The 72,089-nt window shown below is 34.5% G+C and overlaps 2 protein-coding genes and 4 long non-coding RNA genes across 6 annotated transcripts; 2 read left to right on the plus strand and 4 right to left on the minus strand.

The window, feature by feature from the left end:
• Window positions 1-19,323: 19,323 nt before the first annotated feature.
• LOC148787181 (uncharacterized) lies at window positions 19,324-20,414 on the plus strand. The gene is made up of 2 exons (XR_016067029.1): window positions 19,324-19,391; window positions 20,211-20,414. It is a non-coding gene; the product is annotated as an uncharacterized LOC148787181 (long non-coding RNA).
• A 3,760-nt stretch (window positions 20,415-24,174) lies between these two features.
• On the minus strand, window positions 24,175-26,095 carry LOC148787182 (uncharacterized). Its single transcript, XR_016066946.1, has 3 exons — window positions 26,031-26,095; window positions 25,294-25,359; window positions 24,175-24,450 (listed from the first exon to the last, which is right to left on the minus strand). It is a non-coding gene; the product is annotated as an uncharacterized LOC148787182 (long non-coding RNA).
• Window positions 26,096-27,991: 1,896 nt separating this feature from the next.
• Window positions 27,992-31,577, minus strand: LOC148787183 (uncharacterized). Its single transcript, XM_088884119.1, has 3 exons — window positions 31,525-31,577; window positions 30,810-30,875; window positions 27,992-29,966 (listed from the first exon to the last, which is right to left on the minus strand). The coding sequence occupies exon 3, from the start codon at window positions 29,090-29,092 to the stop codon at window positions 27,992-27,994; it is 1,101 nt and encodes a 366-aa protein (XP_088740245.1). The 5' UTR covers window positions 29,093-29,966; window positions 30,810-30,875; window positions 31,525-31,577.
• A 5,930-nt stretch (window positions 31,578-37,507) lies between these two features.
• On the plus strand, window positions 37,508-38,587 carry LOC105179564 (uncharacterized). The gene is made up of 3 exons (XR_849315.2): window positions 37,508-37,678; window positions 37,792-37,932; window positions 38,228-38,587. It is a non-coding gene; the product is annotated as an uncharacterized LOC105179564 (long non-coding RNA).
• A 576-nt stretch (window positions 38,588-39,163) lies between these two features.
• Window positions 39,164-41,071, minus strand: LOC148787184 (uncharacterized). The gene is made up of 3 exons (XR_016066974.1): window positions 41,012-41,071; window positions 40,429-40,492; window positions 39,164-39,544 (listed from the first exon to the last, which is right to left on the minus strand). It is a non-coding gene; the product is annotated as an uncharacterized LOC148787184 (long non-coding RNA).
• A 372-nt stretch (window positions 41,072-41,443) lies between these two features.
• On the minus strand, window positions 41,444-42,064 carry LOC148787185 (uncharacterized). Its single transcript, XM_088883519.1, has one exon. It carries the CDS (start codon window positions 42,062-42,064, stop codon window positions 41,444-41,446), a length of 621 nt encoding a protein of 206 aa, XP_088739645.1.
• Window positions 42,065-72,089: the final 30,025 nt, after the last annotated feature.

Consider the following 72,089-nt stretch of genomic DNA (forward strand, 5'->3'; position numbering starts at 1 on the left):
ATTTTTATGAAAAAAAAGTTATTAATTAAAAGAAGTAATTTGATCATTTTGGATTAAAAACAATCTAACTAAAAAGAACTACAAAAAAATCTACAATTCAACTATACGTAATTTACTGAATTTTAAATTAATTATGTTAAATATAGTTTCATATTATATAACGGCATTAACTACTTATATGCTAACGTATCCTAAAACATTATTTATTAATATTGAGTACCAACTTTATAAATTCAAAATTTCAAACAATTTATGTGCATTTTATATACGTATATAGAAAATATGCATACATTATAACGTATTTATAGTACCTTTTTTTCAAATAAGAAGTTCAGAATTTTTTTAAAATAGTGGAACAAATCGAATTTTATTTAAAAATTCAATAAATCAATTTATTCAAAATCTCAATGATCGAACATCAAAATATAAACAAATTAATTTCAATTTTCCCTTCTTTTAACATCTTCAGTAAAAGAAGAAAACAGTAGAATGTCTATATTTTCACTGCATTATTAATTTCATTACAATCATGAATCAGTAAAGTTCAATTGTTCCTTACTGGAAGTAAAAAGAATCAAGAAAAGCTAACAAAGAATGATGATATATGCATCTTTCTCTCTACTTCGTTATGTCTTTTAATTTCTTTCTTATCAAAGGCTTGTCAACTGTGGCCCTTTCAGGAAGACTTTCATTGGGTGGAGAATCATATTCTCATTTTTCGATATTGAAGAACTCCCACTAAATACATACCTTCTCGATCCATTCAAAAGGTGATCAGTTTGGTTCACCACTTTGAGTCTAATTCTTTGAACCCATCAAATGGAATTAGATTTGTGAACCCCATACTGAATTTCTGTGTTTTGGTGACTTACAAATATCACACTAGATCCAATTCAATGTGCAACTAATAAGCTCATTTTGACCTACAAAAAGCTTTTGTGGTCTTTCTCATTCTCAGAAAAGGTTTTGAAAGCTAATGGATCCGAATCACCTATTTCTAATGCTCTTTGAGTCCATCACTCTTTCTCATCCTCAGCTAGAAGAGATTGTCCAACCAGAACGATAAGTTTCATTCTTGATTATGCATAATCCAATTATGAATATAAATTTTATATTTCACCCAATAGACATTTCTCATTTAATGTTACAGAAAAGACTTATCGACCAATATACATAGTCAAAATTGTCCAACAATAATTGAAATCACTATTTCGACCATGCTAGGTTACATAAACGCTATACTAACATGATCACCACTAAGCCTAACTAAGTCCCTACTCATTACAATAATAGCCCCTTTATCGTTAAGCCTTAGGACCTTCTTGTTTCAATTTTTCTATTCCTCATCATCACATGCAAACCATTCACAGATTATGAATTCAGTGGTATCCAATACCATGAGTAGAATGGTGATTATGTTAATACTCAATTAAAGATTTTACCTTCATCAGAGAGGAGCTCAGGACACTCCCTCTTCCAATGGCCCTTATCTCAACAATAAATGCAAACATCATTTTGTATCCTTGACTGACGAACAATCTTCCTTTTTCCTTTTCCCCCGCCTAACAGCGTAACAAGATCACTTGAAGTGCTAGAAGCAGTAGAAGAAGTCTCATCACTCTTTCTCTCCCCCATTTGGCACCCTTGCCCTTTGCTTTACAGATCGAAGCCTCTTCCACTAGTAGTGGATGCAAATTTTTCAACCGTCGTCTTGTACTGGACGAACATATTAATCAACTCATGAAGGTTTTTCTCAATCCCATTCATTTTCTAGTTGATAATAAATTGATCGAAAAAGGGTTGTAGTGATTGTAAGATCACGTTCATTCTCAAAATCAGCCTGGAGGTCTTTCAGCTTTTCTACTAAGGATAGTATCATCACTCGATGCTCTCATACGGACAATCCCTCAACTATTCTAGCACCTAAGAATTCCTTCATACGGTATCGCATAATGTTCAATTTGCGGTGCATTATTGACTATACATCTTTGCACCTCTCGTACTATTTTTGGATCTTGTTACTCATCATACCCAGTACGATACTGCGAACTTTCCAGTTGTCCTCATGCCACTGAGTAAATTTCTTGAGCGTCAAATGTTTTCCTAGCAAGAACCCTTCTGGCAAAGTACGAGGTAGACTTATCTAGAACATAAGTTTAGTTCTTGAAATCTTGGATTATCCTCCGATTTCTTAGCCAATTTGAATAGTTTGTTCCATCAAATTTATTATCCTCAAGTAGATTCTTAGACATCTATAATAAATACAAAAATTACTAAATTATTATAAAATGATATTCAAGTTAAGGATTTGGACTTCAGTTATTAACCTCCCACTATTTCTATAAAAACCATCACTCTCAAATGGGTTTTTGGAAAACCTTTACTTAGTGGGCTTAGGGTCCACAAGCAAAATTCTCGATGTTTATTTCTATTTTTGGGTCTAATATTTTAACTTGGTCCAACTAAGTGAGGGTTTTTTGTTATTTATATGACCGAGACCTCATCACATTTAATATTTTTCATTCATAATATTCTAATTATTAAAAATATTAATTAAAATGCATGGAACGCAAAACTAAAAGTCTACCACGCCACTATTGGATAATCAAAAGCCGCCTATGTGATCTACTAAGGTCATAGTAGATCTATGGTCAGTCTAGGGTAGGCCCATTAACATACTATGGACTTTGTAATCTCACTTTATTTCTTCATCTCCTTCTTGGGCTCCATCCTTTGGACCTCTTCTCTATGTGCCAACCCATAGCTCCTCCATAGGCCTCTATTGTCTGAGCTAGTTTTTTCAATTGTTATAAAAAATAAAACTAAATCTCCCTAACCTACTACACTTATTACAACCAAAAACAAACCCCAAAAAGAAGTAGCGGAAAGTACATAAATAGGGAGAAACATGCCTTAAATAATATTAGGGTAAAAACAGATAGATAAGAAAATAAGTGGCACGCATGCCATAACCCAACAGAAAATAAACCATCCAATGAGTTTTGTGATCATCCATGTTAATCAAATTAACAAAAAAACACATTTATTTTAAAAATAAACATGCACAAAAAATATAACGCAAACCATGCATTATAATAATAATATCCAATGTCATATATTAATCACATATCCAATCCAAGGGTTTTTCTATTAAAAATAATGCAACTTATTTATGGACATAAGTGCTATCGATACAAAAAATTAATTCTTGTTGGAGAACCCATTCAAATTAATTTTAGTAATTTAACTTTAGAAAATACCACATCTCAACCAAAAATTAAATTCCCCAAAATTTACTTTTTCAGAAAAAATAAAAATTTTGAAAAAACATAAAGCAGACAAGAGCAAACAATGCGCGCACACCGTCGTGGATCTGTTTCCAGTGCACGCCCACGCGTGCCAACGCAGACATGCATGCGCTCTTCCTAGCACGCATGCCCGCAGGAGTGCGCGCCCGACCGTGCGCTTGTTGGCACATCTACTACCATTTTTTTTCTTTTTCCGAAACTTTTTGGTTTTTTTCTACTTTTCCAAGAATCAATTATATTTTATATATTCCAAAATTTAAGAAAAATTCTCGAGCCCAAAATTAAATGAAAAATTAAATCTGGACTAATGGATGTACCCTTAATCTTTTCCCCGACCTTCGGTGTAAAAATAAAACAAAGAAGGCCAATAATTCGGAGAAAAAATAAACAAGAGGGACAAAAATCCACATTATGTTCGACTACAAGCGTTGATTCCTCATTTTGTACCGTTCACTGTTAGATCTCGATTTAGAGACTCTTCAAAGACTAACACACCACCACTAAAGGATGTGGAGATTTTGTACTAGCAAAAACTCATCACATGTGCAAAGAATCAACAACGTTATTGTTTAACATTTGATCCTTTATTCCTCTTTGGATCTCTACGATGTTAATAGGATTTTTGGAGAGAAAATAGGAGTGAAATTTTATGGATATGTTTTTGCTGCAGCTACTGGTCGGCTGTGAGTATTTTAGAAACTTTATATGTGACCTAGTCACAAGATACCAAGGAGCTTTAACCTAGAAAGATTTCTTCAACCATCTAACACCTCTATGCCACACCTCACCCAAGGAGGAGTTTTGACTCTTTAACCTAGCCATGGTCTCACAAAGGACTTGGGCTTGCATTTTAATGGACCGAGCTTGATTAATTAAAACTAAATCAAGCCCACATCTAATGGACTTTAAATCGAACCTATTTTAATTTATAAATCCAATATTAAAATATACTTTGATCCAATTAAAGGATCCAAGCCTTCTATTTTCTCGCTTTTAACTTATAAATTCAATTCATAAATCCAACCAAGCCCAGTAAAATTAATCCAATTAATCCATCGAATGAATTGGTCTAAATAAATGATCCAATCATTCATTCTCTCCAAGATTTAATTTAATTCAATTAAATTAATCTGACTCTTTGAAATTAATTTCATCCCATGATAGTGGTAGGGTGTGACTCTTTAAGTTCACCCTCAGCTAGACTTGGGCATGTGTGACAAATAAAATTAAATAAATCTAATTTAATTAATTATTCTAAATTATCCCATAATCAGAAATAGCTCATTACCATGGGTGGTCGTGTAACAACGGTTCATGGTACTAGAAACTAGGTGAATATCAGCGTGAACATGTAGGCTTCGAATCTGTACGAGTACGGTCCTACTGTCACCCATCAACCGGTCTTAGAATTGGGCATCGAATTGGGTGTCGGTTCCCATCCTTGACTAGGCAACAATGCTTAATACTCGAGACGCATTTACTCTACTAACCTGATCTTAAAAACTATGCCTAATCGATCTATCATTTTGGCTAAATACTTTTAGAGTCTAAACTATCTTAGTATGCATAGGAGAACTCACTGCCATATACTGATAGGGGATAGATCCTCTATTGAAATCCACCGTCCTTACTACATACTCAGAATGCACTAGATAAGGCTTATGACGATCATGTCTCACGACACATTCACTGCTCGCCATATCGAAGATACAGTCTTCATATGCACGTGACTAGCATGATTACTCAAGTCCGAGGACTAATCTCATACTATCAAAACCAAAAAATCCCAGTCATATTGATCAGTCCTTAATAGTTTCCATATGACGATTCCTGCAAGTCAGTTCAGTCAGTCAACTACCTTCTGAACTAATCCACTAAAATAGCAAAGAAGACCTACGTCTCCTGTCGACGAAACACGGTTGTGATACTTAGTGCAAGACTCTATAGGACCTTTGATGCCCTATTTCCAGGTTCTCGACTTGGAACGGATCAGCCCGAGACCCTTATGAGTTGGTTTCATAACTGCCAAATCTATGCGTAGCCCAACTGCACGAGTTTCACCTTTCGATCTGTGCACATTTTGTTATGGTATTGAAAACCCCGTTCAATATAAGTGGTAACAAAATAAAACACACTGCCAACTTGATGAACTCTTACCGTATTCATCAATCTAATATTATTCGATAAAGATTGGAGAATGATTAACAACCAATCTAACTGGCTTTTTGTCATTCATTCCAACAATGTCATGGCTCGTTTGGATAGTACATGTGGAAACTCAAAGTGGTCTACCTGATCAAATGCAAAAGTAGACGTCATCCCGATTCAATTGTCTGACTATGCTCCTTTAATTATAAGTATGACTCTAAATCAACAATTTTCACGACAACTGTTCTAAGGTGTAGCGCTTTGGGGCAATGTGGTTGAAGGTAGACGAGTGTGTGAAGATCATTTTTGATACTGGGAAGGTTGTTTGTACCTCTTTTAACATTAAACATCTACTTAGCGAGTCTAAAGCTGTAGGATATAACTGGCTAGATAGAGCAAGTGCACATTTGGACACTTGAAATGGATGATTAAAGAGCTTGAAGAAAGGATTAATTTCTAGAGTCTTGACCATTGATTGAAAATGCTGAAAAAATGTCGAGAGGAAATTGAGAGATGTTTTATGGAAGATGAGATCATCTAGAAACAAAGAGGCAAAAGAAGATTGGTTAAAAGAGGATGATTGAGACTCAAAGCTATTTCATTTGAAAGCATCTCACAAGCATCAGCTGAACAAGATTGATGAACTGCAAAATGATGAGTGTACGTGGTGTCAAGAAAAAGAGTAGATTGTGAGCATCATTATCAATTTTTTGATGAATTATTCACCTTGGCATACCCCTCTCCAACGATCACTGACGAGGTAGCAAACACAGGTGAATTTAAGGTATCAAAGGAGATGAAATGGTCGTTCAAACAACCCTACAAAGAGAAGGAGATTGTAGAAGCTATCAAATGTCTCTTTTTGAAATCACACAAACCAAATGGTATGCCCCAATCTTTTGTAACAAATTTTAGCATATCATAAGAAAAAAATATCTCTTTTATCATTCTTAACTTGTTGCATAATCAATGGTTTGATCCTTCGCTGAATCTTACTCATATACTTCTAATTCCAAAATGTGATAAGATTGATTCAGTTTAATGTATTCAACCTATTAGCTTTTGCAATGTCATTTATAGAGTGCATAAAAAACCATAGCTAGATTAAACCTTTTGTGTTTAAATTATCTCAATTGGCCTTTATTCCAGGTCGATTAATATCTGTTAATATTTTTCTTACTTATGATGCTAATCACTTCTTGAAATCTGAGACAGGAGGAAAGAAAGGCTATTTAATAATGAAGCTTGACATGGGCAACGTCTAGGACCTAGTTGAGTGGCTATTCTTGGAGTCTATCTTATTAGACTAGGGTTTGAGTACTCTTTTGTCCATCTCCTTTTGGTGCTTGTTTTGTACTGTTAGTTATTCTTTTGTTCTTAATGGTGAGAATTTTGGACTAGTAAAGCTGTCTAGGGGAATTGTACAAGGAGACCCCCTTTCGCCTTACCTATTCTTACTTTGTGGAGATGTTCTCAGTGGAATGTTAAAAGCAGCTAAATCACTGAGTTTGATCCAGGGTGTTTGAATGGCAACCTTGGCACCCCGAATATCTCACCTATTCTTGGTTGAAGATACCCTTGTGTTTTTTGCAAGGCCACATCCTCATCTTTCCATGGTACCATACTATACTGATACACACAAGCATTGGGGTAGATTATTAATCTTAAAAAATCAAGCACGGGGTTTAGAAAGAACATATGCTATGAACACCACTTGGCTATAGCGAAAGTCAACACTTGGGGTAACCGACGGTGGGGCTTGAAGAAAGAAATATTAATGTACTAGAATTAAGGATAACATTTGACAAAGAGTACAAGGCTGGAAGAAGAAGGTGCTCTCCCAAGCGGGTAAGGAGATTCTCCTAAAGGCAATTATTCAACCTATCCTAATGTATCCTATATCATGCTTAAAATTTCCCTCATCACCTATTCATGAGATTGAAGGAATGATGTCTAACTTCTGGTGGGACAAGAAAGGTGAAAGAAGAGAGCATTGGGTATCGTAGAACACTTTGTGCATTTTGCGATAATGCATTATCCACATTGAGCAATTGGGTAAAGCATAAGGTTGAAGTCTGTAAAGCTTGCCCTGTGTAAAGCGGAGGACGAACACTCAACTATGACTCTTAAAGTACACATTTTTCAGGCAAATCTAGGCATTGTCACTTATTCCTAATCGAATTATTTTAGCCCCTTATCTAATCTTGGCCTACTAGTATCAAATTCCTATATGTCACTTCGGCGTTTAGAAGCTAATTCATTTGTTACTATCTGTTGGAATATCTAAATCACCGCAACAAGTGTTTGATGGTGTCATCAAGTTCTCACCCTATGGAGATAATACGTCAGTTAATAATCCATCTTCCGAACTTCATGAATTGTTACCAGAGTCTTAGTTCAAATATAAATGAAAATGCACGTGAGATCGCTAAAGGCTAAATTCATTATTTGATGGCAAATAGATGTGAGGACAAAAATTAAATAATATTTTCATCTAATGAGATACAGTATGAGAAGACCGTAACAAATGGGAAGAAATTGGTAAAGGCCCTATATACACTACAAAAAAAGGCGGGATTTGGCACGGGTAAGGGTATCGTTCCAAAACCCATTCCATATTGGAACGAGCCTTGGAACACATGAGGAACAGATATTGGTAGATGACGTCATGATCCACTTTTTTTTGGATAATAATTTTGGAGTGTCAAAACCGTTCACTAACCGTTACAAAATCCGTTCAAAAGACAGCTCAAAAAATAGTAATGGTTAATGTTTGAAACTCGTTTGGAATAGATTATTAAAATTATGAAAGGTCTTGCATTGACCGTTCCTATATGTATGACAATGAATGTCTAGAAGATGATAGTTAAAAAACGTATTTCAAAATGAGGTACAATTTGAAACGGTTTTAGTATATACTTAATGAATTATGTGAAAAATAGTTCCAAATTATGAGTTTTACTTAAGAAGTATTGTGTTTCGGAAAACTTTTTCAAAACCCACTACAAATTGGAATGGTTTTTGGAGTGGATTTTGTACACAATTTGAAAAATAATGTTCTCACACAAATAAAATTATGTTTGAAAACAAAAAATAAATTTTCCTGTTTACGAACTGTCCAGAAACCAACAAACTATTCCAAAGGTCATTCCAACTTTGAACGGGCTTTAAGAAAATCGTTCCTAAATACATTACAATACCCTAAATAAAATAAGAGGGAAAATAAAAATTTTAGAACGGCCAATTTATTTTGATTGTTCCAAAATCAGTACAAAAATTTTAATTTCGCGCCAAATGAAAAGTGGTGGGAAAGTCAAACTTAGGAACGATTTTCAAATATTTGACCGTTCATAAAAAGAATTTAAATAAAATCGTGCCTAAATTTATAAACTATCAATTCCCAAATATGTCGACAGATTCCTAATTCACTTCCCGGTTACGACGATATTTCAATCCGTGATCCTGATTAATCCCAAATTTAAACGCATACCTATACTTTCCATAGGTGAACATACCTAGCTGTCTAAGTAAAATTACATGGTCTTATGGCCAGTTGCGTCGTTTTTATCATCGTTAATTGTGCATCAGATACGATATCTCAGTATCTATATAACAAAAATATCCAAAACTTCAACGAATGCAGTATTTGTCGATTTAATAATATCCAATGGTCTAATTAGGCAATTCAATATAATAGTATAAGATGTTACTTGTATTTATGTAAGACTAACAACCTTATATATACAAATCCACTTGATCTTCGAACATATTTCAATTTAATTTAATGCATTATATTTTTCCAATGGCCTTAATTAATTTATGGTCTATTTTTTTATGATCATTAACATGTCTAGGATAGTTTTTCTTTTATTTTTTATTTTTTTGAATTTTTTGGGAAAATAATTTTGAGACATAATTAGGAACTATTAGTAAGCATTAGGAGTGGTCGTATTAATATTACACCAAAATGACGTCATTTCGAAACAAGTGACATTGTTTTTTTGGGAACGGTTAATTGGAATTGCTAAACAATAGGAACGACTTTTTAAATATTGCTTGTCAACAAAAACGATATTTTTTTTTGCTAGGAGAGGTCTTGGAATGGTTTTTTAAAAATTGCCGGTTTCAAGCCCGCTCCAAAAATTGGTATATATACAAAACATAGAAGATTTTTTTATTTCTCCCTCCCTCTTCCTCCTTCACTCTCCCTCCCTCACTCTCTCCCTCACTGGTACTTAGCTCCACTACCGTCAGCCGCCGCCGCCGTCCAGAGGTAAGTGGAATCAAATGGTTGTGTTTCCTTTTTCATTTTGTGGACCCTCCAACTTTTTTCTTTGATACCCCCCCCCCCCCCACCATTTTTCTTCTTTTTTTTCACCACACTTTTCTTCCTTTTTTCCCCCACTTTCGTATAAAATAAAACACCAATTTTTTTAAAACATTTTGGCTAGTTTTCGAAAAAAAAATCGGCCACTTATCTATATAAAATTTCTGTTTTTTGAAAAAATTTTCTAAAATTTTTTTAAAAAAACTAATTACGGTTTTTTAAAATTTTTCTGATCTTTTTGAATTTTTTTATCTTCCTAATTTTCTGTAATGTTTTTGTAATTTTTCTAATTTTTTGAAAATTTTTTTGGTAATTTTTAAAAATTTTCTGTAAATTTTTGGTACTTTTTTAAAATTTTTTTATTTTTAAAAAATTGACAGAAAACTTTTGTTAATTTTGATTTTTTTTTGTTATTTATTTCTAATTTTTGGTCATTTCTACAATTTGGGTAATTTATTGTGTAATTTATGCAATTTATGTATAATTTTTTGAGTAATTTATTCAATTTATGTTTATTTCATTGTGTTATTTATGCAATTTATATTTAATTTATACAAAATATTTGACCAATTTCACCAATATTACATTTTTACATAATAAATATAAATAATTAAAAAAACTGAGAATTTATTCCAATTAATAAATTTTTACATAATAATCACATTAATAAAATTTTTTTGACCAATTTCCCCCATACTAACATATTTACATAACAAATGTAAATAATAATAAAAATGGACCAATATTTCCAGTAATAATTTTTTACATAATAATCACATTAACATAAATTAGGCTAATATTCCCAATAATATCATTATTTACATAACAATGTCAATAATCCAAAATTAGAAAATATTCCTAATAATAATATTTTTACATAATAATGTCAATAATCATAAAATTAGATCAATAATTCCAATAATAATATTATTTTGAAAATAATATCAACAATAACAATATTGAGGTAATATTTTAAATTAAAATACAATTAACAATTAATAATTATTTAAAAATATATAGTTCCTTTGTAACCATGTAAAAACAGATCACACATGCCTTTAAGTTTTAGCCCATCAAGTGAATTTTGTCAGTATAACTATTTAGGTTTATCCATCTTCATTTGTCAATGGAAAATAATGTTGATAAATAAGATGTTAACTATTTGTTTCTTTTACGAGAGGCAGAGCTCGATCAGTGCCCAAGCGGATGGAGTTATTTGAAAGGTGCTACACGAAAAAGGAGGACGACGGCTGGAGTGGGCTGAGAGCGGCTGAGGTGGCGGTAAGTAGATTATTGATATTCTTTGTTTTAGAAACAATAATTCTTGGTTAAAAGTACTAATAATTTTGTATGTTTTGCAAGAGACGTTCCAGAATTGCCTTCAATAGACCCCCCAGCCTCAAACCAGGACGATATTGATGTCGCTGAAGAGGAGGGCTTAGATTTGATTTTAATTTTTTTTCATTTTTTTATTTAGATAATTTTTTATATTAATATAATATTTTTTCTTAATTATTCATGTTTCATAATATTTATTAAATTTTATTATTTCAATTTTAGTTATTTAATTAAATTCATAAATATAATTAATAAAAAATTTATTAAATTAATTTATTATATATTAAAATATATAAATTTATTTATTTATTACAATTTATTAAATATATGAATAAATTATAAAATATAAAATAAATTGTAGAATTAAAAAATTAGGAACGGTTTTAGTAATGGTAAAAAAATATTATAAATTTAAATAAATGACCGTTCCGAATACCATTACTAAAATAGTTCCAAACCACTATTCTTGAACTACATTGACTGTTTCAAATACCATTGCTAAAATCATTTCTAATAGGTGTTCCTAAATATTGGTTGACCGTTCCTAATACCATTGCTATTTCAATTTTAAGTATGTGTTCTCAGAAAGACCGTTGCTAATACCATTACTAAAACGGTTTTATACATGTGTTCTTAAATACGACTGACAATTCCTAAAACCGTTCCAATTGAAAAAATAAATTTTTCTTGACAAATTTAATATTAGAAATGGTTTTCGTAGTATGTTACAGTTCCCATCCCAAATAGAAATGGTCTTGCCAGAACCGTTCCTAAAATTTTGTAACGTCATTTGTAAGGATGAATTTCCAACCGTTTCAAAAATCACCCCAAATAAGTTCGATTTCTTGCAAACTGTTCCAAATGCCAAAAAAACCGTTCCTAATCTCGCTTCAAGTTCCGCTTTTTTTTGTAGTGATACTACCTTAAGCTAGCTTGTAAAACTAAAAAACTTGCGGACCCCATTTCTTGTGCTATGATCGGATCCTAGATCTTGTGCTCCGCCAACCACTTTTATGGATGGGATTTTGCTAGAGCACAACACCACCCTATAAAAAAGGTGGGATTTTGACATGGTCAGGGCAACCGTTCCTAAACCCATTTCATCTTTGAACGATCTTTGGAACACATAATGAACGGATATTGAAAGATGATGTCATGATCTACCTTTTTTTTTCTTATAATTTTGGAACAGGCACGCCATTCCAACATGAGTTCTGAACAAACAGTTATAAAATCCGATCCAAATCCCATTACAAAATAGTAAAACTAGATGGTTGGAACTCTGTTTGGAACATAATATTAGAATTAGGGACTGCCTTGAGTTGACCATTCCTATATGTGTGACAAAGGATGTCGAAAAGATGACAGTTAGAAAATATATTAAAAAATAAGGTACAATTTGGAACGATTTTGGAATACACTTAATCAATTATGCGAAAAACCGTTCAAAATTATTAATTTTATTTAAGAAGTAAGTGTTTCAACAATCGTTCCAAAATTTGGTGCAAATTGAAACTTTTTTTTGTATTATTTATTTAGTATTACTGAGACTATTCCAAATGAAATACAATGGCTATATTTCAACGATAAAAAAAAAATGTTCCTAAACTGATAGAAAGGACCATTTCAAAATCTAAATCAACGGCTATTTTTTAATAGCCAAATATGTGTGCTCTTTCCATTTAATGTCACTATCTTATTCGATTCTTATTTTCTCTCTATTTCCTCAATCTCTCTCGAATTTTTTTGATCTCCACTATCTCACAAATATTTTTCTACTCTTGTTCGTCAACCTATCTCAAATTTTTATTGATAATTGAAGTTATTTTGATCAGAAAACAACTTTAACCCTTTATTGTCAATTGATTATATTTGTCATAATTTTATCAATTAAATTTAATGTTATAATATATATATGTGTGTGTGTGTGTGTGTTTCTGTGTTTGTATAGGACTATATTAATGTTAAGATGGTTGAGTAGATGAATGTATGAGAAGAACCTTTCAAATAGGTCGGGTCTTACGTCGTTGAGGATGTGTTGCTACATTTATAGAATGACCCAAGTCTCAACATGCATGTATGGATGGTGAGAAAATTAAGTATCCTTTTCGGAAGTGCAAAAATGAAGTTTTTCAAAACCACGGACGAGGTAACTTTTTACTTATTTATGAAAGGTTTTATGCCAGAGTATTATAATTGGACTTCTCATGGCTAGGAGAGGGTGTAGGAGTATTTTGACGCCATCACCGTGGCCCAATTGTAGGAGGAGCAAACTCCCATTTCTAATGTTATGGAGGGCACGCCTTCGGGTGATGCGGTGCAGATGGATTCTACACAGAGAATGGTTTTTGATGCCGCCAGGCTAGCTGTCTGGTCTTCTAAGTATAATCGGGATGGTGTTCCTGATAATGGTACAAGGTCGTGTCCTACTAATATAAGGTGTAGTTTATATTATTGTAGATGATACGATTATGTGTCTAGACTGGCGGATCGGTTTTACAATGTAGTGCATGCAGTTGAGCAGTCGATGTGGAATGGTTGCACCCAATCTCAATTGAGGTTGTTGCCAAGTTGTTGAATATCAAGGTCGTTGGCCATTTTCTCAGCATATATGTGACCAAATATCCCAATGGGCTAATCATATAGTGACCCGCAACCACACTCTGCCCCAAGATTACTATAGTACGAAGAAATTATTAAGAAACTTGGGTTACCTATTGAGAAGATTGATGTGTGTAAAAATGGCTGCATGTTGTATAAGAAGGACAACATTGATTTAGATTACTGCAAGTTTTGCGGAGAAGCTACGTACAAGTCAACCAGGTAGCAAAATCCTAATCACAAGAAGACATCGTATAGCATTCTTAGTTACCTGTCAGATACCGCTCGCCTGCAAAGGTTGTCTGTTTCAGAAGAGACTGCCAAGCAAATAACATGGCATGCCAACAATCGAACGGAAGAGGGATCCATGTGCCATCCGTCTGATTCAGATGCATCGAGGTATTTTGACCGGACATATCATCATTTTGCAGTAGAGCTCCGTAGTGGTAGACTAGGTTTGTGCACGGATGGGCTCGCAACGCACTGGCAGTACGGTCGTATGTACTCATGTTGGCCCGATCGGGGAACTTTGATCGTAGACTAGGTTTGATGACGAGTCTGACGAAGATAACTTTGATGAGGATTACAAGACTGAGGAAGACAATAATTACGATTGACATTTACCGTTTTCTGTATAAATTAAAAAATTACCAATAATAGTTTACCAGCTAATTTAGATGCACAATTTGCAAACTATTTGTCCATACCACTATTTTTTTTTTAAAAAAAAAAACAAAACACATTTTTTTTGTATTTAGGAACTGTCAATAAATTAGGAAGTCGACCCAAAGCCCTTTCCAACTTTGAACCGACATTAATAAAATAAACCGTTCAATATATTACAATGTCCTAAATAAAAAGGAGGAAAAATTAAAATATAGGAACTGTTAATTTATTTTGACGTTCCACAATAAGTTCCAACAAATTGAGTTTCGCACCAAAAGAAAACTGGAGGAAAAATGAAACCTAGGAACGGTTATTTAATATTTGACCGTTGTGAAATATGAAATTTAAATAAAACCGTTCGTAAATGTATAAAATATCTTTTTCTGAAATTATTAAAAAAATGTTTCTAAATGTGTTCCAAAACCATCCCTAAATATGCCCATAGATTGCTCGTTCACTTCCCGATTACAATGTCTCAATATCCAGGACCCTGATTAACACCAAATTTAAACTGATAACAATACTTTTCATATGTGAACATATCTAGTGGTCTTATCTAAAATCAAATTGTTTGATGGTCACTTCCATCATTTTTTCAACGTCATTGATTGTGTATCGGATACGATATCTTAGTATCCGTATAACAAAAATGTCAAAAACTTCATAGAATGTAGCATTATATCGATTTAATACTATCCAATGGTTTGATAAAAATATTAACGGTCTGAGTAGACGATCCAATACAACAGTATAAGATGCTACTTACATCTACGTAATACTAGCAATCTTATATATACAAATATATTTGATCTTTTGAACATGTATCAATTTAATTCGTAGCATTATATGTTTTCAATGACCATAATTAATTTATAGTCTACTTTTTCTGATCATTAACATGTTTGGGATAATTCATCCTATATTTTTTATTTTCTTAATTTTTTGGTGTAAAATAAAACATTTAAAAAACTTTCGGCAATTTAAAAATAATTACTTAATTTTTCTGTAATTTTTAAAAAATTTTATACATTTATGAAATCATTTATGTATATAAATTTTGTACATTTATGTAATATACATTTTTCTATAAATTTTTGAAAATCTTAAATTTCTTTTGTAAATTTTATGTAATTCTCCAAATTTTTGTATATTTTTTGTTATTTTAATAATTTTCTCTTAATTTTGGGTGATTTTTAAAAATTCTCTGTCATTTTTTTTTATTTTCAAAACAATTCTGTAAAAAGGTTATTTTATGTAAGTTTTGCAAATATAGAAATATTTAGTTGTACAAGAATTTCTGCAATTATAGAAATTTATTTTATGTAATTTCTGCAATTATAGAATTTTTGTGTAATTTTTCAAAACTAATTGTATAGTTGTGTAATTTATGCAATTATTGTGTAATTTAGTAATTGTATAGTGTAATTATTTGTGCAATTTACTGTAATATTCTATATGAAGATATGCATTGACTAATTTCAATTAATAGAATTTTTGAATTTTTCGTTCTTTTTACTTTTTCTTTGTTGTTAAATACTTCAAATATTCAAATCAAGAAGTTACAATTAGTCAAATGATATGAAAGAAAGAGATTAATTACTAGTCTCCTTCGAATTTGAAAATTCAAGTCAAATGAGGCCTATTTTTCCTTTTATGCAATTCTTATGTGTATTATATTATATTGCTTAATTTTTGCCATATTTATTCTATACATGTGCAATTTATTTTATAAATACACTAATTTTTTACATCATAATGTAAATAACCAAATTTATTGGACAAATATATAATCCCTGTAGTAAAGTTATTTAAATAATAATGTAAATAATAAAAAATATTGGACTAATATTTCCAATAAAATAATTTTTACATCATAATGTAAACAATCACAAAAATTAGACCAATAGTAAATCCCAGTAATAACATTATTTAAATAATATTGTAAATAATAAAAAAATTAGATCAATATTTCCAATAATAATCTTTTTAAATAGTAACATAAATAATCACAAAAATTACACCAATATTCCTAATAATAATAACATTTTTACATAATAATGTCAATAATAAAAAATTAGACAAAATTTTCCAATAATAACATTTTTACATAATAATGTCAACAATTACAAAAGACAGCTAATATTCCCAGTAATAACATTATTTTCGTAACAATGTCAATTATCGCAAAATTATAAAATATTCCCAAAAATAACATTTTTACATAATAAAGTCAATAATCACAAAACTTAGACAAATAATCCCAATAATAATATTATTTATAAAATAATGTCAACAATAACAATATTAAGGTTGTATTTCGAATTAAAGTACAATTACATAATCATTAGAAATGGAAAACAAATTGAGAACAATATTACCAATAATTAATAATTATTCAAAAATGTATATTTCTTTGGTAACAGCGTACAAACAGATCACGCATGCCTTTAATCTTGTTTAGCCCATACATTGAATTTTGCCAGTAGAACTTGTTACGTTTATCCATCTTCATCTATTAGCAAAAGATAATATTGATAGATTAAAATGGATAAATATATCGAATACTACAATAAAACGTTCATGTGATAAGCTAAATAAACTTAAAGCAATACTTGGCTAGTTTGTATATGTGCACAAGAAAATTATACATTTTTAAATAATTAATGAGTACAATAATCATAACTTCATGATAATTTTTTCGATGTGTAAGAATTAATATATTCTTTTTTATTTACATATTAATGTGAATAATTGTAAAATTTAGACTAATACTTCTCAATAATTTTTTAGATCATGTTTAGTGGTACGCCTCGTATACCACGTGGTCAAGGAAGAGGTCATGGTCGTGGCCTGCCACTTCTACCAGTGTGTCGGATGCTTTCCAAGTTACGAAAGCAGTTCTTCGACCACTCACACCACCTGACACGACCGCACCGTCCCCCACCCCACAGACTCCAGATGATGCTGGAGCATCTAGAGCTGCACTGACATCTAATGAGACGATACACTAGTCTGCTACCCCAGCGGCTGCTCCACTACTATTATCAATCCCCCCACCATCAGCGCGCCCAATACATCAGACTCAATGGCGCAAGGTAAATTTGTTTATCAATTTTTTTAGTTTTATTCTATATTAAAAATGTTTAATATAGCATGTTCTTTTAGATCTGACCGCTGATTTCACGAGCGCATCAATACAATGGTGACGGGGACACTTTCCGACCCATCGCCAATTCTGAGGCAGGTGCTGGAAGAGTACAAGTATTTGTGGTTTGGGAGCATGAAGGTAATCAATTTTAAATTAATTTGATTTTATCTAATAATCTAATTATTCAATGAAATTTATTGACGTTTTGTTTAATTTTATTACTATAGATGACCTACTGGTGGGAATGTAACGATGAGTCCATGTTCTGGGGTGTTCCACATCTTGACCGATAAGTAAATACGAAAAATACTTTCCATCGCCCTGTCCAGCCTGGTTAGGCTACTCTGACTGGCCAACACGGTTTCGCTCCAGCTCCAGACATACTAGGCCAGAGTTGACTTCCGGCGGGAGTCCTTATAAAAGGCGAACTGGGCGGCAAACTCCATGGTGTCCTCAATTGTGTATCCGGGGGGGGGGGCTTCCTTTATTGGCATGCAGAAGAGGAAGTTGGTAAGTAAATAATAGTATTTTAAATGCTTTACCATTATTTTATAAATAAGATGCTAAATATTTTTTCTTCTACAGGAAGCAAAGCTCGATCACCCCCCCCCCCCCCCAAGCAAAAGGAATTATTGGAGAGGTGCTGCAAGAAAAAAGTGAACGGCGCCTGGAGCGGGCCGAGGGCGTTGGAGGTGGAGGTAAGTAGCTACAGTATTAATATTATTTTTTTTAAAAAAAATTAATTCTTGCTTAAAAGTATTAATAATTTTGTTTGTTTTGCAGGAGAAGTTGCAGAAGCTGCTAGAGGATGGTCAATCTTAGAGGGTTGGATTGTGAAGCCCCAAAGATTATAATATCTAATTGGGGGATTAATTGGTAAATAATTGGGGGATTAATTGGTAATCTTAGAGGATGGTCAATCTTAGAGTTAATTAGTAAATAAATTATGTTCCCTAATTGGAATATAATAAAACTTGAACGGATTAAATTGGAGTTCGTTATAATATTTGGGGACAAATTATATTAATTAAGAAATTTAAGAAGGACGTAATGGGTATTTTGAGAAAAATTTAAATTAAATTAAAAAAAATAGAAAAAGACGAGAGAAAAGGAATAGAAAAGAAAAAGAAAGAAAAATGAATTGGGGGAGGGGTGGGCCATCACCCACCGCCCCACCCCCATGATAAGCACATAATATATATATATACATATAATATTGTCAAACCATTTCACTGCATATTCTGCAATTTTTCTGTTCTTCTTCAGTTTGCGCGGGAGGTAAGAATTTTAATTTTAATTCTTATTAATTGATATAATTATATTATTTAATTAGTCCGTTTATTAAATATTATTTATACTAAGCGATGTATCATTTAATCGGAATATTTTACGGGTTTGGCTATTTAAAATAGTGTCTAATTAAATATAGAATCGGATATAAAAATAATGTCGTTGGTTAATTAAATTATTAAATTTATTAGATTTGAATGTTGCTATAGCCAATTTATATAATTCAATTGGAATTGTTAACCAAATACGCAATTCTACGTATTGTTATTTAATTAAATTATATAATAGCGAGAAATTGATAAGAAATCCGTAGAAATATTCCGGAAATTATATTTAATAAATGGTATATTAATAAAGAGAAAAAACGAAGATTTGTACTTCGATAGAAGTGGAATATTAAAGAATTAGTAGAAATTGTACGAATAATATTTAATATTGTATTTAAAAGAAATTATGATATTCTCGATATATTAATTGTATGTGGTATAACTCATTATAGATACGGGGGTGAGGTGAAATGACTGACAATTAGCGATTGAGTAGAAAGAAACGTTGTGAGGTTGAGGTAAGCAAATAATTAGTATTATCTATATATGCTTTCTGTATTTGTGGTTTTACTGTTATATGAATTTGTGGTTCGTGCTGACATTGATTTATCTGAAAATATATGAGTGGTGAATGATTTGATTTGATTGATGGTATTGTGTACGTGGAATGGAAAATACGTTGAAATGTTATGTTGTTATTTGAAGTGTTGTGGATGTCTGAAAATGAGAATATATGGATATACTGTTTTACGTTACTAATTGCTTACAAGAATGGTGATATGTGAAAATGAGGGAGTTGTGGAAGTTGAATATATATTGTGGCGTGAATACCACTTGACGTGTTGAAAAGCCTATAAGGTGAAATGAAATTAAAAGAGCTTTGATGCGATATGAGAAAAAAAAAAAGAAATGAAAAGAGCTTTGATGCGATATGAAAAAGATGTGATGTGAAAAGAGCTTTGATGCGATATGAAAAAGATGTGATGTGAAAAGAGCTATGATGCGAAATAAAAGAGCTATGATGCGAAATGAGATTGATGAACCGGCTGTCAAGGGGATTCACTTAAATTTATATAACGATGAGATTGAGTTGATGGGAAAAACACGATATCACCTTCTAGTAAGCAAACTAGGAAAAAGGAAGTTTAATTGATTATTTTATTGTGAGATAGCTATGTGGTGTATTACAATTGATTATGTTGGAGTTAAATTGAGTGTAATCCATGCATGTTGCCTACTTGTCATGTTTGGGCTGTGTTTGATATACATATATAGATAGGGCTGATTATTTACTTATTGAGTGGCAGGCTCATCCCTCTGTTGACATTTTCTTTCAGGAGTAGACTTTGAGGTGTCTGACTGTTGAATAATAGGTCTACGCACTATACTCAGGCAGGTCGGGCCAGTATGCTGTTTTCTCCTCTTGTCAGCTAGAGTACAAATCTAATTTTGTTTGTATAAAGAGAACATAGGCGCTGATCAACTGTGGTGGATTACCTGTAGTGTTTGATTTGTATATATATGATGTTGTGGGTTGACTATGTCGTTATGATGTTGTGATTACGTATGCAAATTGATTAGATGATTATGTGCAAAAGTATATATATGAACACAGGGATTACTATAACTATAACGTTTAGGGTAGATATAACTCTTGTAGCAAAGGGGGTGCTACATGGATAATCTAGAAGGTGCTTTATTTTTTGTAACATCCAACCCTCTAGTCTTTGTTATTCTTTTTGTTTTTATAAGAGTCTATTATATATATAAATATATATATATAGGGATTAATGGATTCAAAAGTGTCAATTGATTTTTCTTTTAAAAATATTTGAAAGTAATATGTTCTATGGTGGCAAAGAACCAAATAAATCGGTGCAAAAAATTCTTACACACATTAGTATATCTGTATAACTTTAACATAATTGCAATTCAATTTCAAATCCAGTCATCAAAGTGTAATAATCACTAAAATTATGAATCAAGTGACATTAGTCTATACCTATCTTTATATACCAAATCATTAATTACATTTTTCAAATTAAAACACACCTACCACATATAGTTTTTGCAAAATATCCATCCTTTGAAACCGAATTTCAATAGATCCTTCGTTAAAAGTACTGTCAAATTCAATAAACGCAAAATGATTGAACTTGCAAGAAAGGTGTACTTCATTTTTGAGTGTCAACTTTTGAGTGTCAATTTTAACTTCATCACTACTTTAAATTTTTCAGTTTTACTCAAATGCTCAATAAAAAATTGTCTTTCTTTTTCCTTATTTTTTCATATATTTTCTTACCATGACCAGTAGCTAGTGACTAAACTCATATTTGAAAACAGTAATTTTTATTTCACTAATTTTACCTTATATTAAGCACAAAACGGGGGATGAAGAGAAAGTGCAAAAGCAGTGGTGATGACCTGGCCTAATCTCAAACCAAACCTGATTGTGCCTGTTTTCTTTTGTTTTTTTTTTTTCAATGAAGATGAGATACTTTTTTAACAAACTTAAATAATTTATGCTTTTATTTTAAATAAATAAATTATAAATTAAACCAAACAATCAAAACTACAAAAAGAAGTAGCTAAGACCACATAAAGACCAAAAAAGATTTAAAATACATTTTTAAAAAAATAACAATGAATTTTAGTGAATTGTTGTACTAATATAGAAGTAGAAGAATAAAGGTAAAATTTTTAGAGTTTCAAAAGTATAAAAAAATATAGAATAGTTAAGCTATAAAAATAAAATAAAACTTATATGTCATGTATTATTTAAAAAAAGAAGTGGCTCGATTAGGTCGGCCCGCTAACTTGACCCAGGGTTAGGAGGTCCTAGGTCATTGGGTTGGGCCTATCCCAAGTATTGATACCTGGAATTAGCCTAAGATTGGCCTAGATTGGACCAACCAACTTTTCTTTATTGGGTCAATTACATCCTAGGTTGAGTCCCTCTTGAGCCCGACTGTTTAGGCATCTTGATCAGCGACTAGCAACCATGTGTTTAGTCCATGACCATTGAATTAACATTAGTTTGGTGGAAGTTTCTCAATTACAAGATATAATGTGAGATCCCTATGACCAATAAAAAAAAATAATAGTAATTCTTTATTTTTGGGAAGCACGAATATGAATTCTCTATGCACAATAAACAAAAATAGAGGAAAAAAATAGTTGAGCACATTTCATACATCTATATCCATTATAATTGATTGTTGAATGATGATAATATGATTAAGAAACCAAATGATTATTGCTTCTCTTTGACTCGAAACCTGAAGATTTGATTAATTAAATAATTCAAATTTAAAACTTGGGGAGAACATCCCAGATTTGGATATGTACTTGACCAACTTTCTTTTCGAGAAAATATAAACGTTTGAGGGTATTGTGGAGAAAATAGAATATCACAAATGTCGAAATATTTTGTGGTAGTGAAAAGAGTACGAAAGGAGGAAAAAGAATAGTAAATAAATAAATATAATTAAAATTGAAAAAGAAAATTAAACCACAAGAAAAGATTGCGGCCTCAACTTAGAGTACTAACTATTAATTACATTAATGGAGAGGAGAAGACATTAATTAGGGTATCTTCCATAATTATTTACAGTTTTTCTTATTTACAATGATTTGTTGATAAAAAAATTTCTCATTGTTTCATGTTTGGAAGCCCCATAAAGGTATTAATTGTTGCAACTATTATATATTCTCTCTTCATCACCATACATATATTATTTTTTTGTAATAAGTCTTTTAGTTCACAACATTGGTTTTCCATGCAATGATTTAGAAGGCGTCACAAAATTAGATCTCTTGGTATGTCGTTTTTCATACTTAGGACAATAAATGTTACTTTTAATATTTCTGGTCTCGGCTCTCTGATCTATCTATCTATTTAGTTTTCTATATATCTTTCTCAATTTGCCAACTTTTTTCATATCCGAAGCATATTTTCTTTAATAACTCCCAATCAGGATATCTTACTTGTAATTACATTTTTGAACCTTTCAATGTAATCAATTTTGTTGATATATAAATCCAAATTACTCTATACAAATAATATAATCCGAAAAAGAAAATTTGATCAATGTAACTTATTTTCCTTTCAAATTTGCTCATGTAGATAAGCTAGTAATACTTTACACTAAGCATGAGATAAAGTAGCTTCTTAATACGCTTGATTTTTAATCACTTCATAACAAGTTGAAGAGAAATTCAAACTTTTACAAAGGTTTAGTTAGCACTGAAGTCTGTCAAAAAAGAAATAACCCATGACCAAGATTACAGCTGTTGCAAGTTGAAAGATCCATTTATAATACTAGGTAGAGGACCGCTGTTTTCGTGTGGAATTGGAATGAAATATATCGGGTAAGAAGGGCGGCAATGCATCGATCACTACCTGCAGATACAAATGGTGGTGCAACATGTCATTATGCGTCAAGTACAATGCTATATCCATGAGCATGGTGATGATGCAATTTGTGATGAAGGTGTTAGTGACCAAAATCTAAAGTGGCCAACTTAGAGAGTGACAATATTGAAACAACTCTATTTGGGCATGCACATAGGGTGGTAAAGATACTACAAAAGTGGTTCTGGGAAGCTAAGACGATTAAATGACTACAAAAAAATTCATATTAATGGTGGTGGGTTCCATGATATACCAAATACAGGCAGATTTTGCATAGGGCTATGCAGTACAGTGATTTTTGAATCAGGGTGATGTCATCTATGTCAATTCTAATAATCATAACCATTGCTGAGATGATGGTATAAATACAAAAATGACATACTGGTAACCGATGTAAACTCTTTTCTAAAACAAACATTTTATGTCGCGGTAATGCTAAATGAGAATTCTACAGACAAGTGGTTTAGCGGCCCTCATATGATGGGGATCTTTTGATTAATGTCACTTTGCATTTAGTTTGTGATGCAACGGTTCTTCAATATTTATTATAGTTTCCAACAACCTACTATTATACCTTTAATATCAACATTTTCATTGCAATTGCTGAATGACTAATTGCAGGTCAACAAACAATAGCAGTGGCATTTAATTGCTAGTATTGTTCCCATATTAAGACCATTGCACATATGTTCTTTCGAAGTTTTAAAGTGCGCAGGTGCTGGAATTCCTTGCTAGTTTTTTCCAGTTGTAGCTTCTAATAGCGGATTTGGCGATAATGATAGTTCATCATTAACGGAAGGTGACAACAGCCTCCTTCACTAAGTGTAGCACCCTCTTCGCTACAAGGGCTATATCTACCCTAAACGTCATACTTATAGCAATCCCTGTGTTTATAAATATAAATGCACATAATCATCTGATCAATATACATACGTATTCACAACGTCATAACGACATAGTCAACCCACAACATCACATATATACAAATCAAACACCACAAGTGATCCACCACAATTGATCTCTACGCCTATGTTCTCTTTATACAAACAAAATACAATTTATACTCTAACTGACAAAGAGGAGAAAACTGCATACTGGCCCGACCTGCCTGAGTATAACACGTAGACCTAGCCTTCAACAGTCAGACACCTCAAAGTCTACTCCTGAAAGAAAATGTCAGCAGAGGGATGAGCCTGCCACTCAGTAAGCAAATAACCAGTCCTATCTATATATGTACATCAAACACAACCCAAACATGACAAGTAGGCAACATGCATGGATTACAGTCAATTTAACTCCAACATAATCAATTGTAGTACACCATATAGCTATCTCACAATAAAATAATCAATTAAACTTCTTTTTCCCTAGTTTGCTTACCAGAAGGTGATATCGTGTTTTTCCCGTCAACTCAATCTCACCGTCATATAAATTTAAGTGAATCCCCTTGACAGCCGGCTCATCAATCTCATTTCGCATCATAGCTCTTTCAATTCGCACCATAGCTCTTTCAATTGGCATCATAGCTCTTTCAATTCGCATCATAGCTCTTTTATTTCGCATCATAGCTCTTTTCACATCACATCTTTTTCATATCGCATCAAAGCTCTTTTCATTTCATTTCTTTCTCATATCGCATCAAAGCTCTTTTCATTTCATTTCGCCTTATAGGCTTTTCAACACATCAAGGGGTATTCACGCCACAATTATATTCAATTTCCACCACTCCCTCATTTCCACATATCACCATTCTTGTAAGCAACTAGTAACGTAAAACAATATATCATTACATTCTCATTTTCCAGACACCCACAACACATCAAACAACAAACATAATATTTCAACGTATTTCCTCATTCCACGTACACAATATCGACAATCAAATCAAATCATTCATCACTTATATACTTTCAGACAAATCAATGGCAGCATTAACCATAAATTCATATAACAGTAAAACCACAAATACAAAAAGCATATATAGATAATACTAATTATTTACTTACCTCAACCTCACAACGTTTCTTTTTACTCAATCGCTAATTGTCGGTCCTTTCAACTTACCCCGTATCCTATAAAATGAGTTATATCACATACAATTAATATATCGAGAATATTGTAATTTTTTTTAAATATAATATTAAATCTTATTCGTACGGATTTCCAATAATTCTTTAATATTCCACTTCTATCGAAATATAAATTTTCATTCTAGTCCTTCTCAATAACTAGACACCATAGGCTTCAATAAAAATATTTATAATTTATCAAGTGATTCATAGGAATTTATTTAACTAAACCCCTTATACATTTATAACTATCTTTTTTAATAACATCCTTAAATTAAATTATCATTAAAACTTCATTCTTCCTCTTTAACAATATATTATTTCTTAAGTATAGTTTTCGGAATATTCCTACGGATTTCTTATCAATTTCTCGCTATTATATAATTTAATTAAATAACAATATGTAGAATTGCGTATTTAGTTAACAATTCCGATGGAATTATACAAATTGGCTATAGCAACATTCAAATTTAATAAATTTAATAATCTAATTAACCAACGATATCATTTTTATATTCGATTTGATATTTAATTCGACACTATTTTAAATAGCCAAACTCGTAAAATATTCCGGTTAAATGGTACATCACTCAATATAAATAACGTTTAATAAACGGACTAATTAAATAATATAATTATATAAATTAAATAAAATTATAATTATAATTTCATACCTCTGTTTTCTGCCGAAGGAAGAAATTGCAATTTGAAATGTGTGTGTTGTGTGTGTAATTGTGCATGTGTGTGTAAATGTATGTGTATAATAAAAAGAAAGAAAAGAATGAGAGAGTGAGGCGGTGGGGTGGTGGCCCCCACCTCCCACTCTCCACTTTCTCTCTCATGCTATATGTATATATATATATTATATTTTTTTTTATATATAATATTATTATTATTTTATTTATTTAATTAAACTTTTCTCAAAATACCATTTACGTCCCTCCTAATGTTCTTAATTAATATAAATTGTCCCAAAATATTATAACGAACTCCAATTTCATTCATTCAAGTGTTATTATATTCCAATTATGACCCATAATTTATTTACTAATTAACTAAATTTTATAAAAAAATTATCAATTAATCCCCCAATTATATATTATTATGTTTGGGGCGTCACAATTCTCCCCTCCTAATAAAAATTTCGTCCTCGAAATTTAACTAACTTACCGGCTCAGGGAATAAATATGGGTATTTTTCTCTCATGTTCTCCTCAACTTCCCAAGTGGCTTCCCTTGGAGAGTGATGACTCCACTTGACCTTCACCATTGGTATTTATTTATTTCTTAACTTCTTTATACTCCGATCCAGAATTTTCATTGGCTCTTCCACATATGTCAATTCCTCTGATATCTCTATCTCTGACTCATGCAAAATATGACTAGGATCGGATTGGTATCGCCGTAGCATAGAAACATGAAACACGTCAGTAAATACCACATATCCTCCATCCCCAGACGGCAAAGCAAGGATAGGTGCTGAAGTGAGTCTCTTCTTCAACTCCTCAAAACTCTGAGCACATTTGTCATTCTAATTAAATGGTGCATTTTTCTTCAACAAGTTCGTCAGAGGTTTTGCGATTATAGAGAAGTCCTTTACAAATCTTCTATAATAACCAGCCAATCCCAAAAAACTCCGGATCTCCGACACATTTTTAGGTGGTTCCCATTCTAAAATAGCCTTAACTTTTGCTGGATCAGGTTGTACTCCTTCTTTGAAAACAACGTGCCCCAAAAAAGCAATTTCCTCCATCCAAAACTCACATTTGCTGAATTTACCATACAACTGTTTCTCTCTCAAGATCTGTAAAATTGTCCGTAAATGTTGTTCATGTTCCTCGGGACTACTCGAATATATCAAAATATCATCAATAAACACAATCACAAATTGATCAAGGAATGGTTGTAACGTCTTGTTCATCAGAGCCATGAAAGCTGCAGGGGCATTCGTCAATCCAAATGGCATAACGATAAATTCATAGTGGCCATACCTGGTCCTGAAAGCTGTCTTTGGGATCGACTCTTCCTCAATCCGTAGTTGCCAATATCTTGACCTCAAATCAATTTTAGAGAACACAGTGGCACCCTTTAGCTGATCAAGCAGATCGTCAATTCGTGGCAGAGGATACTTGTTCTTGATTGTGATTCGGTTCAGTTGTCTATAATCAACACATAATCTCATACTCCCATCCTTCTTCTTTACAAATAATACTGGTGCTCCCCACGGTGAAATACTAGGTCGGATGAACCCTTTATCCAATAGCTCTTCTAACTGCTTCTTCAATTCTTTCCATTCTGACGGAGCCATTCTATACGGTGCAATTGAAATAGGTGCCGCTCCAGGAATAGTATCTATTTCAAAGTCTACTTCTCGATGAGGTGGTAGTCCAGGTAATTCATCAGGAAAAACATCAGGAAATTCCTTCACCACTGGAACGTCTAATACACCCGGACTAACTTTCATGGTATCGTGCACACTAGCTAGGTACGCCTCACACCCTTCTTTAATTCTGTCACAACAGAAATTAAGCAGTTAGGTATCACTTTTCTTTCCCCCACTATAACCGTCTTCATCTGCCCATTGACTTCAACAATCACCTCTTTTGTTTGACAATCCACCAAAGCATGATTACTAGCTAACAGTCCATCCCCAGAATGACATCAAACTCCCTAAGGTCTATTACAACCAGATCTGCATATAAAGTAACACCCTCCACCACTATTGGACAAGATCTCACCACCGTATTCACTAATACAAACCCACCAACAGGCATAGAAACATGTAAATCATGTCCAAATGGTTCTATTTTAGCATGTACATGAGATGCAAAATCACGTGATATAAATGAACAAGTAGATCCTGGATCAATCAATACATGTGTACTAAAATCGCAAATAGAAAAGGAACCAGTGATAACCTCGGGTGCCGTAGGAGCTTGCTCTTTTGTGATTGCATACACCCTGGCTTGTGGTTGAGGCTGACTACTTTGTCCTGTTGACGTCATAGAAAGATTCCCGCTACCTCGACCACCTCTACCTCGTCCTCTGCTCGTACCCGCCCGTTGTGAGTTTTCCCCCACATTGCTAAACTCTGAAGTCTGAGGTCTTCTGGAATTATCCCTCCATGTAGGGCAGTCCCTGATAATGTGTCCTGGTTGATGGCAACGATAACATACAATTGGTTGAACTCCCCAACATTCACCAGTATGTCTCCTACCGCAGTTAGCACAAGAGGGAATAGATCTTCCACTAAACGATCTAGCTGGACCCTGTCTTATTCCAGATCTAACCGAAGTAGGCCCACCTCTACTCGAAAATACTGAAGAAGACCTGCTAGTCTGACCTACTCCTCGGCCTCTGAACCAATCCCTCTGCGGGCCAGAGCCCGTAAAGGAAAATGCACCACTCTGTCCCACCGTAGGATTCAGGTTACCTGTTAATTTCTTTCGTTTAGCTTCAGTTAATCTCCTTTCAATGGACGTCTCCTCTGCCCTCACTGCCGCTTCCAGCAGTGCACCATAACTTGGAGGTTTGATTGCTATTTTTTCCCGAATCTCAAGTCTCAACCCCCTTTCAAATCTGTCTCTTCTCAATTCATCGGTACTCACTTCTTCTGGGGCATATTTTGACAATCTCACAAATTGCAGTTCATATTCAGGAACAGATAACTCATTCTGCTTTAATTCCAGGAATTCAACTTTTTTACGGTTTCTGAAGACTGGTGGAGTAGAAGTCATTCCACGTCAAAGTGGCTGGTCAGTTCTTGCTCCCTGGGACTGTTTCCCACCAATCTAAGACATCTTTTTCTAGTAAGGACACAACATACCTCAACTTTTGCTCAGAAATACACTCGATCCTGTCCAACACCCTTTCCGCGTTTCTCAGCCATTCCTCTGCTTCAGCAGGATCAGTTGTACCGGCAAATACCTTCGCCCCCTATCTCCTTACTATTTCATAATTTTTATCAATAACTACATCATGTAGTTGTCGTTGTGGCGATGGAGCCATCCTCTGCATCATTTCCATAAACTGTTGCATAAAAGGGTTTATTTCTGGTTGTGGGCATTTTTATTTTGGGATTCTAACCCCTGATGTTCTGATCCTGAATTATGACCCTGCACCGACTCTATTGACTAAGCTGGGCCAGCAGCGTTTTCTCTTGACACTTCCATCCTATATAAATTACACACATGTGAGTAGATTCCTAACATATACACCTTAAGTATAAAATAACATTTCATCTACTATCCCAAGGAAATCTAATCCCTGCTCAGATACCACCTAATGTAGCACTCTATTCGCTACAAGGGCTATATCTACCCTAAACGTCATACTTATAGCAATCCCTGTGTTTATAAATATAAATGCACATAATCATCTGATCAATATACATACGTATTCACAACGTCATAACGACATAGTCAACCCACAACATCACATATATACAAATCAAACACCACAATTGATCTCTACGCCTATGTTCTCTTTATACAAACAAAATACAATTTATACTCTAACTGACAAAGAGGAGAAAACTGCATACTGGCCCGACCTGCCTGAGTATAACACGTAGACCTAGCCTTCAACAGTCAGACACCTCAAAGTCTACTCCTGAAAGAAAATGTCAGCAGAGGGATGAGTCTGCCACTCAGTAAGCAAATAACCAGTCCTATCTATATATGTACATCAAACACAACCCAAACATGACAAGTCGGCAACATGCATGGATTACAGTCAATTTAACTCCAACATAATCAATTGTAGTACACCACATAGCTATCTCACAATAAAATAATCAATTAAACTTCTTTTTCCCTAGTTTGCTTACCAGAAGGTGATATCGTGTTTTTCCCGTCAACTCAATCTCACCGTCATATAAATTTAAGTGAATCCCCTTGACAGCCGGCTCATCAATCTCATTTCGCATCATAGCTCTTTCAATTCGCACCATAGCTCTTTCAATTGGCATCATAGCTCTTTCAATTCGCATCATAGCTCTTTTATTTCGCATCATAGCTCTTTTCACATCACATCTTTTTCATATAGCATCAAAGCTCTTTTCATTTCATTTCTTTCTCATATCGCATCAAAGCTCTTTTCATTTCATTTCGCCTTATAGGCTTTTCAACACATCAAGGGGTATTCACGCCACAATTATATTCAATTTCCACCACTCCCTCATTTCCACATATCACCATTCTTGTAAGCAACTAGTAACGTAAAACAATATATCATTACATTCTCATTTTTCAGACACCCACAACACATCAAACAACAAACATAATATTTCAACGTATTTCCTCATTCCACGTACACAATATCGACAATCAAATCAAATCATTCATCACTTATATACTTTCAGACAAATCAATGGCAGCATTAACCATAAATTCATATAACAGTAAAACCACAAATACAAAAAGCATATATAGATAATACTAATTATTTACTTACCTCAACCTCACAACGTTTCTTTTTACTCAATCGCTAATTGTCGGTCCTTTCACCTTACCCTGTATCCTATAAAATGAGTTATATCACATACAATTAATATATCGAGAATATTGTAATTTTTTTTAAATATAATATTAAATCTTATTCGTACGGATTTCCAATAATTCTTTAATATTCCACTTCTATCGAAATATAAATTTTCATTCTAGTCCTTCTCAATAACTAGACACCATAGGCTTCAATAAAAATATTTATAATTTATCAAGTGATTCATAGGAATTTATTTAACTAAACCCCTTATACATTTATAACTATCTTTTTTAATAACATCCTTAAATTAAATTATCATTAAAACCTCATTCTTCCTCTTTAACAATATATTATTTCTTAAGTATAGTTTTCGGAATATTCCTACGGATTTCTTATCAATTTCTCGCTATTATATAATTTAATTAAATAACAATATGTAGAATTGCGTATTTAGTTAACAATTCCGATGGAATTATACAAATTGGCTATAGCAACATTCAAATTTAATAATCTAATTAACCAACGATATCATTTTTATATTCGATTTGATATTTAATTCGACACTATTTTAAATAGCCAAACTCGTAAAATATTCCGGTTAAATGGTACATCACTCAATATAAACAACGTTTAATAAACGGACTAATTATATAAATTAAATAAAATTATAATTATAATTTCATACCTCTGTTTTCTGCCGAAGGAAGAAATTGCAATTTGAAATGTGTGTGTTGTGTGTGTAATTGTGCATGTGTGTGTAAATGTATGTGTATAATAAAAAGAAAGAAAAGAATGAGAGAGTGAGGCGGTGGGGTGGTGGCCCCCACCTCCCACTCTCCACTTTCTCTCTCATGCTATATGTATATATATATATTATATATTTTTTTATATATAATATTATTATTATTTTATTTATTTAATTAAACTTTTCTCAAAATACCATTTACGTCCCTCCTAATGTTCTTAATTAATATAAATTGTCCCAAAATATTATAACGAACTCCAATTTAATTCATTCAAGTGTTATTATATTCCAATTATGACCCATAATTTATTTACTAATTAACTAAATTTTATAAAAAAATTATCAATTAATCCCCCAATTATATATTATTATGTTTGGGGCGTCACACTAAGGACATATACATATCCTTATATCGTAGTTTGTTCTATGATTTGGTGGGACGACATGAAACAATCCAAACACCTCGGTCATTGTTTTTGAGCTTGAACGATCATCTTGAGGGTGCATCACCAGTTATAGTTGTTGCCAAAGCAAGTGTATTTAAAGGACAATAAAGGATAAGTGATTCAAATGTTGATGACATATGGATTCACTTCCCATATGAACTTCCTGCCATAGTGCTGCTTAAGAAAATCCTAAGAGGTGGGAGCATGCAAAGTTGTGTATAATAACCAAGGAGATGTAGTATTTGTAGTTTTGAGTATTTATATTATCAAATGATCATTTCATTAATGTTTTAAATTGGTCGAAGAATATGCTCTCAAAAGAATCTAGATAGAAATTGATGCTAAAAATATTTCTTTACTAACAAAGTCACAACATAGAGGCAACTAGTTGTTGCAACATATTTTGGCTTAAATTCATGCTACGAAAAGAAGTTTGAAATGTAATTTTGTTTACACTTTCAGATAAAGGGATAATGTGGTGGACCTCCTAACAAATGAAGCGTGTGACAGAAAGATAAATTACATATTTGATGGCAGTGAGATATCCATGCCACTCAAAAGATCTATCCACTCAAAAGTTTTGATATCTTTTTCCCGATCATCAATAAATGGGAACCGATCTTGCCTAATCCCCTGCCTAGATAGAAGTGGCCTAGGCACTAATAATTAATGTTGAGTGTTCAATCACTTCTCAGTGAATAAAGCTTGTTACTATTACCTTAAATATAATAAAATATTAGAGTCTTTAGAATCTTTACTCACAAAAATCTTCACAGATCTTCCAACAGTATCACCAATTTGCAAGCACAATCTAAGAGATATTAAGAAAATTAAGATTTTTTCCTCTATAATGATTCTTCTCCTGGTGATTTATATTTCAATTGCCCTTGAGATTATGGAAATGACTCTCACAATGAAAATAAGTTACATACAATATATTTGGCTGGCTTCAGAATTATAAATTTCATGAGGTCAAAATAGTGTTTGCATCATTCACAATAAATCAATTTATTTTCCACTTGAATACATTTTTCTTTTATGCGACCTCTTATGGTCAAATGAATAATGAAAAGTTTAAATATCTTCTCTTCATGTATTTGTTGTATTATGACCTCTACAAAACATTTTTCGTATTTTTGAAAGCTTCATTTCCAATTTGTTAAACACAATGATCAAAGATTTCTATGGAACATGTCACGCCCTGGGCCCGTGAGCCCCTTGGATGTAAGAATTGCCTCCAAACTCACCATGTGCATCCTAAAATTCGGTTATGGCAATATGCCGAAAAGGGATTCCAAATGGATACACTATAATCTTTCTTTACCCAATGCTTATATGTGGCTTATCTTATTAGTTTGTAATGTTTATGGAATGTGATATTACAATCACCGTTCATAAAAATTTGACATCCTCAACGTGGAGTGACTTATCCCATGATTGGTCGTTATGTATCAAGATTCTAGAGGTGATTCCCATGTATGTAGCATTTTGTCCGCTTGTTCAAGAGGTGGCTCCCCACGCGCATTCCACTTTGTCTCCCATATAATTAGCTTCCGACTCAATTTGGTGATTGATTTTCATACTATTTGGTCATGCCCTGGGCCCACAACACCGTTGGTCCCTAGAATTGCCTCAAACCCACCAAGTGCATTTTAGAATTTGATTATGACAACAAATCGAAAAGGGATATCGAATGGATGCAATTGAGTTCTTTGGCCAATGCTTATATGTTGCTTATCTTTTTAATTCATAGTCCATGTGGGATGGGCTAGCATAAAACACACTACTCTTTTCAACTTTACGCATTGTTGTCCTGTAAATTCTAAGTATTAAGAGAACATATTTTCTACATATTTTCATGCCTTCTATTTTGCATATTGTACTTATTTTACTTAATTTTCACGTGCACATATAATGGTGGCATGTAACTATCATTGAACTAAATGATAAGGCTTCTTACTTTGCATATTTTTGGCGATCTTGTTTCCAAATTGGTTTTCCCTTGAATGTTTTGAAAAATATACAAGTACATTCAATTATAAACCAATGTTTTAGTAGTTACTTGATCTCATTAATTCTACTTGAGAAAAGGGAGTTGTTCATTAATTTTGGTATTCTAATATAAAAGAAGCTCCGGTAATAGAAAATCAAAACAATGCATCAAGAAAATTATTTATCCATTGAAATTTGGTGGTGAAAGTATGTACTTTGAAATATAAGGCAATATGTCTCACTTTGATCTTTTGTTAAAAGTTTCAGTTGAAGTTTATAAGCTTTCCTTCATACACAGCCACTTCTGACTGATTGGTTAATGGAGTTTGTTTATCTCTTTAATATAATATTCTTAGTTTACTTTATTCGTGGCTTAATTTATACTCTTTGTTATTCTAGTATGCTTGTTTTTTGGTGCAGGATCAACCTAAATCAAACAATAGATATTCAATTCAAAACAGAAGTCGAGACAGGTGTGTAGTTCAAGGCACTTGGAAGGTCTCTTTTCTACTTTTCCGACATCATCAACGAGGCCGCAAATATATTCTCGAAATGCATAAGGTACGTCCACTTATCAATTTGAATTTATATCTATACATATTTGACCCAAATACTCCACGTAATGCAAGCTAGGTTTATATATCCAAATCAAATTAAGATAAGAAATCCATTTGCTATTATGATTTACTGATTTCGAGTACTGAAGTAATCCTTATCTTATTACTTTTTATTCAAAATTTAATTATTTACTTGGTAATTATTTATTTGTTTTTTAATCTACATATAACACTTTGTCTATAGAAAGCTTATGCAATCACTTACTCATCCACTAAAAAAATGGAAACAGAATTAGATATTAGTGTGCAATCACGTGCATTTTTGCGATTATGCACGGTTATGTTTCTTTATATAAAAAATATGATATTATAATTTATAAAATAAACTCATCTATTCTACTAACATACATATGTATGGCAGGTTGAAGTAGGGGAAAGGGACATATATCACATAATTGTACAAGATAATGAAGGCAAGTTGGACGTAAGAGTGAAAAAAGTCCCTCTCCAACAAGATGTGGACCCTCTATCGGAAATTACTGAGACAAATAAAGTCCAACCAAGATATAAATTATCCCTACAGGAACGACTAGAGGGTTGGATATTACAAAAGAGAAAGCGTAATGCCTCGAATGCAAGTGATAAGGTAATAATTTTTTAATACTTTACATAAATAATCTGTAAATTTTTTAGTTATGCAAAACTAATGCAATATAACTAACTTTCTTGAACCAAATTTTCATGCAATAGTACTATATTCGTGATAGAGTCTCTCAAAACTTCCACTCATTAAAGGAGGTTGCAACTTTTATACTCTATAGTTGTCGGAGGAGTGATCTAGTGCTGGAACAGGTAAACTCAAAATCCATAAATCCATTTTATCTTTGACTAAAATTTATGTGGATATGTTTTATTTTTTAACTTTTCAACTATAGAAGATTATATAAAATGAATGAACTATTATGTCATTTGTTCATGACGCATATTAAAACTTCCACAACATTAGGTTGGGGATGGAAGTGGAAGTCGTACAAGAAATATTACTGAGATAGAAAAGAAAATAGAAGGTATGTAAAATGTTCTACTTTAAATTATATTCATTTCTTACCAACATAATGACCAAGAGCTGGAGATCTTTGCTTGCACTTTAAACAACCCAATAATTGATTTATAGCCAATCGATTTTCTCTTTATTCTTTTTTTATTATTTTGTCAATATTTATAATTAAAAAGAAATTTTCAAATTCGAACATCTTTTTCCTTTCCAAAAGCTTTTGATATGGTTGTCCAATGAAAATTTCGAACATCTACTTCCACTTTTTTTTTCTTTTGTTATTTTAAGGGGTATCTTTTTTTACTATATTAAAAGTATGATTCAATATTCTAAAATTCATTCATTAATTATTAAATACTTGTGATTCATGAAAACCTAAATATAAATAATTTATTTTTATTGAAAATAGAGTATTAAATTATCAATATATATAGATAAATAATTTTAAATTAAAGCAAACATTAAATAAAATTTACTAAATGCGAGAAACTACTATAAAAGTAGACCAAATACCCATATTTATAAAAGTAGACCTTTAGGTTGGAAGACAAAACTATGCAATTTGAACAATATCTAAACCATGGGCAAAACCATTGAAACTTTTTTTTTTATGGTAGTGATTGCTTTCAACATTTTTTCCGAAAAAGTTATATAAACAGTTAATTTAAATTGGATGGAGCAAACGAAAAAATTGAAAATTTATAAAGTTGAAAAATTAAATTTTGTAAAAGAGTTTTACAACAAATGAATGAATATTATAAAAAATAACTAATCAACTATATAATTGAATATCAATAAATATATGAACTCATAATGTAAAAAGATCAAAAGTAACTTTGTCCAATAAAATAAAAGTTAATAGTTGAGTCTTTTTAAATTACAAACTCACTCCCTTTGAAATACCACCCCTTCTAATTAGCATAGGGGACTGAAAATATTTTAGCCCAATTTTTTCTTGTGTGTTCCAATAAAAAAATTGTAACAATTGAATCTTCGTTATTGTTTTAGCTTTATATATATATATATATTGTGATTAATGGATTGAAAAGTGTTGATTGATTTTTCTTTTCAAAATATTTGAAATGATATGTTTTATGGTGGCAAAGAACAAAATACATTGGTGTAAATAACTTCAATATAATTGCAGTTAAATTTCTTGAATCAAGTTCATGAATGAAATCCAATCCTCAAAGTGTAATAATCACTAAATTATAAATTAGGTAAGTGACATTAATTTATACCTACCTTTTATATACCAAACCATTAATTATATTTTCAGATTCAAACACACCTACCACATATATTTCTTTCAAAATTTTCATCCTTTCAAATTGAATTTCAAAAGATCCTTAGATAAAAATATTGTCGAATTTCAATCTTACTAAAAACTTGAGTTGTATATAAAGAAAGGTATACATGATTAATTTTTCATTTCTGAGTATCGATTTGAACTTCATCACTACTTTAGGTTTTTCAATCTTACTAAAAACTTGAGTTGTATATAAAGAATTTTGTAAAGATAAATGGTTGATTACAATACAACAATACGTACAGATTGATGAACTCTCTAATTAATTTTCGTAGATGTTGTCTCTCATTTTTTTGGCCATTTCTGGAGGAATCTGATGTAGAATATAATTTATTGTATTGCATTCATAGATACCATGAATATATATTTTCGTTCCAAAAATGATTCTTGTCTAATTATTACAATAATATTAAATAAAGACAAACCTAAAAAGAAGAAATTAGCAGGAAAATATTACGAGAAAAAGACAGAACGTTAATTCCAAGGCTTCTGCTACCCCCAATCGAGCTTTGTTATTTGAAACACTCACACAAACACATACAACATTTACTCGCACTCTCTCGCTCAACCACTCACACTTCACATTTGCTCACGCCTTTTTTCCCTCAACACACTCACTGCAATCACTGTTCAAATCCATAAAGTACTACGCTCAAGAGCTGTAGGAACGTTACATTTGATTCCTTCGGTATCCCAGAAATGGCAGAAAACTCCAGAAATCTAAGATGATTTCTATGTAGGAAACTCCATTATTCCTTTTCTCAAGCATTTGATTCTTTCTTTTTCCTTGTTTAATTCCTTTTTCTGAATCGGTTTGTTAATTCGTCATCGTATATAATTTGCCAACAGAATTCTTCAAGAACATACACTATAGATTTTGGCCGGATTATTTCATCCGACCCAAATTCAAATTCATCTTGTGAAGATTTCGGTGTGCTATCGTCGGATCCCATCTCTTGTGCGCTGCGGGCAAGTTTAATGGAGCCTCAGGTACATATTTAATTATTTTTCTTTTCATTTCTCCAATTTGTTTTAAATTAATTTTCTTTCCTATCAAAGTTTTAAAATATAAATATTTAAATTTGAATATGTTAAGAATTTTTTTTCCGTAATTAGGGTTCAACAAGAAATCCAACTTTATTTATTTGATAAATATTTTAAAATAAATTCATGCGGAACTCCTTGTTGAGGCAGTAGAAATCATGCTCATTAAAACTTGTCTTTTTTTGTTTAACCTTATGTTTTGATATATTTTCTTACCATGACCATGCCATATCATGTATAGCGTTAGGAGTATAGCTTTGGACGGTGCCATGTTGAGGAACTTGGCCGTTGTCTTAAGAGTGTAACCCCAGAAGGACAGGGGCAATTCAGTAAACCACTTCATGGATTGAACCATGTCCAACATGGTTTGACTTCTCCATTCGGCCACGCCGTTAAGTTGTGGCGTTCTAGGAGGAGTCCATTGAGAGAGAATTCTATTCTTTATTAAGTAATCCATGAACTCACCACTTAAATATTCCCCACCTCGATCTGACTGAAAGCCTTTGATCTTATGGCTAGTTTGATTTCTACTTCATGTTTGAAGTCCTTAAATATTCCAAATGCCTTAAACTTGTACCTCATGAGCTTAACATAACCATACCATGAGTGATTTTAGATAAAGGTTATGAAGTATGAATATCCTCTTTTAACTTGAGTATTTAGTGGTCCACAAACGTCTGTGTGGATTAAGCCTAACAGACTAGGGACAAGCGTGACAAACAAAAAGTTTCTTGATCGTTTTTCCTTTTAGACAGGACTCGCAAGTTGATAGTTTACCCAAGTCATCTACCTCTAGACTCCTTGATTCTACCAACTTCCTCATCCTTTCTATGGAGATACCAACTCCTTGATTTATGATTTATGCATTTTTATAATTATCTAATTTTTGTTTGTGTTGGGTAGTTATAATCCAATTTGACTATTGAAAAATATAAAAACCATTCGTTAATGTACCAAGTCGATGAAGGTTATTATCAATCATCAAATAAAAACTATTTTTATTAATCTTAAATGCATAACCATCATTGTCTCAATAAGGAATGGAAATAATATTTTTGATCATGATTGGTACATACTAATAGTTCTTTAATACTATTCAAATATGATCACTAATACCTAAGATGAGAGATCCCACCGATTCCACAGCAACGACCTTGTCATCACCAAGCCTTGGATCATCTTGTCTTTACTTAGCCTTCTTGTAGCACCCCCTACTCGCTACATCTAATCATTTCTATTTCATCCTCTCTTTGATCAAAACTCATTCTATAAGTAATTCTCTTTCAACTCGTAAAATAAATTCTAATTTATCAGCAATACATATATCACAAAAGGTATTAGATATCACCCAAAGTTCATATTTACCCTCATTAGATGTCCTCGTGTACATAACCTCAAGAAAATCATACCACAACTTTAAATACAAATTCCGATAAAACACCAGAATATTTAACAACCCACAATCAAAAACTTTGGCTTCAGAAGTCATGGCTGACCCACTTAATAAAGACGACGGCACCGCTCAAATTCAATGTGGCTAGTCAGTGTGACCTATCTCCTGAAAAGTACGTGGCAAGGAATGAGCTGCCTACTCAATAAGTATAGCTGATCAGTTTATATATATACACAGGCAACAATTTCACATACATGCAGTCACATCGACTAACAGTCATTATCAATAGCAACAACAAATATAAGCAGTAATACCTACTCATAATTATAAATCAATCTATGACACAATATTCAACATTATCGTTTATTAGTTAAGGGCCCCACTTACTCTAATTGGTATACATCAGTCAATGGTTTCGCCGGCCATCATCATATCATATACAGCACAGGATACCCATTGTGTGATATCCCCACACTCTTTTACTTCAGCTGTGTAGCAATATAGCACAGGACATCACAACAAACATGGTACCCCCACACCACTCCAGTGTGTAGCTAACAAGCACAGGATATTCCCTGCTGCCCCGGAATACCCCGGTACCCTACGCGCCATGGTACCTAGCTTAATTCACATATTTTTCATATCTCAATATCAATCACATTTTCATAAACCATTGACTGTGTTTCCATCTAGGTAAGCATCATCTTTTATTTCAATTCACGATCATCATTCTTTTCTTTATAATAATCACTTCCTCAACAACAACTCCCAATTTAATTTCATCAACAATCAATTATATGATTATCACATAATCATATCCCGCATATCTCTACATTACCATTACATATCACATAGTAACAATTTCACCAATATTATGATAATCTAGCAAATAATCCACAACTAATTATATAAACAATCAATATACGAAAGCCACGCATAATAATATAAAGCCAAATCCACGTTCGCATCCAAGAAATCAACATATATAATATATAAAATACTACACATATAGATATATATTATATATAAATCCAATTAGCTATACATACCTTATATCCCAAAATGCTTCTATTTTACGAGGGACTGCTCAACCCTCTACCTTGTCGTCACGTCCTATAATAAATTATAATATGTATAATCAATATATTTAATTTACCAAATAATTCATAAGAATTCACTTAATCAAACCCCTTATGTATTTATAACTATCATTTTTAATAACATTCGTGAATTATATTACCATTGAAACCTCATTTTCCTCTTTAATAACATAATATTTCTAAAAAATATAACTTTCGAAGTATTTCTACGAATTTTCTGTCAATTTACCGTTGCTATACAATTTAATTAAGCAATAATACATAGAATTACATATTTGATTAATCATTCCGATGGAATTGTGTAAATTAGCTATAGTAATAATTAAATCTAACAAATCTAATATTTTAATTACCCAACTATATCATTTTTATAGAAATTGTGATATTTAATACGTCACTAATTTAAATAGCCAAAATCATAAAATACTCCGGTTAAATAATTCACCGCTCAATATAATCAACATTTAATAAATGGAGTAATTAAATAATATAATTATATAAATTATTAAAAATTAAAATTCAACATCCATACCTCTGTTTTTTTCCGAAATGTGTGTGCGTTGCTGTGTGTGTATGAGTGTGTGTGTTTTTGTGAATGTATGTGTATGTGTGCAATTAACATTCATATATATATTTAATGGTTGGTGAGGCGGTGGCAGCACATGCCACGGCCCACCATCCTATTTTCTTTTTTTTTTAATAAATCTTTTTAAATAATTATTTTTACATTCTTCCTAATTTTCTTAATTACTAAAATTTGCTTTCAAATATTATTACGAACTCCAATTTAATCCATTCAAGTTTTATTATATCCCAAATTCAATCTATAATTTATTTACTAATTACATCTAAATTTCTAATAATTACCAATTAGTCTCCCAATTACATAAAATAATTCTACGGACGTCACAATTCTCCCCTCCTAATAAAAATTTCGTCCCCGAAATTTAAGTAACTTACCCGCTCAATGGAATAAATAGGGATATTTCTCTTTCATATGCTCCTCAACCTCCCAAGTCGCCTCCCTTGGGGAATGATGACTCCATCTCACTTTTACCATCGGTATATCTTTATTTCTTAATTTCCTTACATTTCTATCCAAGATCTCTGCAGGCTCCTCCACATATGTTAACTCCTCATAAATCTCTATCTCCGGCTCATGAATAATGTGACTAGGATCAGACCGATTGCGTTGCAGCATCGAAACATGAAAAACATCATGTATTTGTGACAACTCTGCTTGTAATGCCAGTCGATATGCCAGTGGTCCGATTCTTTCAATAATTTCATACGGCCCAATGTATCTCGGACTCAGCTTTCCTTGCTTGCCAAACCTCAGAATTCCCCTCCAAGGAGATATTTTCAGGAAAACCTTATCACCTACTTCGTACTCCATCTCTCTTCGGTGTTGATCAACATAACTTTTTTGTCGATCTTGTGCATCCTTCAAACACTTCTTAACTACCTGTACCTTTTCCACTGTTTCCTGCACCAGTTCAGGACCTTCTAGTTGTCTTAGTCCTTCTATATCCCAACAAATCGGAATGCGACACCTTCTTCCATATAAAGCTTCATATGGAGCCATACCGATACTAGAGTGGAAACTGTTATTATATGCAAACTCCATTAGAGGTAGATGATCATCCCAGTTGCCCTTAAACTCCATTGTACAAGCTCTCATCATATCTTCAAGGGTTTGGATCGTTCTTTCTGACTGCCCATCTGTTTGAGGATGAAATGCGGTACTGAAATGCAATTGTGCCCAATGCCCTTTGTAAACCTTTCCAAAAGCGTGACGTAAATCGGGGATCTCTGTCTGACACAATTGATATAGGGACTCCATGTAATCTCACTATCTCAGAAATATATAATCCAGCTAACTTATCCAGAGAATCAGTTATTCGTACCGGCAAGAAATGAGCAGATTTTGTCAATCTATCCATAATTACCCAAATAGCGTCGTGCTTTCTGAATGTTCGTGGCAACCCCACGACAAAATCCATAGTGATCTTCTCCCACTTCCATTCTGGTATTGATAGAGGTCGCAGTTTACCTGCTGGTGCCTGATGTTCTGCCTTTACTTGCTGACATGTCATACATTTAGCCACAAATTCAGCCACATCCTTCTTCATTGTCTGCCACCAGTAGTAAGGTCTTAAATTTCGGTACATTTTTGTAGTACCAGGGTGCATCGCATATGGTGAATTGTGAGCTTCCTGCAAAATTGCTTCGCGTAACCCATCTGTATCAGGCACACAAACTCGTCCCCCATTCACTATTACTCCATCACCTCTTATTGAAAAATTTGTTTTCTTACCAAGTTTTATTCTTTCCAACATTCGTAATAAGAAAGCATCTCGAGTCTGTGCTTCTTTGATCTGATCCACAAAGTTTGGCTTAATTTGCAAGGCTGCCAATAAACCCGCTACCTGATCAACCTCTAGTTTCGTATTCATAGACCTCATCTCCAGTAGCAATGTCCGATTGTGACTCCCCAGATTGGCTAATGTACTTGAACTCTTTCTACTCAAGGCATCTGCTACCACGTTCGCTTTCCCTGGATGGAAATCAATAGTGCAATCATAATCCTTCAGCAATTCTATCCATCTTCTCTGTCTCAAATTCAATTCCTTTTGCGTCAAGATATATTTCAAACTTTTATGGTCAGTAAGGATCTGAAATTTTTCTCCGTACAAGTAATGTCTCCAGATCATCAGTGCATGCACAATCGCGGCTAACTCCAAGTCATGTGTAGGATAATTTAATTCATGGTTCCTCAATTGACGGGACGCATAAGCAATTACCTTTCCGTTTTGCATCAACACACATCCCAAACCCCGTTTAGAAGCATCTGTATACACTATATATCCACCGCTACCAGATGGCAACACCAAAATTGGATTGGAGGTCAGTCTCTTCTTCAACTCATCAAAACTTTGTTGACACTGTTCCGTCCACTGAAATTCTACCCCCTTTCTTAGCAACTTGGTCAAAGGACCGGCAATTATAGAGAAACCCTCAACAAATCTCCTGTAATATCCAGCCAACCCTAAGAAGCTTCGGACTTCAGTGGCATTCTTTGGCACTCTCCATTCCATAATAGCCTTTACTTTTGAAGGGTCAGGCATAACCCCATCACCAGATACTACATGCCCAAGGAAAACCATCTGATTTACCCAAAATTCACATTTGCTTAACTTAGCGTATAACTCATTCTCTTTCAAAATCTGTAAGACTATCCTCAAATGTCACTCATGCTCATCTCTATCCTTCGAGTATACCAAAATGTCATCTATGAACACAATAACGAAGTGATCCAGATATTCCTGAAATGTACGGTTCATCAATGCCATGAATGCCGCTGGTGCATTTGTTAACCCAAAAGGCATCACCAGAAACTCATAATGACCATAACGAGTACGGAAAGCTGTCTTCGGTATGTCATTCTCTGCAATCCTCAACTGCCAATACCCAGACCTCAAATCGATCTTTGAAAATATTGTGGCTCCCTTCAGCTGGTCTAGGAGGTCATCAATCCTCGGCAATGGATATTTATTCTTCACTGTTACTCTGTTTAATTGCCGATAGTCGACGCATAACCTCATGCTCCCATCTTTCTTCTTCACAAACAGCACTGGTGCTCCCCACGGCGAAGTACTCGGCCTGATAAACCCTTTCCCCAATAATTCTTCGATTTGCTTTTTGAGCTCATGTAATTCCACTGGGGCCATTCTGTACGGCGCAATAGAAATTGGGGCAACTCTCGGAAGAGTTTCTATGGCAAAATCTACTTCCCTATGCGGTGGCAATCCTGGTAAGTCATCAGGAAATACTTCAGGGAAGTCTCTCACTACCGGGATTTCTTCCAACGTGGGATTAACCTTTTCGGTATCTACCACATGGGCTAGATATGCTTCACAACCCTCTAACATCAATCGTCTTGCCTCCATGGTTGATATTACACAAACTGGTACTACCTGACGATCCCCCACCAATATTACTTTTGATTCGCCAGAACATTCGATCATCACTTCCTTTTTATAGCAGTCAGCTATTGCTTTATGTTGCGCTAACCAATCCATCCCCAAAACCACATCAAACTCCTTCAGATCCAGCACTATAAGGTCTACAGGTAAATTTACATCTCCGATTCTCACTAAACTCCCTTTTCTAACATTGTTCACTATCACACCCCCTCCCACGGGCAAATAAACCATCAAATTACATCCCAACGGACTATTCTCTCCCGGCATTTTAGATGCAAATTCGGATGAAATATATGAATGTGTAGAGCTAGGATCAATCAAAACATAAGCCGCAATGTCATATAACAATATCGTACCTATATCACGTCATTCGATGCTGGGGCTTCCTCTCTAGTAATGTTATATATCCTTGCCTGGGTCTGTCCCTGAGTAACTTGTGCTCCAGGCCCCCTCATACTGCTGCTAATAGCGTGGCTACTATCTCTGTTACCCGCGCTTCTACCTCTGCCTCTGCCTCTCCTAGTTCCCCTGTCACTACTCCCAACACTGCTTTGGCTCTGGGTCCCGCTAGCAACACTTTCAACCCCGCCTATAGTCTGACTGGAACAATTCCTGGCAATGTGTCCTCTACCTCCACAGCGATAACAAATCTTCGGTATATCCTCCCGTCGCCAACATGGCCCTTGATGTTGTCTTCCACAGGCAGAACAGCTCGAAGGAAAAACTGGTCCTCGACCATAACTCGGTCCAAATCCCCTTCCTGATCCAGTAGAAGACGTAGCAAATGAACTGCGTTCAAATGAACCTCTGTTATAGCCCGTGGATCCCCCGAACCTCTGTCCACTACTTCCTCAAAAAATGGGACCACCACGTGTAAAACTCCCACTTCCCGCTGAGAATGAGCGACCGGTTCCCCTCTTGGTCAACCTACTCGATTCCCCTATCGCATATGTTGATTTCCTCTTCTCTTCCCCCTTCTTCTTGTCCTCCATTACTGCTTCTTCCATCCGAACCGCCGATTCAACAAGAGTTTTAAAATTTGTAATTCTGACTACGAGGCCTCTTTTGATCTCCGGTCGTAGCCCCTGTTCAAAACGGTAACAACGATCCTCCTGCGTCGCTATTGCTTCTGGTGCATACTTTGCTAGTGCCGCAAAACGGAGTTCATATTCTGCCACCGTCTGATCATCCCCTTGCACTAAATTCAGAAACTCCATCCTCTTCTTGTCCCGGTACATCTTGGGTCTGTATTTGTCATCAAACTCTTTTTGAAACTCAGCCCAAGTTATTTCCCTTGGCTCATATCCCCTCTTTACAGACCTCCACCAAATGAAGGCGTTACCCACGAACAAAGAAACAACGTACTTAAGTCGATTCTCTGGAGTGCAATTTATTAAGTTCATCACATCTTCGACTTTTTCCCACCATCTCTCAGCATCCTCTGGGTCTAGTGTACCCTCAAATTCTGTAGCCCCCATCTTTCTGATTCTTTCATAGTTACGATCAATGGTAGGAACTACTGGTGCTGGCACTGGAGTGGATACGCGCGCCTGTGCAAGTAACTGCGCTTGGGCTTGTGCTTGGGCTTGAAAAGCCATTTGAAATATCTGTGCATACTCTGGTGGTAATCCAACCACTAGAACACCACCGGGAGGAATAGGAGCCTTAGCACCAACACCCTCTTGACCTACTTCAACCTCATCTGCACTTGCAGGTGCCACTGAGCCCTCTATGGACTCCGCTGACTCTTCCCTATTAGCTACTGGGTTAGCACGTGTACCTTGAGAAGCCATCCTACATTAAACAATTTAATCATTAAAGACATCTCACAATCATTACCCTAGAAACGTAGACCTGCTCTGATACCACCCAATGTAGCACCCCCTACTCGCTACATCTAAATATTTCTATTTCATCCTCTCTTTAATCAAAACTCATTCTATAAGTAATTCTCTTTCAACTCGTAAAATAAATTCTAATTTATCAGCAATACATATATCACAAAAGGTATTAGATATCACCAAAAGTTCATATTTACCCTCATTAGATGTCCTCGTGTACATAACCTCAAGAAAATCATACCACAACTTTAAATACAAATCCCGATAAAAGACCAGAATATATAACAACCCACAATAAAAAACTTTGGCTTCAGAAGTCACGGCTGACCCACCTAATAAAGACGATGGCACCGCTCAAAGTCAATGTGGCTAGTCAGTGTGACCTATCTCCTGAAAAGTACGTGGCAAGGAATGAGCTGCCTACTCAATAAGTATAGCTGATCAGTTTATATATATACACAGGCAACAATTTCACGTACATGCAGTCACATCGACTAACAGTCATTATCAATAGCAACAACAAATATAAGCAGTAATACCTACTCATAATTATAAATCAATCTATGACAAAATATTCAACATTATCGTTTATTAGTTAAGGGCCCCACTTACTCTAATTGGTATACATCAGTCAATGGTTTCACCGGCCATCATCATATCATATACAGCACAGGATACCCGTTGTGTGATATCCCCACACTCTTTTACTTCAGCTGTGAAGCAATATAGCACAGGACATCACAACAAACATGGTACCCCCACACCACCCCAGTGTGTAGCTAACAAGCACAGGATATTCCCTGCTGCCCCGGAATACCCCGGTACCCTACGCGCCATGGTACCTAGCTTAATTCACATACTTTTCATATCTCTATATCAATCACATTTTCATAAACAATTGACTGTGTTTCCAACTAGGTAAGCATCATCTTTTATTTCAATTCACGATCATCATTCTTTTCTTTATAATAATCACTTCCTCAACAACAACTCCCAATTTGATTTCATCAACAATCAATTATATGATTATCACATAATCATATCCCGCATATCTCTACATTACCATTACATATCACATAGTAACAATTTCACCAATATTATGATAATCTAGCAAATAATCCACAACTAATTATATAAACAATCCATATACGAAAGCCACGCATCATAATATAAAGCCAAATCCACGTTCGCATCCAAAAAATCAACATATATAATATATACAATACTACACATATAGATATATATTATATATAAATCCAATTAGCTATACTTACCTTATATCCCAAAATGCTTCTATTTTACGAGGGACTGCTCAACCCTCTACCTTGTTGTCACGTACTATAATAAATTATAATACGTATAATCAATATATTTAATTTACCAAATAATTCATAAGAATTTACTTAATCAAACCCCTTATGTATTTATAACTATCATTTTTAATTACATTCGTAAATTATATTACCATTGAAACCTCATTTTCCTCTTTAATAACATAATATTTCTAAAATATAACTTTCGAAGTATTTCTACGAATTTTCTGTCAATTTACCGTTGCTATACAATTTAATTAAGCAATAATACATAGAATTACATATTTGATTAATCATTCCGATGGAATTGTGTAAATTAGCTATAGTAATAATTAAATCAAACAAATCTAATATTTTAATTACCCAACTATATCATTTTTATAGAAATTGTGATATTTAATACGACACTAATTTAAATAGCCAAAATCATAAAATACTCCGGTTAAATAATTCACCGCTCAATATAATCAATATTTAATAAATGGAGTAATTAAATAATATAATTATATAAATTATTAAAAATTAAAATTCAACATCCATACCTCTGTTTTTTTCCGAAATGTGTGTGCGTTGCTGTGTGTGTATGAGTGTGTGTGTTTTTTGTGAATGTATGTGTATGTGTGCAATTAACATTCATATATATATTTAATGGTTGGTGAGGCGGTGGCAGCACATGCCACGGCCCACCATCCTATTTTCTTTTTTTTTTTTAATAAATCTTTTTAAATAATTATTTTTACGTTCTTTCTAATTTTCTTAATTACTATAATTTACTTTCAAATATTATTACGAACTCCAATTTAATGCATTCAAGTTTTATTATATCCCAAATTCAATCTATAATTTATTTACTAATTACATCTAAATTTCTAATAATTACCAATTAATCTCCCAATTACATAAAAAAATTCTACGGACGTCACACTTCTGCTTCTTTCCAATACCTACAAATCATTGCCAATGTGAGCTCTATAGCCAGTATCCAATACCCAAGAAGAAGAATTACTAATCATATTTACTTCAATACAAATGTACATGGGTTGGAGAGAAGTTGTGGGTACTCCCTCTTCCAATGCCCCTTTTCACAGCAATGAATGCAAACATCATTTGCCCTCGACCGCTCTGAACTGCCGTTCTTCCCTTTCCCTTTTCCCTTTCCACTTGAGCAACAGGGGTGCTTGGAGCGCTAGTAGTGGTTGCGACACCTTTTCCGTTTCCTTCTTCCTCTTCTAGCGCCCGGCCCTCTTGCCTTTCACCTTGGAGGTTGAAGCCTCTCCTATTAGTAATATAGGTGCAGACTTGTATGTCATTACCTCGTATTAGACCAGCATATTAATTAACTCATGAATAGACTTTTTAAGTGAATTCATGTTGTAGTTTATGATAAATGGGTCATAGGAGGGAGGAAGTGATTGGAGGATGACATCGATGTATGTTTCATTATGAAGCCCATCTTTGAGGTCTTCTGCACGAGGGATAGCATCTTGATCGCATGACTTTGCATAGAAGATCTTTTAGTCATCTTTGTCCTAAAAAATATTTTTGTACAAGTATATCTAATATTCCTATCAAGAATCGTACAAACTTCGATCATGTGAAGCATTATTGAGGGAACGTTTTCCAGCCTATCATATTGCTTTTGGATGTCATTGGTCATTGAAGCTAATATGATACTGCGACCTTGTTGTTGTCCTCATGCTACTTCTCGAACATCAGACTTTCTTCGGGCGAAAACCCTTCTAATAAAATCACCGGGAGCGGCTTGTCCAAGACATAGCCTGGTTCTTGAAACCTCTGATAATCATTAGATTTTGCAACTAGTTGTTGTAGTTCGTGCCATTGAATCTATTAATCTCCATTATCAGGGTTAAGGGGTTCTTAGACATCTTCTAAAATATAGAATTAAACAGATTTCAACATATGATAGTAATATTATTGATAAGTTCACGACATGTTCTTTTAGGCTTTAACTCTCTAACTATTTATATAAAAGCCCACCACTCTCAAGTGGGGTTTTGGGAAGTCATTTCCTAGTGAGCTTGGGATCCATAAGAACAGTTTACTACACCTTAGGGCATTATCTTGAAGACAAGTACACTTGTGGAGACCTTCTCTATTGTCTTAAGTGATCATAGATTCACATGGAAAAAGTCCCGTGGGAGGCAATCGATGCTATTCTCATTCCATGTGATTCCCAAGATATTTTACCTCACCTCATCACATGATCCTGAGGACTGCAAGAGAATCATGTTACTTAATGTGAGGCTCAACCCATCAACCAAATCACACCTCAGTCGTCGCCCCCCATGACTTATGAGATAGGAAGATGTTGAATGTGTTCTTTGTTCAGAATAATGGTGTAGCTTTACTTTATTCCAACTGTGCCAAGACTAGTGAGACCACACATGGATAACGGTTGCTTCCTCACCATATTTTTCTGGATGGAAGGCTTTGTCAAATCAAGACAATCTCGATCTAAGTCCATTTTGGGCCTAATATTTAACTTGGTCCAACCAAGTAAAAGTTAATGTTTCGATGTTTGATCGAAACCTCATCACAGAATTTTATTGCATGCAAAACATCAAATGCTAAAGTAATAAAGAAATCACTGCATGCAACATAATTAAGCATACCCCTGTGGGATGATCACAAGCGGTACCTATGCGACTTTATTGTGCACAGAATGAGTCTATGGTCAGTCTAAGGTGGCCCTATGCTATTACAAAGTAATTTACCCATCAAAATGTAGATGGGCCTTGTAATTTCTTCGTCGGCCTCCTTATCCTTTGACCTTCTTCTCCTTGAGCTAGCTTTAAAATAAAAAACCTCATAAAAAAAATTCCTATACTACTCTCATTACAACTGAAAAGAAATCCCAATCAGAAGTTGGGGGGAATGCATAAGGAGGGAGATAGCAGGCTTCATTGTTCCAAGGCTAAAAACGAGAGGGAGATAGAAGAAACATTACAAGGGCATACGTGCCAAACCATAAACTTAAACTTACAAGAGGTCGTGGGCTCCGAGATCAGTCATCCATACATCACATAATATACATCCCATATAATATTATGCACCAGGATATCCAATATAACAAAAATTAATTTTACGAAGAAAACACAAGCTGGAAATTTGCAATCAAAAGGATGAAAAAAAAATAGGTGCATTGGCCAATTAATTATGCAATTTTAATTTTAGAAAAAATTCAATTTTATCCCAAAAAATTAAAACAGTTAACTAAAACTGAAGAAAATTCTAGAAAATCAAATCTTCCAATTACGGGCAAAAAATATCCCAGCCGTTGGCTCTCAGCCCTGTAGCATGCACTATTGTTGTTGCCTGCACGTGCGCTCTGGCCCTCTCCCAGCATTCGTGCACGTGGCTGCATTGCAGGTTGTTCACATGCGCACTTGCTCTCTGCCAGATTCCGCATATGCAGGCTCCCTTGCTTGCTCAAGTCTAGTCGGGTGAACACTGTGCCCCAACAGCGGCAGTGCTGCTGCCATTTTTTTCCTATATTTTGTTTGTTTTAACATAAAACAACAAAAAAAAGCATAAATATAAAAAATTTCAACTTTTCACATGCTTGAATCATTGAATTAATTTCAAAAATCAAACGAGCTATTTTCATCATACAATTACTTATCGAAATGCGTTAAGACATACTTCAAAAGTCGTGAAAGCACGTTAACATGATGTTCAAGAAAATGCACGTTAACATGGTTGTCAAGTGGTCTATGGGATTTTTATCGTGATGTTCAAGAAAATGCAAACATACAAAATGAGAACAAAAAATTAGATGCCAAAATAAGCGAATACTCATTTTATTTCCTTGAAAATAATATTACATAATGTCAATTTATTGTTAGAATAAAATACATTTAGGCCAATCTAATTGGATTTTTTGTCATTTATTCTAACAATCCCCTTTCGTACTGGGCTTGGGATCCACAAGAATAATTTACCATGCCCCGCTTTTATAATTCACATGGAAAAAGCCTTGTGGGAGGCAACCGAGGCCATTCTAATTACATGAGATTCCCAAGATATTTTTTCTCAGCTCTTTACATGATCCTGAGGACTCCAAACGAATCATATTATTTTGTGTTAAACCCGACCCATAAACCAAATCATACCTCAATTATCGCCCTCCACGACTCGTGGGACAGGGAAACAACCAGCGTATTCCTTTGTTCATAATAATAATATAGCTTGCCATATATTCCAAATGTGTCACGACTTATGAGACCATATTTGGATAGTGGTAGCTTCTTCATGATATTGCTATGGATGGATTGGACAGATCAAAATGCCATTTTGATCGAAGTCCATTTACGGGCATAATATTTTAATTCGTGTTAGTTTCAACCCATCAATCAAGTCACACCTCAACTGTCGCCCCCCACGACTAATGAGACAGGAAAATAGTGACCGTGCTCCTTTGTTCACAATAATGGTGCAGCTTGCGTCTAGTTCAAATGTGCCACGACTTGTGAGAGCACACTTAGATAGTGGCAGCTTCCTCACCACATTATTGTGGATGGAAATGTTGGACAGATCAAATAATTTTGATGCAAGTCCATTTTGGCCCCTAAAACTTTAACTTCGTTCAACCAAGTGAGAGTTAATATTGAGTTGTTTGATCGAGACCTAATCAAAGAATAGCTTTGAATGCATAAATATCAAATATTTAAAGCATTAGGTAAACATCGCATGCAATGAAACCTAGCATACCCCTGTTGGATGATCACTAGCCCAGCCTATGCAACCACTGAGCCCGCAGTTAGTCTATGGACTGTCTAAGGTAGCCCTATGCTTTACAAAATATATTTTACCTTTCAACATGTAGATGTGCCTTGTAATATCTTCGTGGGCCGCCTTCTCCATAAGCCTCCTCCTCCGTGGACCTTCTTCCATGGGCTGAATTAAAATAAAAACCTCACCAAAATAATCCATACTACTCTTATTACAATTTAACAAGAAACTCCGATCAGACGTAGGAGGGAGTACATTAGGATGGAGATATCATGTTTTATTATTTCAAGACTAAAAACGAAAAGGAGGGAGAAAATAAATCACAAGGGCCCAACCAATAAAATTATAAGACATAAATGTGGTCTAGGACTCCGTGATCATCCACCATATTCAACTAGCACATAATATCAATTAAGCATGCTAGATAAGAAAATGAAAATCTCAAGAAAATACCGTGATATCTAATATCATGATAAAAAATTATATGCAGAAAAAAAATTTAAAAGTTTTAATTCAAAGGGATGATAGAGACCCATGCATCCAATGCACGCAAATCAACCATATTAATTAAAGCAATTTAATTAAAAAAAATCAAAGTTTTTCCAAAATTAAATTAGCAAAAAATAATATTTTTCAGAAAATGTGCAGAAATTAGAAAAACTACGAAAAATGCCCCAGACGTCGGCCGTCAACTGGAACAACAGCCGCATTGCCTGCATGCAGGGCCTGCGCTTCCAGGCTACGTGCAAGCTCTTGCCCGCGCGCACGCGCTATGCACTATCGGTCTGCAGTGCACTGCTACAACACTATATTTCTTTTCACACATTAAACTAAAACTAAAACCAAGTATTTTTACCACAAAATTCAATTTTCTTAAAATACTTAAATCATTCAAAATTGCAAAGACTAAACATGTTGATTTTCTCATATAATCATTCAAGTATAAGCATAAATAAATATCATGCTTTAAAAACAATAAAATCATATTATCATGCTTATTCACATAAATATATAGCCCCTACATCGAAGCGGGCTATGATACCACTTGAAAGCAAAAAAATGAGAGTGGATTGGCCTGGAAACCAACAAGTGGAAGCGATACTATAAAATTCGTAAATTAAAATCTTAATGTAATAAAATCATGATTCCAGGGATTACCTTTTTCTTGATTTGTTTCGAACTCCATTTCATTGATCCATTCACATGAGATTCAAGGTAGAAGCTGTCTAAAGACACGTCCACACCACACCGAAATATGGGATCCCTCATTTCTCTTTGCTAGAAGAAAATTAAGCAGAAAAAACACACCAAGTTTGCTTGTTAGAGAGTCGGCCGAATTAGGAGCTTCTAGGGTAGGATTTTTTTTTTCCAAATAATTAATATATAGATATATAGCTCGTATTGATGTACTAGTATGTGTCTAGGTTAATTGTATAATTCATAAGGTGATAAATCATTTATTCCAAATAAAGGATTACTAACATAGCACTTTTTAAAAGTGAAATTGTTAGTCAATAATTTCCTTTTCTGGATTTTCCAACAACTTAATTAGGGTTGCAATGGCTGATTTTATTAAAAATAAAATACCAAGATCAATTATTTTTTATTAAATCTAATTTAATTAAAATTCACCTAATTAAGCCCATCATATATTTAATCTAATTAAATACATGAGCCCAAGAAGCTTTTATTAATTAATAAGTCCAACTTATTAAATAATAAGGGCAAGCCCAATATAAATTAATCTTATTAATTTATTTTTAGGCTCCTCCAACCAATGGATCCCTCTCATTTATAAGTTATCCACTTAATTATCAAATTAATTCACAATTACTTTCTCGTCCCTTCTCGATGATTTGTGTTTGACTCTTTAGGTTCACCTTTCAACTAGACTTGGGCTAGTGTCAAACACTATTACTAACAAAATTTAATTATTAATTTTCGACAATCCTTGATCTAGAAAACTCGAGTCTATACGGGTACTGTCCTTCTGTCTACCATCTCCTGGCCCTAGTCCAGGGCATAAAATTGGGTGTCGGCTCCAATTCTGGACTAGGCGTCTACGCTTAATTCTTCATTTGTTATGCCAAATTGCTCGACATAGGAACCTCGTTTCCTATTCAGCCAGTGACTATGATCACAGGTTTTTAGAACATACACACATCTCCAAGTGCATCGGAGATACCTCTGTCACGTTTTGATAGGTGACAAATCCTCTTCTTAGACCTCACCGTCCTCTCTACATGCTTTGACTGCACTGGACATGGCTTGTGATGACCATGCGTCTAACACGATCACCTCTCGCACAAATTAAAGATACAGTCATCGCCTGTACCTGTCTATTGTGATTCCTCAAGTTTGAGGACTACTCCCATACTATCGAAGACAGGGACTGAAGTCATACCGACTAAGCCTCTAAGGCTTTCATATGACGACCTTGTCAACTAACCCATAGAAATTTCATATACGCCAACTACAGGGGTTACAAAGTGGTATGTGAGCATCTGTTGTGATGTGAAAGTAGTACTTGATGTAATTTGGTAAGCACAACAGATACATACGCCATAATGAATACTTTTCATATTTGTCGGGATAACATTGTTTAAATAAATATTGCTTGAATGGTTCTGAAAACAACCAATCTAATTGGCTTTTTGGTCACTTGTTCCAATAGGAATCTGCTGTGGTAGCTTGCTTGTAACTTTTCAAGTAACCACACCACCATTTAGCTTGATTACAAAACTTGATTGAGAGTTAGCATCATTATGTCTGACTGAAAGTTAGCATCGCTGTAGTATTCCATTGTAAATTATCCACCACTTTATATATCAAGAACATATCTTTAGTGCTTTTCAGGTACATAAGTATGGTCTTGACCGCACTCCAGTGTGCTTCACCAGCACACACCTGATATTTGGTACTTACGCTTAAAGCGTATGCGAATCGGGCCTACTGCATTAAACATCATAATGAATACTGCCCAAAGCTGAATCATAGAGAATGTCTGACATCCATTTAAGTTCCTCATCAGTATTGGGAGACTGTTTCTTGGACAGCTTAATCCCATGCTTCATTGGAGGGAATCCTCATTTTGAGTTTTCCATCTTGAATCTCTACAAGACTTTCTCAATGTATAAGGATTGAGTTAATCCTAACATCCTTTTGGATCTATCCCTATAGATGATGCCAAGATGTAGGAAGCCTCATCCATATGCTTCATGGGAAATTGAGTGGACAACTATGCTTTTATGTTTCCTAATATCTTGACATCGTTCCCAATGAGCAACAAATTGTCAACATAAAGTAGAGCGTACGTAACCGAGCTCCCTCTGATCTTCGTGTTCCAGCAACGGGAAGCTTGTTTGAGGCTAGAGATGGACCTCTAGAGATGACAAACTATCTATTTTTCTATAGAAAAAACTTTCTGGCTGATCCATGTAGAACACTTACTCAGTGAAATTGTTCATGAAGGTCGTTTTAACATCCATCTGCCATATTTCATAGTCATACCACGCTGCTATGGTTAGCAGTATCCTAACGGACTTAGTCATTGCCACGGGCGAATCAGTTTTCTCAAAGTTAACCTCGGGTCATTGAGTGTATCTTTTTGCCACGAACCTAGCCTTGAAGGTACCTCCCCGCTAGATCCAAGCTTATGTTTGTAAACTCATTTGCAACCAACTGGCTTAACACCTTTAGGTGGGTGCATGAGGGTCCAAACTTGATTCGAACCATCGAGTCCATTTCCGATTTCATGGCCTCAAGCCACTTATCCGAGTTGATGTCATACATCGCTTCTCTGTATGTTGTTGGATCACCGTCTATTGGCTAGTCAAGCCTAAGAATCCATACCTATCAGGACGTTGAAATATTCTAGTTGACCTACAGAGAACTAGAGCACTAGTATTAGGATCGTAGGTACAGAAGGTGTTGCGTTATCTTGATGAGCTATCTCACATGAATCTTCAAGCAGTTCGTCATCACATTGGCTCTCCATTGGAAAACCCTTTTACAAGAATATTGCGTTTAACGAGACAAAAATCTTTTGTCTTGATGGGTCATAGAAATAATACCCAGTAGCTTTTTTTGGATAACCGACAAACCTGGACAGACTAGATCTTGATTCTAGCTTGTCTCCTACTAGTCTCTTGATGTATGTTGGGCTACCATATACTCCCAAGTACTTGTAGAATGCCGGTTTGCCGTGCCATATCTCATATGGCATTTGGGGGCAAAACTTTAGATGGCGCCATGTTGAGCAACTTGGCCGCTGTCTCTAGAGCGTATTCCCAAAAAGACAACGGTAGTTGGCTAAAACTCATTTTGATCGAACCATGTCCAATAGGGATCGATCTCTCTTTTCGGCCACGCAGCGTTCCAAGAGGAGTCCACTGATAGATACTTTCATTCTCTTTTAGGTAATCCATGAACTCATTACTTAAATATTCCCCACCTCGGTCTAACATAAGCGTTTTGATCTTACGACTTGTTTGATTCTCTACTTCATGTCTGAATTCCTTATATCTTCCAAAGGGCTCAAACTTGAACCTCATGAGGTAAGCATAACCATGCAGTGAGTGATCATTAGTAAAGGTTATGAAATACGAGTATCCACCTTTAGCGGAGTATTTAGTGGTGCACAGACATCTGTGTAGATTAAGTCCAATAGACCAGTGGCAAGCGTACTTTGTCCAACAAAAGGTTTCTTGGTCATTTCCTCTTTTGGACAAGATTCGAAAGTTTGTTTTTATCCAAGTCCTCTTCCTCTAGACTCCTTAATTCTGCCAACTTCCTCATCCTTTCTATGGAGATATGACCTACCCTTGCAAGCCAAATCTGTGTGTATTCATGATTATCTAATTTTCATTTGTGTTGGGCAATAATAATTCAATTTAACTAGTGGAGAATATAAAGACTGTTTGTCAATGTATTAAGCATATGAAGGTTATCATCAATCATCAAATAAAAACTATTTTTATTGATCTTAAACGCATAACCATTGTATAAAACAGGAAAAAAAAGAATGTTCTTTATTGTGCTCAATATATAATAACAGTTCTTTAATTCTATCCGAATACGATTACTAATAACTAAGTTGAGCGATCCCACAGTTTCAGCTGCTACGGCCTTGCCATGACCAAGCCTTAGGACCATTTCGTCTCCATTATCAGGGTTAAGGGATTCTTAGACATTTTCTACATGATAGAATTAAATAGAAATATGCAGACGATAGTAATATTATTGATAAGCTCAAGACATGGTCTTGAAGAGGATCGCGTGGTACGGCCCGAGAACGTGCAAGTGGAAGCGATAAATAAAATGCATAATAGCAAAAATGAAATACAAAAAATAAATGAGTTCAGGGGTGTACCCTTGCAGTTCCTGGGCGTTCGATGTACTAAAAATAAAACGTACATAGGGTTGATGTTGGATTACCAAAACTAAAAAAACTGAAAGGGTGAAAAATGATACCATGAAATGCTTCTCATTTGAGTCTTCAACATAGGGACCCTCTAATTCTTCCACATCACACTGCAGTCGAGATCTCTACGTCCTCTTTCTAGATAAGAATGAGAGAAGAAAATTATACCAAGTGCACAAAGAAAGAAGGGGGTGGCCAAATGATTTTTTGGGGAAGGAGGAGAATTTTTTTTTTTTTGTGTAATGATCATCATAATTATTTCCCAGATAACTATATTTCATATATATATATATATATCTTGTTTAGATAATTAAGAATATTTCTAAATATATTCTACTATTTACAAGGTATATTTCTCTTTATTCCAAATAAAAACATCCCCAAAAATGGCTAGAATTGAACTTTCCAAAACTGCAATTTGGTAGCCATTTATTCCTTCCATGGAATTTTTCTTGGCTCAAAATAATTGAGCTCGAACAATTCTTACCCTTATAAAAATACAAGCCAATGAATTTTTATTAAATCTTTAATAAAAATCCAATTTAATTGAGCTCAAATTCTATCTAATCTAATTAAATACTTATACCCATATTATCCTTATTCTTTAATAAGATCCAACTTATTAAATTATAAGGACAAACTAAATATATATTAATGCCATTAATTTATTCTTGTGCCCTTTTCGATTCAATGGATCCCTCTTTGTAAGTAATCAATTTATTTATGGAATTAATTCTAAATTATTTCTATGTTCATTTTCAGGGATTTGTGTGTGATTGTTTAGGTTCACCTTTCAATTAGACTTGGGATCTAACACTAATATTAATTAGTATTTCTTGATTAACCCATAATCAAGAAAGCCCGTCGCTATAGGTGGTCGTGTAGCAACGATCCATGGCATTAGAGACTAGCTGAATTTCCGTATGACAATTCAGATTTTCGAGTCCATACTGGTATGGTCCTTTAGTCAATGTTCTTTTTTAGTAAGGAATCCATTCACAAGCCTGGTGGAAGTGGCTTAATCATGACATAAGCCAGGTTTGAAAATTGAGGACAATCCTTCGATTTTTTCAGCCAATTTAATTCTTTGCATTCCATTTAAGAAATAAATGTCAAAAAATAAATTGGAAAACGTTTCTGACATGCGTTCTAAACGAAGAGTAGAAAGCATAAGTAGATTATTCCAATATTATTTTGTGTTATGAGTTGGTCTTTTAGTCATTCAATTCTCCTACTATTTCAACAAAATCCCACCACTCTCGAGTGGGGTTTTGGTACATCCCTTCCTAGTAGGCTTGGGATCCACAAGAATAATTTACCATGCCTACTTTTATTATTCACATGGAAAAAGCCATCTGGGAGGCAACCAATGCGATTCTCATTCTATGAGATTCCCAAAATAATTTGTCTCACCTCTTTACATGATCCCGAGGACTCCAAATGAACCATACTACCTGGTGTTAAGCCCGACCCATCTACCAAATCACACATGAATTGTGACCCCCCATGACTCGTGAGATAGGGAAACAACGACCGTGTTCCTTTGTTCATAACAATAATGCAGCTTGCCTTCTAATCCAAAATGTGCCACGACTCGCGAGACCATATTTGGGTAGTGGTGAAAGGGCAGCCGAAACTGCGAGTGGATCTGCCTGGGAATGCGCAAGTGGAAACGGTTAAAATAAATTGCGTAACTAAAACGAAATCACAATGAGACCATAAGTCCAAGGGGTGTACCCTTGGAGTTGCAGGGAGTTCGATGTAGTTAATAAAATAAACGACAATATTAAAATGAACAGAGGTATTGGTTGAATGAAAACGTGAGGTACAAAAATGTAAATCAAGAATAACCTTTCATTTGTTTATTTTGAACCTGGTTCGTTTAATCCGTTCACGCAAGGCTTCAGCGTAGAAACCTTCTAAAGCTTCGCCCACACCACACCGGAACTTGAGATTCCTCAACTTAATTTGCTAGAAAAGAATTGACGAGAAAAAATACACCAAGTATGTACAAGAGGTGGTTAGGCCGAGAGGTGGAATTGGAGAGAAGAAAATTATTTTCTTGCTTTTTTATATATTCATTAGTTATTCCAAATAAATAATATACATATACCTTTTATGGATGAAATAAAATATGTTGAGGTTCATTTAACCATCCATACGTTAATAAAATGCTTTATTCGAAATAATGAATCACTAACATGACACTTTACAAAAGTGAATTTGTTACTCAATATTTTCCTTTCCGAATCATCTCCACCAACTTAATTAATGGGCTTGGGCTTATTTTAATTAATTAAATTGCAAGGCCCAATCAATCTTAATTAAATCCTACTTAATTAAGTCCATCATAAAGTTAATCCATTTAAATATATGAACCCAATAAATAATAAGTCCAACTCATTAAATACAAAGGGCAAGCCTAATTTAAATTATTAAATACAAAGGGCAAGCCTAATTTAAATTAATCCAAACAATTTATCCTTGGGCGTATCCATCCAATGGATCCCTCTCATATATAAGTATTCCAATTACCTATAAAATTAATTCTTAAATAATTACTCGTCCCTTATTAGTGATTTATGTGTGACTGTATAGGTTCACCTTTTAGCTAGACTTGAGCTAGTGTCCACCACTATTATTAATTAAATCAAATTTAATTAATAATTATTGATTAATCCTTGAGCAAGAAAGCCTATCATTATGGTCACCTTCTAGCAACGGTCCATGGCACTAGAGACTAGATGCAAATCCATGTGAACTTTTAGGCCCCGAGTATATACTAGTACGGTTGTTTCATCTACCGTCTCCTGGCCATAGTCTACACCATGGATTTAGGTGTCAGTTCCCATCCTAGAGTAGGCGTCTATGCTTAATACTTAAGGTCGCGTCACGCCAAATTGCTCGAACAAGGAACCTATTTTTTCTACTCGACCAATGACTGTGGCCACAAGTTTCTAGAGCGTTAATGCATATCCATGTGCATAGGAGATGCCTCTGTCACGTTTTGACAGGAGATGGATCCTCTTCTTGGAACTAGCCTTCTCTACATACTTTGAAAGCACAAGACAAGTCCTATGATGACCATTTCTGTGATATGATCACCTCTTACACAAATCTATGATACAGTCATCCGCATGCACGTGACTGCCGTGATTCATCAAGTCTGAGGATTGGTCCCGTACTATTGGAGCGGACTCATGTCATACCGACCAAGCCTCCAAGTCATCCATATGACGATCCCCACGAGTCAATTGACCTATTTAGATAACCATTAACACATCTGCCTCTGATGAAACACGGAACTCATCAAATGAATGTGAATCATAATGCAAGTCTCCATTGGACACTTCGATGCCCATTCTCGAGGTACTTGATTCGGAATATTTCTAACCAAACCCTAAAAGTTGGTTTCATGACCGCCATCTAATGCACATTTCTAACTATTGCACGGTTGTTCAATGTGGTCTGTGGGCTTTGTTGTGATGTTTGAAAGAAGTGCAAACATAAATGTAATGGGCAAAACAAAAGAAATGCCAATAGCAAATACTCATTTTATTCATTGAATAATATTACATAAAATCGAGTTATTACCGGAATAGATTACAAACATTCCAATCTATTTAGCTTTCAGGTCATATATTCTAACAGTGTCCCACTTAACCTAAATCCAATAAACTATCGACCTCAAACCCGTCTTATCCAAATGCCGAGCATGGGCAATTTGAGACATTGGCTTAATAAGTTGATCCTCTGTGTTTTCTATTGAGCAAACTCAGTCTATCCTGACGTCACCTCTGCTCACCATCTCTCTAAGCAGATGGTAGCGTTTAAGAATATGTTTGGAACGGTGATGAGATCTTGGTTTCTTTGCTTCTGCTATTACCCGGTTGGTATCCCAAAAGATAACTACGGGCTCAACAATTCTAGATACCACACCCGACTCTTAGATGTATTTTTTCATCGAAATCGCTTCCTCAACTGCTTCTGAAATTACTATGTATTCAGTTTTCATGGTGGAATACGTTGTGGTAACCTACTTGGTACTTTTTCTAAGCAACCACACCACCATTCAGCTTGAATACAAAACCTGATTGAGACTTGGCATCATCATTGTCCGATTGCAAGCTAGCATCATTGTAGCCTTCCAATATCAATTCTCCACTACCGTAAATCAAGAACACATCTTTAGTCCTTTTCAGTTACTTAAGTATTATCTTGACTGCTCCTCCCTGGCGCATGTCAGATATCTGCTCGTCACGCTCAAAGCATACGCGACATCTGGCCTGGTGTACTGGACAACATACTGAATGCTTCCTACGGTTGAAATATAAGGGATGTCCGACATCCTTTTAAGTTCCTCATCAGTTTTGGGAGACTGCTTCTTGGACATCTTAATCCCATGCCTCATGGGAAGGAATCCTTGTTTTGAGTTTTGCATCTTGAATCTCTTCAAGATTTCTCAATATATGAGGATTGGGTTAGTCCTAACATCCTTCTAGATCTATCCCTATAACTCTTGATGCCAAGAATCTAAGAGGATCACCCATATCATTTATGGAAAATTATGTGGACAACCATGCTTTAATGTTGCCTAACATCTTAACACCATTCCCAATTAGTAAGATATCATATACATAAAACACAACGTACGCAACCGCGCTCCTACTGATCTTCTTGAATACACAAGGATCAAATTCATTCTTGATGAAATCATAACCCCGTATGACTTCATCAAAACGTGTGTTCCAGCTTTAGAAAGCTTATTTGAGGCCATAGATGGACATTTGGAGACGATAGGTCTTCTGTTCTTCTCATGGGAAGTGAAACCCTTTAGCTGAACAATGTAGATCTCTTCCTCAACGAAACCATTGTGAAATGTCGTTTTCACGTCCATGTTCCATATTTCATAGTCAGACCTTGTTCCTATGGCAAGCAAAATCTGAATGGACTTGGTCATGTCTACGGGCGAATAGGTTTCCTTGAAATCAACCCTGGGTCGTTGAGTGTATCATTTTCCACGAGCCCAACCTTGAAGGTTGTAATCTTTCTGTCAGCTCCAAACTTGTATTCGTAGACTAATTTGCACCCAACAGGTTTAACACCTTTAGGTGGGTGTACGAGGGTTAAAACTTTATTGAACCTATTGAGTCCATTTCAGATTTCATGGCCTCAAGCCACTTATCTGAATCGATGATCGACGTCGCTTCTCAGTATGTCCTTAGATCATTATCCAATTGACTAGTTCTTTTCCCTTTTCTTTTTATTCTTTCTGTTTCATCATTTGTTTTTCATTTCCTCGTCCCATTTTTTTTTCTTTTCTTTTCTTTGGGACTAGCAGTGTATCGCTTGTATGCAACCTCATTTCATTCACTCATTTTCATGTCAATCTACAAACAACCAAGCCAACACAACCCCCTTGAATGGGTTCAAAATCATTTCAGGAGATAATCAAGAAGGGGATGATTAAGCTTATAACGTAGTTTAACCTACAAAGGAAAAGCCCAGGCTCAAATGAGTTTTGTTGTGGGTGAATTCAAGGTAGGCTCTTTTGAGGTCAATGGGGTATTCCTAAGTGCCCTTATCACTTTCAGGCACTAAATCTTACAAGAATGTGAACTCAAAATGTATTACACAAGCAAGTTCTAGAATGGACACACTAAGTTTGATGCCCTCAATCAAAAGAAATGTAGGAGCACTATTTAGATGAAATTGCTTTGGCCCAAAAGCTCACACAAAGGGTTTTGTGCTGATTCTTGAACATTGCTTATTTGATGCGGTCAATGGAACACACTTCACATAATTTTATTTATTTATAATATGCCAGTAGTGCTAGTTTCTCCTACTTATCTCGCTTATACCAAAAATTTCTATTAATCTAAGGGATAAGACAAGACAACAATCAGAAAATTCAAGTGCTACCACAGGATAATTCGCATATTTTTCTAAAGACACTAACTTCGTTCACAAGTTTACGTGTTCATTAAAAATTGTCAACCCCCAAAGAATAATTTTCAGTCTCCACACATCCACATTCCAACAAATTAATTCCCTGACTAATCAAAGACTATTGTCATAATGAATATTGGGCTCCAATCTCTTGTTAAAGGTTGTCACGCTAATATGAGAGATATTCCAATGATGTAGCCGAAATTTCAGAGGATAAAGGTGGTTAATACTCAAGCCCGTGACCAGCCGATATATCTGTATCTCATTGCTCTCAAAATTGATTCCTTGCGCTAAAGATATGAATAATGATTATCAGTTCTTGTGCATTTTCACATGTCTCTATATTACTTACTGTCCAGGGGTTATTAAATTTCCAACTATTACACAAATCCCTGGGAACAAGGTACTACATGGTTGATCATAACTAACAGTAGCGATCAAGAAAAGCAAGTTTTTTCCATAAACACAACCTCTATGAAATGCCTTATTTTCAAACATAGCTGTAAACCTCTCATATTTGAGAACTTCACTCATGAGACCTTTCTTTTTCTTTGATGTTTTCTGAACATCTGTATCATCAGCTCCCTTATTCTCATTCAGCTTCGTCCTTAAGAAGTCGGGCTGCCAGAGCCTGATTAACTTTCCGCAGCTTCCTCTTAATATGCAAGATGAAAGATAAATGAGATTGAATTCTCAACACTTGTTAGGAAGAATGATATGAGTTCCAATATTTAAGTATGAGTCCAGTTCAAATTACATAAATATATACATATATGTATATACACAAAATCTTTACTACGCCATCAACTTTATTCAAGTTGAAGTGCAGCGTACAATGGAGAGTGTGCTTATAGTAAGTTTATCGATTTCGATCAATAACTAAATCATCTAGCATTACCATCTTGTTCTTCTCAAGGTAATCAATTCTACCAAAGTAATTATCAGAAAAAAATTAGCAGTAAAAGTAAACCAAGCAACCAACAATTACCCCCTCGAGTTCAGTGTAACAGTCAATTTCTTTTCCTTTTTTCTTGCCCTTTCGTCTCTACTGCTCTGGCTTTTCACATCCTAAATAAAAGAAATAAAAAATCGAGGAGTGGAAACCTCTAGGTGTGAATGGGGTTTGATCATGGGAGGCGAACAGTAGTTTTGAGGATTTTTGCTAGTGGGGTTTTCTTTCATGGATTTTTGTGTCGCATCCACCTCCAACGGCGCTTCTCCTCGGTGTGCTGATTGATGAAAGAAACACATCTTCGCTTCCATCAATCGGAGTAATAAACCCTCCGCCAGTGGTACTAAACTCTAACCCCTCTGTTGGTTTTCCTCTCTATTTTTGAGGGGTTTTTAGAAAATCCTTCTTTTGTCATTTATCCTTCACTTTGAAAAATCTGCAGATATGACATGATATTGTAGACTTGATTAGGTAAATGTGCATTCTGAACATGTTTTTATGTGATACTTCTACATGAACAAGGAACGAAATATTGTTCCTACTGTCCAAATGAAAACTTGTCTCACCTAGGAGCTTGTACTTTCTTCTTGGATTTGGCCTTTGTGTTTTTTTCCCTTTTCTTTTTATTCTTTCTGTTTCATCATTTGTTTTTCATTTCCTCGTCCCATTTTATTTTCTTTTCTTTTCTTTGGGACTAGCAGTGTATCGCTTGTATGCAACCTCATTTCATTCACTCATTTTCATGTCAATCTACAAACAACCAAGCCAACACAACCCCCTTGAATGGGTTCAAAATCATTTCAGGAGATAATCAAGAAGGGGATGATTAAGCTTATAACGTAGTTTAACCTACAAAGGAAAAGCCCAGGCTCAAATGAGTTTTGTTGTGGGTGAATTCAAGGTAGGCTCTTTTGAGGTCAATGGGGTATTCCTAAGTGCCCTTATCACTTTCAGGCACTAAATCTTACAAGAATGTGAACTCAAAATGTATTACACAAGCAAGTTCTAGAATGGACACACTAAGTTTGATGCCCTCAATCAAAAGAAATGTAGGAGCACTATTTAGATGAAATTGCTTTGGCCCAAAAGCTCACACAAAGGGTTTTGTGCTGATTCTTGAACATTGCTTATTTGATGCGGTCAATGGAACACACTTCACATAATTTTATTTATTTATAATATGCCAGTAGTGCTAGTTTCTCCTACTTATCTCGCTTATACCAAAAATTCCTATTAATCTAAGGGATAAGACAAGACAACAATCAGAAAATTCAAGTGCTACCACAGGATAATTCGCATATTTTTCTAAAGACACTAACTTCGTTCACAAGTTTACGTGTTCATTAAAAATTGTCAACCCCCAAAGAATAATTTTCAGTCTCCACACATCCACATTCCAACAAATTAATTCCCTGACTAATCAAAGACTATTGTCATAATGAATATTGGGCTCCAATCTCTTGTTAAAGGTTGTCACGCTAATATGAGAGATATTCCAATGATGTAGCCGAAATTTCAGAGGATAACGGTGGTTAATACTCAAGCCCGTGACCAGCCGATATATCTGTATCTCATTGCTCTCAAAATTGATTCCTTGCGCTAAAGATATGAATAATGATTATCAGTTCTTGTGCATTTTCACATGTCTCTATATTACTTACTGTCCAGGGGTTATTAAATTTCCAACTATTACACAAATCCCTGGGAACAAGGTACTACATGGTTGATCATAACTAACAGTAGCGATCAAGAAAAGCAAGTTTTTTCCATAAACACAACCTCTATGAAATGCCTTATTTTCAAACATAGCTGTAAACCTCTCATATTTGAGAACTTCACTCATGAGACCTTTCTTTTTCTTTGATGTTTTCTGAACATCTGTATCATCAGCTCCCTTATTCTCATTCAGCTTCGTCCTTAAGAAGTCGGGCTGCCAGAGCCTGATTAACTTTCCGCAGCTTCCTCTTAATATGCAAGATGAAAGATAAATGAGATTGAATTCTCAACACTTGTTAGGAAGAATGATATGAGTTCCAATATTTAAGTATGAGTCCAGTTCAAATTACATAAATATATACATATATGTATATACACAAAATCTTTACTACGCCATCAACTTTATTCAAGTTGAAGTGCAGCGTACAATGGAGAGAGTGCTTATAGTAAGTTTATCGATTTCGATCAATAACTAAATCATCTAGCATTACCATCTTGTTCTTCTCAAGGTAATCAATTCTACCAAAGTAATTATCAGAAAAAAATTAGCAGTAAAAGTAAACCAAGCAACCAACAATTACCCCCTCGAGTTCAGTGTAACAGTCAATTTCTTTTCCTTTTTTCTTGCCCTTTCGTCTCTACTGCTCTGGCTTTTCACATCCTAAATAAAAGAAATAAAAAATCGAGGAGTGGAAACCTCTAGGTGTGAATGGGGTTTGATCATGGGAGGCGAACAGTAGTTTTGAGGGTTTTTGCCAGTGGGGTTTTCTTTCATGGATTTTTGTGTCGCATCCACCTCCAACGGCGCTTCTCCTCGGTGTGCTGATTGATGAAAGAAACACATCTTCGCTTCCATCAATCGGAGTAATAAACCCTCCGCCAGTGGTACTAAACTCTAACCCCTCTGTTGGTTTTCCTCTCTATTTTTGAGGGGTTTTTAGAAAATTCTTCTTTTGTCATTTATCCTTCACTTTGAAAAATCTGCAGATATGACATGATATTGTAGACTTGATTAGGTAAATGTGCATTCTGAACATGTTTTTATGTGATACTTCTACATGAACAAGGAACGAAATATTGTTCCTACTGTCCAAATGAAAACTTGTCTCACCTAGGAGCTTGTACTTTCTTCTTGGATTTGGCCTTTGTGTTTCATGCTCATCTTCTCACAATTCACTCGCTGATGATGCATCAGAACCACCAATAGCCTTTTCATCCTCTTCTTCAACAGCTTCAAAATGCTCCTCCAGCAAAGATGCCTTTTTTTGTTGTTGATGGCATTGAGTGCAAAGCCAGGTATTCATTTGAGAATTCATCAACGTCAAAGTCCTGCAAGCAGTGTCAAGAAATGATACAGAATTTGGTTAAAGTTTGAATGTAAACAAATTCGAATACATATGTTGTCAGTACGAGTCGGACAGTGATGCCATCATCATTAATGAATCTTTATACACTAATCACCAAACAAAATCCACCCAATATATTTGTGTACTATTCAAAAGGTTGTAACGCTAGTTTGAGAGATATCCCAATGATGTAGCCTAAATTTCAGAGGATAAAGGTGGTTAATACTCAAGCCCGTGACCAGCCGATATATCTGTATCTCATTGCTCTCAAAATTGATTCTTTGCGCTAAAGATATGTATAATGATTATCATTTCTTGTGCATTTTCACATGTCTCTATATTACTTAATGTCCAGGGGTTATTAAAGTTCCAACAATTTCACAAATCCCTGGGAACAAGGTACTACATGGTTGATCATAACTGACAGCAGCAATCAAGAGAAGCATTTTTTTGCATAAACAAAACCTCTACGAAATACGTTATTTTCAAAAATAGCTGTAAACCTCTCATCTTTGAGAACTTCACTCGTGAGACCTTTTTTTTCTTTCATGTTTTCTGAACATCTACATCATCAGCTCCCTTATTCTCATTCATCTCTTCCTCCTCCTCAAGACGTCAGGTTGCCAGAGCCCAATTAACTTTTGACAGCTTCCACTTAATCTGCAAGATGAAATATAAATGAAATTGAATTCTCAACACTTGATAGGAAGAATGGTATGAGTTTCAATAATTGAGTTTTAGTCATAAGATAGTTGAAATTACATAAATATATACATATATGTATATACACAAAATCTTTACTACGTCATAAACTTTATTCAAGTCAAAGTGCAGCGTACAATGGAGAGGGTGCTTATAGTAAGTTTATCGATTTTCATCAATAACTAAATCAACTAGCATTACCATCTTGTTCTTCTGAAGGTAATCAATCCTACCAAAGTAATTATCAGAAAAAAATTAGCAGTAACAATAAACCAAGCAACCAACAATTCCCCCCTCAAGTACCCTATAACAGTCAATTTCTTTTCCTTTTTTCTTGCCCTTTCCTCTCCACTGCTTTGGCTTTTCAAACCCTAAATAAAAAAAATGAAAAAATAGAGAAGTGGAAACAAGTGGGTATGGATGGGGTTTGATGGTGGGAGGCGAACAGTAGTTTTGAGGTTTTTTACGAGTGGGGTTTCTTTCTTTACGAGTGGCGAACAGTAAAAAAGGCATCTCTACTGGTTTGGGTTTTCAACGCCGCTTCTCCTGGATGTGTTGATTGATGAAAGAAACACATCTTCGCTTCCATCAACCGGAGTAATAAACCCTCCGGCACTACTACTAAACCCTAACCCGTCTGTTGGTTTTTCCTCTCCGTTTTTGAGGGGTTTTTAGAAAATCCTTCTTTTGCCATTTATCCTTCACTTTGAAAAATCTGCAGATATAACATTATATTGAAGACTTGATTAGGTAAATGTGCATTCTGAACTTGTTTTTATGTGATGACTTCTACATGCACAAAGAACGAAATTTTGTTCTTGCTCTGCAAATGAAAACATGTGTCTCAGCTAGGAGCTTGTACTTTCTTGTTGGATTTGGCCTTTATGTTTTCATGCTCATCTTCTCACAATTCACTCGGTGATGATGCATCAGAACCACCAATAGCCTTTTCATCCTCTTCTTCAATAGCTTCAAAATGCTCCTCCAGCAAAGATGCCTTTTTTTGTTGTTGATGGCATTGGGTGCAAAGCCAGGTATTTGTTTGAGAATTCATCAACCTCAAAGTCCTGGAAGCTGTGTCAAGAAATGATACGTAATTTGGCTGCTGTTTGGATGTACACAAATTCCAATATATATGTTGTCAGTACGAGTCGAACAGTGATGCCATCATCATCCATGAATCTTTCTATACTAAACATCATGCAAAATCCACCCACTACATTCTTGTCCTATTCAAAATGTTGTTACGCTAATTTGAGAGATATTCCAATGATGTCTCCTAAATTTAAGAGGATAAAGGTGGTTAATACTCAAGCCCGTGACCAGCCGTTATATCTCTATCTCATTGCTCTCAACATTGATTCTTTGCGCTAAAGATATGTATAATGATTATTAGTTCTTGTGCATTTTCACATGTCTCTATATTACTTACTGTCGAGGGGTTATTAAAGTTCCAACTATTTCACAAATCCCTGGGAACAAGGTACTACATGGTTGATCATAACTAACAGGAGCAATGAAGAAAAGCAAGTTTTTTGCATAAACACAACCTCTATGAAATGCCTTATTTTCAAACATTGCTGTAAACCTCTCATCTTTGAGAACTTCACTCGTGAGACCTTTCTTTTTGTTTGATATTTTCTGAACATCTGCATCATCACCTCCCTTATTCTGATTCAGCTCTTCCTCCTCCTGAAGAAGTCGGGCTACCAGAGCCCGATTAACTTTCGGCAGCTTCCTCTTAATATGCAAGATGCAAGATAGATGAAATCGAATTCTTTACACTTGACAGGAAGAATGATATAACAGCTTAACAGCTTCAAAATGCTCCTCCAGCAAAGATGCCTTTTTTTGTTGTTGATGCATTGGGTCCAAAGCTAGGTATTCATTTGAGAATTCATCAACCTCAAAGTCCTGCATGCGGTGTCAAGAAACGATACGTAATTTGGCTATTGTTTGGACGTAAACAAATTCCTATACATATGTTGTCACTATGAGTCCAACAATGATGCCATTGTCATTAATGAATCTTTCTACACTAATCATCAAACAAGATCCACCCACTACATTCGTGTCCTATTCAAAAGGTTGTAACGCTAGTTTGAGAGATATCCCAATGATATAGCCTAAATTTCAGAGGATAAAGGTGGTTGATACTCAATCCCATCACCAGCCGATATATCTCTATCTCATTGCGCTCAAAATTGATTCTTTGCGCTAAAGATATAAATAATGATTATCATTTCTTGTGCATTTTCACATGTCTCTATATTACTTAATGTCCATGGGTTATTAAAGTTCCAACTATTTCAAAAATCCCTGGGAACAAGGTACTACATGGTTGATCATAACTGACAGCAACAATCAAGAAATGCAAGTTTTTTGTATAAACATAACCTCTATGAAATACCTTATTTTCAAATATAGCTGTAAACCTCTCATCTCTGAGAACTTCAATCGTAAGACCTTTCTTTTTCTTTGATTTTTTCTGAACATCTGCATCATCAGCTCCCTAAATCTCATTCAGCTACTCCTCCTCAAGAAGGCGGGCTGCCTGAGCCAGATTACATTTCGGCAGCTTCCTCTTAATCTGCAAGATGAAAGATAAATGAAATTGAATTCTCAACACTTGACAGGAAGAATGATATGAGTTCCAATATTTTAGTATGAGCCATAAGGCAGTTGAAATTACATTAATATATAAATATATGTATATACACAAAATCTTTACTACGTCATAAACTTTATTCAAGTTAAAGTGCTGCGTACAATGGAGAGAGTGCTTATAGTAAGTTTATAGATTTTGATCCATAACTAAATCATCTAGCATTACCATCTTCTTCTTCTCAAGGTAATCAATCCTACCAAAGTAATTATAAGAAAAAAATTAACAGTAAAAGTAAACAATGCAACCAACAATTCCCCCATCAAATTCCCTATAGTAGTCAATTTCTTTTCCATTATTCTTTCCCTTTCCTCTCTACTGCTCTGGCTTTTCAAACCCTAAATAAAAGATATAAAAAAATTGAGAAGTGGAAACATGTGGATATGGATGAGGTTTGATGGTGGGAAGCGAACAGTAGTTTTGAGGGTTTTTACTAGTGGGGTTTTCTTTCTTGGATTTTTGTGTCGCATCCACCTCCAACGCCGCTTCTCCTGGATGTGTTGATTGATGAAAGAAACACATCTTCGCTTCCATCAACCGGAGTAATAAACCCTGCGCCACTACTACTAAACCCTAAGCCTTCTGTTGGTTTTTCCTCTCCATTTTTGAGGGGTTTTTAGAAAATCCTTCTTTTGCCATTTATCCTTCACTTTGAAAATTTGCAGATATGACATTATATCGAAGACTTGATTAGGTAAATGTGCATTCTGAACTTGTTTTTATGTGATGACTTCTACATGCACAAAGAATGAAATCATAACTGACAGCAACAATCAAGAAATGCAAGTTTTTTGTATAAACATAACCTCTATGAAATACCTTATTTTCAAATATAGCTGTAAACCTCTCATCTTTGAGAACTTCAATCGTAAGACCTTTCTTTTTCTTTGATTTTTTCTGAACATCTGCATCATCAGCTCCCTAAATCTCATTCAGCTACTCCTCCTCCTCAAGAAGGCGGGCTGC

Source organism: Sesamum indicum, linkage group LG8 (assembly GCF_026168435.1).
Source record: "Sesamum indicum cultivar Baizhima isolate 11 linkage group LG8, ASM2616843v1, whole genome shotgun sequence".
NCBI classification, from domain to species: domain Eukaryota; kingdom Viridiplantae; phylum Streptophyta; class Magnoliopsida; order Lamiales; family Pedaliaceae; genus Sesamum; species Sesamum indicum.

Bases quoted from the DNA above. Each gene is read 5' to 3' on its own strand.
- LOC148787183 (XM_088884119.1), bottom strand. From the start codon at position 29,092: ATGACTTCTACTCCACCAGTCTTCAGAAACCGTAAAAAAGTTGAATTC.
- LOC148787185 (XM_088883519.1), bottom strand. From the start codon at position 42,064: ATGGCTCCATATGAAGCTTTATATGGAAGAAGGTGTCGCATTCCGATT.